The following is a 71,857-nucleotide window of genomic DNA, read 5'->3' as shown; positions in this document are numbered from 1 at the left end:
TCTATATGCTATGTTGAGGTATTTTTTTGCAGGTTACTAATAAAAGAACAGGTACTGCTCTATTTACTTGGTGAGAAAGAGTGGTTACCCTCTGTTCAAGGCCCCAACTAGTTTATGTGCAGAGAATGGAAACTAACACAGCTAGTTGGGTAGAAGATTAACTTGATTTAGTGTCTCAGGGGATAGAATTACTCTTGGGTCTTCAGGTTCCCCTGATGAGCAGAAAAACAAAAGAAAGAGATTAATAAAAGGTTTTTAATAATCATACTTATATTTCCTATGTGTTTGTTATTTGAACTCTCTTGAGAAGAGTTCATGTCATTCTGGAACTAATACTTATATCTAAGAAGAAAGGTGATGCAAGTAGACTCATAACAGATTCCTCTCAACTTAAAATGGCCCAGCATCCATAATATTCATTGTCAGGGGACGTTCAACTTTAAGGGATCCAATATGTTTTCTTCCTTTGTGTGCCGTTTCTCAAGGAGTCTCTATTCCTTATCAGTTCCTGGAAAACAGGAAGGAGCAGAGCTTCACGCAGTTCTCAGGACTGAGATCATGGGAAAGAGCAGCTGCTTGGATTCCTTTCAGTGACTCCCTTCAGTGATTCCCTTCAGTGACCTTTTACTTAAAGGTAATCTATTTGGTTATGCCCCTCTTACTCAGGATATGGAATGCTTTCTGGCCCTTTGAAGATTGTTATTTGTTTGGCTTTGTTTTTGCTCAAGTTTTTTACTGCCTAAAACTGCCTGTGTGAAGATATAAAAACATGCATTTCTGCAAATAAAGCACCCTTGTTTCACTCGAGACTTGGGTCCCCTGCATCCCTCTTCTCATCGACTCCAGTCCCCAGGTCCCGGTCCACAAAGACTGCGACAATTCATCACCAGCTGGCCCTCTCCATCTCACTGTCACTCTCTTCCACCATCTTCCTCAGGTGTTTCAAAACATCTTCCAAATTTCTTTTTTCAATATATAGAATTTTAGTTTGGCTTTTCCTAAAGAAACCTAAAGAAGTGTAATTATTTCCAAGTTTACAATTAATAATCAGATTCTATTTCTGTCATTTCATTGCTTTTACAAGCACGACTAAAACACATGATACTCTTTAAGTGTATCTTATTTTGCAAATTAGCTTTTCATGAACTTTCTTTTAGAGTGATAATCATTTTATTGATTCATCTGAACTTTTTCAAATTAAAAGTATTAATTCAAGTTATAAATATCAACATCTGACTGACTTAGATGAAAGAAATGTTTCATCTGACGTCTGTTTGTAGGTTATTCTTTGGAAAAAATATGATGATGGTTTTCAAATTTAAAATATATTTATGTACACTCTCAAATCCAGTAATTCCACACCAGAAATCTATCTCATGAAAACAAAAGCAGTAGTACATAAGTAGATATATTCCAACTCCTGTGTTAACACATGATTTATGATGGCAAGACAACTGAAAATCTAGTGAATATTCCTAAAGAGAAATGGGTGAATAAAATATGGTACTGCTACATCATGAAATATAAAGCAGTTATTTAAAATACTGAAATATACCTACAGCAGTTAACTTTGAGTGGTTTTCAGGAGATACCATGATATTTTCTTTGGGGAGGGGATGTGATGTACAGAAGTGGAGTTAGCATTGTGCCGTGTTTGTAAAGCAAGAAAGACAATTTGTATGTCATCGAAGCATAGAGAAAGAAGCATAAAGATATATTATTTGCTTTATTGGAGTATAGTTTCTTTATAATGTTGTTTGAGTTTCTGCTGTTAAGCAAAGTGAATCAGCTATAAGTATACATATATCCCCTCTTCCTTGGATTTTCTTCCCATTTAGATCACCACAGAGTGTTGAGTACAGTTCCCTATGTAAGAACTGACTAGTTATCTACTTTATACACAGTGTTGATAGTGTATATATCAACTGAGTTATATATCAACTGAGTGTATATATCAGTTGAGTTAATCCCAATCTCCCAATCCTTTACACCCTCCTTTCTCCCCTTGGTATCTGTATGTTTGTTCTCTATGTCAGGAGCAGAAGGATATAAATGACCTTGTTAAACTAATCTGGGGTTGAGGTTGTGTGAGTGATTAAAAACAGTTTAAACATACAAAAATAATAATATAATATTAATGAGATAATTACTTTTACATCATGTGCATTGTTGTGTGCATAAAGAAATCAGAAAATATAAGAATTGTATATTGATCTACTGACTTGGAGGGTAGTCCATGATACAGAATTTAAATGAAAAAAGTAAACTAAACAAAATCGCATATTTCAGTTAAAACATACTCTTTCACACACACACACACACACACACACACCCACACCCACATAACAAACAAAACAATCCAGAAAAGCCAAAGACCAAGCTTGTAAAAGGAAAAGGAATCAGGTAGAATTATTGCAAAATCACACCTAGTGAATATCTGGTGAGGGTCCACCGCTGTCTCCATGCAGCTCAGCCCCACAGAGGGCCACCATCACCACAAACATAAATCTCCTAAAGCCCTGTTGTCATGAAGTCAGCCCTGCCTTTCAAAACTGTGTTGCCAATGCTGTCATTGCCATCAGCTGATTTCATCCTCTCTTGGACTCCCAACCACTGGACCAGCAAGCAAGGAAGCACTTGTATTTTTATTAATTTAGAATGTTGCCTTTGTGTTGAGTCATTTTATTCACTAAGACTGCTGTTCATGTTTCACTGAATTTTGAAAACACGGTAAAGTTTGTATATATTTTTAAAACTTTATACATTTAGAATCAAAATACTCAAGTCTCAGCTCTACCGCTTATAAATCCTAATTTGGAACAAGCATGAACATCTCTGAGCCTCAGTTCATCATCCATGAGATGGGAACTAGGATTCCACTCCCTAATTCCCTCACTGTTCTTCCCTGAGGAACACACAGCCTGACAGACGCAACAGTGCAGAGAAAACTGCAACACGACCTCTAAGAGCAATCGTGACACCCGGCAAGTTCTCTCTATTAATGTGTGAGATGGGTCTACTGAACCTCATGCCACAAGGGGACTTCAAACATCCCAGGTGATTCCACCAGTCTCCCACTTATTGAGGAAGAGGGATTCTCTGCCTTAGAATGTATAACTTCTCCATTGAGTGAGCTTTTAATATTTAAAGGTGTCTATTTCAATGGACATGAGTTTGAGCAAGCTCTGGGTGTTGGTGATGGACAGGGAAGCCCGGCGTGCTGCAGTCCATGGGGTCACAAAGAGTTGGACATGACTAAGTGACTGAACTGAACTGAACTGATTTCATATACCAAACCCAGCATATAAAGCAGCAACTTCATCTGGTGCTAGGCTGACGATACAGGTAAATTGTGCCAGATTTGGGGAAACACTGTATCTGTCCTCAACAGGGACATCAATTCACCAGAGTCAAATTTCAGTTAATGGGTGCTTTGCTTGTTGTAGCTAGTACACAATTAAATGCATGATTGAATCAATAGCCATTTCTTATTGTTGGAGTCAATGAATATTTCCTGCTCGGTCTTGCCCCTCAGGTGCTGAAACCAAGAACCATGTACTTGAATGTGCTTGCAAAGATTAAAAGTGGGTTGTGTGTCCTCTTTGACATAAATCACAGCAAGATCCTCTTAGAGTAGTGAAAATAAAAACAAAAATAAACAAATGGGACCTTGAAACCTAAAAGCTTTTGTATAGCAAAGGAAACAATAAACAAGATTCAAAGATAACCCTTGAAATGGGGGAAAATAATTGCAAATGAAACAACTGATAACAGATTAATCTTCAAAATATAAGAGCAGCTCATATAGCTCAATACCAGAAAAAAAAAAAACCCAATCAAAAAATGAGCAGAAGACCTAAACAGACATTTCTCCAAAGAAGACATAGAGATAGCTAATAAACATATGAAAAGAGGCTCAGCATCACTAATTATTGGAGAAACGTAAATCAAAACTACAATTAGGTATCACCTCACACCAGTCAGAATGGCCATCATCAAAACATCTACAAAAAATAAATGCTGGAGAGGATGTGGAGAGAAGGGAACCCTCTTGCCCTGTTGGTGGGAATATAAATTAATACAGTCACTATGGAGAATAGTATGGAGGTTCCTTAAAAAACCAGGAATAAAGCTACCACCTGACTCAGCAATTGCACTACTGGGCTTATATACTGAGGAAACCATAACTGAAAAAGACACATGCCCCGATGTCCATAGCAGTGCTATTTACAATAGCCAGGATATGGAAGCAACCTAGGTGTCAATCAAGAGATGAATGGATAAAGAAGATGTGGTCCATATAGACAATGGAGTATTACTCAGCCATAAAAAGAACAAATTTGAGTCAGTTCTAGTGAGGTGGATGAACCTAGAGCCTGTAATACAGAGTGAAGTAAGTCAGAAAGAGAAGAACAAATATTGTTTATTAATATGTATGTCTATGGAATCTAGAAAAATGGTACTGATGAACCTATTTGCAGGGCAGCAGTGGAGATGCAGACATAGAGAACAGACTGTGGACACAGTGGTGGTAGGAGAGAGTGGGATGAATGGAGAAAGTAGTATAGACATGTGTACACTATCATGTGTTAAAGAGATAGCAGGTGAGAAGTTGTCATGTTACACAGGGAGCCCAACCAGGAGCTCTGTGATGACCTACAGAGGTGGGATGGGGAGGAGGAGGGAAGCTCAAGAGGGAGTGGATGTATATATGACTGATGTGTATTGTCATATGGCAGAAACCAACACAACATTGTAAAGCAATTTTCCTCCAATTAAAATATAAGTTTTAATAAAGGGGAAAAAGTGGGTTGTGTGTCATGCAATTGAAGTTAGGCAGTGATCTAATAAAATATAAGGCTTGAGGACACTGAAGTGTGTTTGTGTGTGTGTATGTGTGTGTAGGAAGGCAGAATAAGGAGGAGTGTATAATGGGGTTCAATACAGTCAGGGGTTCAGGAACTAAAGGGACATAGAACTCAGAATGCCTTTTACTTCTGGTTGTCTTCAGCCCTTGGCCACAGTGCATTCTGGTCATACTCATTCTAAAGCTGATCCTGACAACAACAGTAGCTCACTTAGAGCTACTGAACATTAAACACATTCAGAATATCCTCAAGGAACTTTCTGGTCGTTAACGAGGAAGAAGATTTTGTTATGTCTTGAAAATCAGAGCTTTCTAATTGACCAGGCTGGTACATAGGCACAGGAGGATCCTATGGCATAACTGTTTGATTCTCTGCTGTGCCAACTTTGATACAATCATATTTTCCCTCATAGCTCCTTTTATCTCATTCCATAATAGAGCAAAAAAACCCACAACCCTCTACAAGTGACAGTTCTACGCTGTGCATGTAAAACAACTGACCTATTTTTTCTAACACACCCCTCCCTTTTGAAAGAAGTCCAAATAGCCATATAGTACTTATATGCACTAAAAAATCAAACTGCCTCTCTGAAACTTTGCCATCCCTTACCTTTTAATCTGTATGCATGTCTGTTATTCTGATTAATCTTATGCAAAATAATCCAAAAGGATGAAACCTAATTTTAAAGAAAGGATTTTTTTTTTCTGAGATTAAACAGGGTTCATTTGTATTTTGAGCCTCATCAAATAAAAGATCAATGACAACTTCAACCCACACTTTGGGCCACTTCTAATACTAATGAAATATATGATAGGTTGAACACACTCTGTGATGTCTACCAAGGTTCCCAAACAGCACAGATGCTGTTTGCCTATTGAGATATACTTTTCTTTCAATCTGGAAAACAATTTTCTCAGAACAGTTACTAAAAGAAAAGCAAAAAGAAAAACTCCAACCAAGATCAACTATTTCATATACCAAGAACTAGTTAAGTGAAAATCAAGCATATTAATATTGGAGTCAGGAAATGAGATATGAGTGGTCATTTAGAACACAAAGTCAAGTATTTACCAGTGCTGAACATCTAAAAACAAACAAGCAAGCCAACAATCCAGATATGCTAAATTTCAAAATATCTAAATATTGAGTGGAGACTAGAAAAACAGCAAGTAATAGAAGTTATTACATTCTCTTGTTGTTCAGTTACTAAGTCGTGTCTGACTCTTTGTGACCCCCATGGACTGCAGCAGGCCATGCTTCCCTGTTCTTTACCATCTCCCAGAATTTGCTCAAATGAAGTTGCTCAGTCATGTCTGACTCTTTGCAGCCCCATGGACTGTAGCTTGCCAAGCTCCTCTGTTCATGGGATTTTCCAGGCAAGAATACTGGAGTGGGTTGCCATTTCCTTCTCCAAGGGATCCTCCTCACCCAGGGATCGAACCTGGGTCTCTCACACTGCAGGCAGACTCTTTACCATCTGGGCCACCAGGGAAGACCTGGAGTTTGCACTAACTCATGTTCATTGCGTTGGTGATGCCATCCAACCATCTCATTCCCTATTATCCCTTCTCCTGCTGCCCTTAATCTTTCCTGGCATTAGGGTTTTTTCCAATGAGTCGGCTCTTCACATCAGGTGGCCAAAGTATTGGAGCTCCAGCTTTACATCCACCCTTCCAATGAATATTCAGTGTTGTTTTCCTACTTGTTTAAATTCTCTCTTGGCATCATAATAAGGATTTTTGAGTGATCATCTTTTTGCCTGTTTTCTCAAAAGAAAAAACAAACAAACCCAACATCTAATTCTAAAAAAGATATGGTAACAATTAGCTTATTCATTAACTACTTCTTTCAAATTGCTTTTGCTCTTTCAGGTGCCATTTGTGGATTTTGTACTCAAAAAATCCATATAAGAGTAGCATAAAGAAGCCAACAAAAAAAGGAATGGTTTTGTTTTTCCTGGGTCCCACAAGTCCTTTCAGTTTAACTTTTTAATATCAAATAACTTAAGCTTTTATGACCCCCATAATATTTTGAGAATCTTCCAGAAAGAAGAGAGACATAGAAAAAGTTTGTTTTTTCCTTACCATTTACATTCTATTCTTTCTTCCTAATTTGAGTTTTGATTAACAGTAACTATGTTATCTTTTTAAGAGGTCATTCTTTCTCTTCCTGGTTCCCCACAAATTGGTCTTCATTCTAAAATTACTGTTAATGTGTGGTCATTGTGTATTATAAGTTTTAATGGAAGCTTTATGGACAGTGGAGGATAATTACAGTATTCTACATCTCAAGATACAGATTCAGAATGAAACACAATTTCTAAATCTCATTGTCCATTCTCTTGAGGGACTTCTTACTTACTGACTGTGTCTCTTTGGACCATGGACAAATGACACATTCATGAAAAATTTTCCTCCCATGCTCTGTTGTATAAATTGCAAGATCCTGAAAATATTTCATTTTTTACATAAAAAGTCAATTTTCAAAGGAAATGTTTTCTCATATGTGTTATGCACAGAGTATAATAGAAAGAGTGGTAGACTTGAAATACGAGACTTATAGTCTATTCTAGACTTTCTTTTATAATAAAGCCGTTGTGTGGTTTTAACTAAATGAATAACATTTCTTTCAGTATTCTATCCATATGTTAAATATATATTGAAAATCTGTTGTGCTTCTTTGACTGTAGAAGGTAAGCATGAAATCTCTGAGGTAAATATGAAACCAGGTTAATGAATGACGTTCACAGCTACAAAGTGGGGTATATTACATAGTTTTTATAGAATCTGCTATAATTGTGAAACTGGCATTTGAGTCATAGTCCTGACCACAGTAGGGAGAAAGAAAAGAGTTAGGACAGATTATCTGATTCATGCTTCCAGTGGCACTAGTGGCATTTAAGAAATCCCCCAATGTGCAAGGTGTTACTTTATTGATCATTCAAAATCAGACTTTAAACAGACTTTAAATTCACACTAGTGCTACTTTATTGGTTGCTAGCAGTACTGTTCATCTTCCAAGTGAAAAAATCCATAATGATAATTTTAAAATAAAAGAGAATAATTTATTTCTTAATGCTTCTCTTAAATGAGAAACATAAAGAAAACATAAAAAAATTGTGAAAATGGTGACGAAAAGACCTAAAAATTGGAACAATTTGAGAGAAGACTCAGATTTCCTTCTCCGTGGTGAGAAATAGGATGAGAAAGCTGCCACTAAAACTATTAAAAATAAACACACGGAATCTCCTGTCCTATGACAACCTGCACAGAGACATTGATTCTAACCAAAATTTTCTCCTCCCCAGGGTTTTCCTCAGAGCAAGTTTAACATCTTTGTTCCTCAAGCTGTAGATTAAGGGGTTCATCATGGGAACCACATTGGTGTAAAAGACAGAAGAGATTTTCCCCACATGCATGGACCCAGCAGATGATGGTTTAAGATACATGATTGCCCCTGAACCAAAAAACAGAGAAACAGCAATTATGTGGGAACTGCAGGTGCTGAAGGCTTTGGACCTGCCCTCTGTGGAGCATATTTGGATGATGTTGGAGAGGATGAGACCGTAAAAGACAAAGATCGTGAGACTGGGCACAATGATATTGATACCCACCACAATGAAAACCACCAGTTCATTTACGTAAGTACTTGTGCAGGAGAGCTGGAGCAGAGGGAGGATGTCACAGAAATAGTGGTTGATGGAGTTTGCATCACAGAAGGTCAGTCTCAGCATGCATCCAGTGTGAGCCATGGCATCAGAAAATGCCATCAAGTATGAACCAAGCATAAGGCTGGAACACACTTTAGGGGACATGGCAACATTATACAAAAGTGGCTTACAGATGGCCACATAGCGGTCATAGGCCATTGATGTCAACACATAGCATTCAGAAACGACAAAAAAACAGAAAAAGTAGAGCTGAGTCATGCACTCCATATAAGAGATCATATTCTTCTTTGATAAAAAATCTACCAGCATTTTTGGTGTAAACACAGAAGAATAACAGAGGTCTATAGAGGACAAGTTAAAGAGGAAAAAGTACGTGGCGGTGTGTAGGTGTGAACTCAGCACAATTAGTGTTAACAAGCCAAAATTTCCCAACACAGTGACCATATACATTACTAGAAACAGGAAGAACAAGAGAAGTTGAAGATCTGGTTGGTCTGTTAACCCCACCAGAATGAATTCAGCCACAAAAGAACCATTTCCAGGAGCCATTCTTCGCTAAGGGAATCTGTGGACATAGGAGAAAAGGGTAACATTAGAGAACAACTCAGCCCTTCTGACAATTATCTCATCCTACATGAAAGTGTATATACTGAGCATGTCTGAGACTAGCCAACCTGGACCCATAGAATCTGCCTTTACCATTATCATGATAGTCAGTGACATAGACATTCCCTTACCAGAGGCTTAAGATGTTAGTTACACAAAGAACATCGCAAACAGCCTACAGAGAGAGGGAAGTGCTGCCATATGCAAAATATGCCAGAGAAAACAAAAGAGAAGAGACACGGATGTGCCAGGACAGAATCTTCCTTCTCACATCTCATCGTTTCTTCATTCACATAAGCCCTCCCCTCACCAGTAAAATTACACTTGATCTTAGCCAAAAGGCCGAGAAGTGATCACCAGTAAAATTAGAAGGCAGATACCCTAGCTCCCTGGTGCTGACCTCTAATACATTATAGACATGGTGGAGTGGGAACCACGGTGTCTCTAAACAAAAACTAAGGAACAAAAGGCTAGAGGAGGTTAAGTTACTGCTCCATTTCACAGAATAAAATCCATAAATGTAGAAAAGTGAGAGTCCATTCAGAGAGAAGGAACTTACTGACTGAGATACTGCATTTTCTGAGCCTCTTAATCTCTGAACCCTCTTTGATCTCCTGTGAACATACTCCGCTGACAGTTTCATTTGAATCTCAGGACTGCACACAACAGAAATGAAAGTGGCAGATCTTATACCTCTGGCCTTCCATCTCAAAACAGGACAGACATTAAATCAACAGAATTCAGAAACTCACTCTCTTTGGTGCTAACCCTGTAGTTCTGGAAATGCAGTTTCAGGTTTGAGGTTCCTTAAATTCTAAAAGGATGCAGCCCAGACTGAATTTCAGATATGCCCTGGAAATCTTTCTGACCTACACACAGCACACACAAATGTTAATTTCAGATTACGACTTCAAGTCTTCTTAAGAAGCAGGGGAAAATTAACAGCATTGTTATCAGGTTTGCTACTTGATAAGACACAGAAGACTGTGATTTAATGATGCAGCATGCTTGATTATAAACAGGGTGGAAGCTTACTCAGTCTCTCCCCAGGGAATACAGTCTACATGTGTGCAAAGAAATAAGGGAGTTGGGTTTACAGTCTGGACCATGTTCTCTGTTTAGTTCTTTAGGGACCCAGTATTTGAATCCAGCTTACACATCACTCCAGGGACTGTACATTCCCCAAGGCAGAGACAAAAGTAGACTCCCATCTTCCCATCATCTTCATCACTTTAGAAAAATCTATTTACAGTTTCTTACTCTGTGTCTTTCTACATCCTAAGTGGAAAATTTCCAGAGAGTACTTATAGGTTTCTTCATATCTTTACTATAAATTTTGCAAAGACCCTAGTAACTAATTTCTGTTACTATCTTTCAAGAGTTATCTCAAAATTTTTTGAGTTACTTTCTCCATTCTAAAGTTTTTATGTTTAAACCCCTACTGGAAATTTCTAACTGAGGATCTAGCTGAGTCCTTAAATGTATTAAGTTATTTCATTAACTGAGGTCATCAATTCCTTCTCATCATATGGCTTTGAGTCTTACCACCATGCTTACTAACTTGGGCACAGTGATTCAACTCCATGCCTCAGGTTCATGATTTCTAAAATAGTGATGATAATGATAGCATCTTTTTCATTGTACTGTCTTGATGATGAAATTAAAAACTGTACAAAAATTGGTTAGCATAGTACCAGTCAAGTGGTATATAGTCAAACAATATCAGCTATCAATACATATGTTGTCAAAACTTCCAGTAGGTCCTCTGTCATAACACTCACCAGGCATTCCTTTTCCCCTCTAATTCCCGTGTCCCCCTAGACACTATAAGATCTATAAGGACAAACATGTCTTCTGTCTTATTACTTTTCTCACAGTGCTGTGATAGTGCAGAGTCCACAGCAGGCCCTGCATAAATAACTCTGTAAGTTACGTTGTTCTTTGGTGAAAGCCTTCTGAGTATTTCTCACGTTTCTCACATGCTCAGCATTAGGGTCTACAGCCACACTGACTTTAGTTTTTTATTGAACTATTGAACTACATGCTGAAATATGGTGACTCCAGCTGTTACTCTAGATTTTCCCACAAAGTCCCTCTTATTTGGCTATGGACGCAGATGTTAGAATAAGTTCTGAAAGCACAGATCTGTTCCTTCCTAGTTTAAAATGTTCCATGATCTTAAGCTACCCAATGGGCAATTGAAACACCGTAATAAAGGCACACTGGAACACTGCAATAAAAACATAACTATCAAAACTATGATTCAGATTTGGATAAAAGTAAAGAAAAAGTCAAGTGAGATACTATAAAGTCAAGTGAGAAGGTTTCCTTCTTAGTCTGAAAGTGCCAGGTTCTTTAACTTTTCACACTGCTCAAAATACTACTGCCTCCAAAACACATCATCAAAATGGTTAAAAAAAAAAAGGACAAAAACAACAGCAAATAGAATGAGAGAAATATGTTTGATAAGGACCTAGTATCCAAATGGGTTTCCCTGGTAGTTTAGTTGGTAGAGAATCTGCCTGCAGTGCAGGAGACCTGGGTTCGATCCCTGGGTCAGGAAGATCCCCTGAAGAAGGGAATGGCAACTCACTCCAGTATTATTGCTTGGAAAGTCCTATTGACAGAGGAACCTGGTGGGCTACAGTCCATGGGGTCACAAGAGTTGGACACGACTTAGTTACTAAACCACCACAGTATCCAAAATACTTTGGCAGGCAAATTCTTTACCTCTAGTGTCACCTGGGAAGCACATTTTTTTTTTTTTTTTAAAGGAGACACAGGTTCAATCTCTGGGACAGGAAGATCCCCTGGAGGAGAAAATGGCATCCCCTTTAAGTATTCCTGCCTGGAGAATCCCATGGACAGAGGAGCCTGGCGGACTGTAGTCTATGGGGTTGCAAAGAGTGGGACACAACTGAGCAGGCATGCACATGTTTTTAGCATCCAAAATGCATAGACCACTCTTTCACTCAATAATAAAGAAATACAATAGTCCAAAGAATGCATAGTTCCATGGACTGAAATACAGAGTCCATAAATAGATCCACATACATCAGAAACAATAATTTTGGCAAAAAGACAAAGACAATCTAAAGAAGAAATGACAGGCTTTTTACACAGTGAGGCAGGAATAATTAGATACACAAAAAGCAAATAAATATACAAAGAAACTCAATGTGTACCTCACAACAGTAACAAAATTGTCACAAAATGAATCATAGGTACTCATGTAAAATATAAAATTAAAAGTTTAAAATAGAAAAAAGGACAAGATGGTGACAGAGTGTCCACTGACAGACAAATGGATAAATATTGGTATGGAGTACTGCAACGTCGCTCAGTCATAAAAAAGAATGAAATATTGCCATTTATGTTATGGATATCTCTAATTGAAATAAGTCAGAGAAAGACAATAATGTATGATCTAATATGTGAACTCTAAAAAACAAAACAAAAATTAGACTCACACATACAGAGAACAAATGAGCAGTTGCCAGAGGAGATGGTGTGGGGGATGAGAGAAATAGGTGAAGGGAATTAAGAGGTGCAAACATCCAGTTATAAAGTAAATGTCATGGGAATACACAACATAAGAAAAACGGTCAATAAAACTATAATAACTTTGTATGAGGACAGATGGTTACCAGACTTATTATGGTGACACTTTCATAATGTGTTTAAATATTGAATCACTATGTTGTACACCTGAAAATAACATAATATTTACACCACGTATATTTCAACAAAACCAAACAGCAACAACAACAACAACAAAATCTTAAAGAAGCCAAGGGCAAGAAGTGTTTTACCCATAAGGAACAGAGACAAGAATTACAGAGGGACTCTCACTGGAAACTATGCAATCAAAAGGAATGGAGTGAAATATTTAAAGTGTTGAAAAAATCACCAATCTGTAATTTTAAATCCAATAATATTATCCTTCAACTGGAAAGTGAAATGATGACCTTCTCAGACAAACAAAATCTGAGAGAGTCTGTTGTCAACAGAACTGCCTTGCAGAAAATACTAAAAGAAGCTTTTTAGGCAAATGAAAAAGAAAATAGGTCAGAAGCTTGAACTGACATTTAAAAAAGAGCATCAGAGGGAAAAAGTAGTCTTAAAAAGTTTGTCTTATTCTTCTTAATTTATCTAACAGATAATTGTGTGTTTAAAATAACAGTAGCAACAATGCATTAGTAATTACAACATGGTTCTGTGAAATGAATAACATCAATGTCATAGGAGCACAGAAGGAAATAAGTAGAAACCGTCCAAGCTCCCTGCACTACAGATGATGTCGTATAGAGTTATTAGAAAGTGGATTCGATTAAATTAAAACATGTACTGTAAACTTTAGGATAACCAGTGTAAATATTTTAAAAGAAGGATAATTGATGTATTAGGATAGGAGATAAAATGGAATAACAGAAAATACTCAATTAAATCTGGAGAATAAGAAAACAAAGGGGAAGATTAAGAAATAAAGAACGCATCATGTGCACAAGTAGAAAACACTTATCAGCATGATATTAACTCAGGTTTATTAATACAGATGGTCCCCGACTTAGGACTGTTTGATTTATGAGTTTTCAACTTCACCATGGGTCTAAAGCAAATATCGGTCAAATGCCACAAGCTGCAATTCCCCACCAATCATTCGACCAAGAGGGTAAACAGCCCATACTCTTCCAATTGCAAAGCCTTTGACTTTCAGCACAGTATTCAATAAATTACATGAGGTATGCAACACTTTATTATAAATAGCTTTTTTCCTTTGCATATTTTAATCAAAACAACATTCTAGCTTTATGTTAGATGATTTTGCCCAACTGTAGGCTAATGTAAGTATGCTGAACACATTGAAGGGAGGCTAGGCTAAGCCATGACATAGCCCCAGAACCCCATCGTGAGTTGAGAAAGCTTTGCAATCACTTTAAATGTATGTTGTACAGATACACCAATAAAAAGACAGAAATTTTCATAGTGGATAATGAAAGAAACACCAAATATGCACTGTCTAGAAGAAACTCATTTTAAATGTAAAGATTTAAGTTAAGAGTAAGAAGATGGAGAAATACATACCATGCTAACACTCAAAAGAAATCTGGGGTCACTATATTAATTTCAGAAAACATACTTTAAGGACATAGGAAGCTTACCAGGGACATTTAATCTTTAATAAAGAAGAGGCATTACAGAATGATAATAATTAAGCAGGTAGAAACACTGTAAGGATCCAATTGAAATTGGGAGATGAAATAGCATCCGGCAACAGCAGTATGTACATTTTTCTCAAGCTCACATGGAACAATGAACAGTTTTCTCTTTCACACACAGCCTGGATGCTTGTGGTAGCTAAGAACAGCAGAAAGAGGAAAGCAGTTGCTGCAGCCTGCTGGCTCTGAGACTGGCCTTCCTGTGCCTTCCCCCCAGGAAATCCGCGGCAGAAAGGAGCCTGCCTCCTCCATCCTGACCTTTCCAAGACTTGTCCTATGACCCGAATTCCAGGAAAATTTGCTCTGAAAGTACTAACTCTGCACAAACATAAAACTATTCACTTCCTGACATCTTGATGAATATCATTTTTAATACAGTCTTGAAATTCAGTAAATTAAGGAAGAGACTCAAGTAAAGAGAGCCTAGTCTTTCAGTAAAAGTAAGTTTGTTAGGGACGGCTTTTTGACCATTAAATTTGATGTGACTATATTTAGCATTAAAAAAAGATGTTTATATCGTTAAGTCCCAACTCTTTTAAATATATTTCATAGTGTTCAGTAAATAGTCCATGCATTAGTTTGTTAGGGCTGTTATAAAGAAATGCTATACTAGGTGGCTTAAAAAATAGAAATTTATTTGTCACAGTTCTGGAAGCTTTAAGTTCAGGATCAAGGTGTTGGCAGGTTTGTTTTCTCCTTGGCCTGCAGATAACCACTCTGTCCCAGTGTCCCCATGTGGATTTTCCCCTGTGAAAAATATTCTTATCTCTCTGTGTGTCCAATTTTCTTCTTCTCAGCTAAAATGTCTCCTTCTCAGAAAAATCCTTCCTGAACACCCAGTCTGCAGTAACCATGGTTACTTCCTGTACCATCTCCTTAATTCAAGACTTTGTGTGGCCTTTCCCATCTATACACATATATCTGTTTATTTGCTCATAATCTGACTCCTCCTGCTGCCCTCTTGCACCCCACCTCCACCTTCCCATAGACAATTAGCCTTATGAGAGCACAAACATTGCCTTGTTCACCGTGGTATCTCTGCTGTTTAAAAACACAAACTGATACAGAATAGGTGCTCAGTTTCAATTTGTTGATTAAGTAAACTATATTATTTGTACCTGATGTCCCTGGGACACCTAAAAAGAAACTTTTGAAATCTTTATTTAAAATTTTATTTCATTTATTTTTTAAAATGGGAATATAAATGCTTTACAATGTTGTGTTAGCTTCTGCTGTACAATAACATGAATCAGCTATGTGTATACATATATCCCCTCCCTCTCGAGCCTACTTCCACCCTATACCCCAACCCTCTAGGTCATCACAGAACATCAAGCTAAGCTCCCTGTGCCATATGGCAGCTTCCTACTAGCCATCCATTTTACACACAGTAGTGTATATATGTCAACGCTACTCTCTCAATTCTCCCTACCCTCTTCTTCTCTACCCCCCATGAAAAATCTGACAATCTTACCATTACTTGATATACTACCATTCAACTTTCTCAATTTAAAACCTTATAGGCTCTGAAAATAAGCTGAACAATGACAACTTCCCCTATTTTCTATGAAAGGATGAAGAGCTGATCCTCCTTTTCCTTATAGTGATTTTTCTTATGAAGTGATTTATATAATGAGCTTAATTTATGCTATGATTTAAATCACTTGCATTTCTACTTTAATTTCTATGTTCTCCATGTCTTTATACATTGTGTGTCCATACTAAGATGTGGCATCAATAACTAACAAAATTTTCATTCAGAATACTCTTTTCTTCAAGGTCTTTCTCAATGCAATTTGGACATCTTTGTTCCTCAAACTGTAGATGAAAGGATTCACCATTGGCCCCACAATGGTGTAAAAAATTGTGGACACTTTATCTTCATCCAGAGACCGAGCAGGGAAAGGCTTAAGATACATGAATGCAGATGATCCGAAGAAAAGAGAAACCACAATTATGTGGGAGCTGCAGGTACTGAAGGATTTGGACCTGCCCTCTGCAGAATGGATACGAAGGATGTTCAAGAGGATCAAGGTGTAAGAAATGGAGATGGTGACACTGGGCACTATGACATTGACACCCACCACAATGAAAATCTCCAACTCATTGATGGAGGTGCTTGTGCAGGAGAGCTGGAGGAGAGGAGGAATGTCACACATGTAGTGATTGATGATGTTTCCATCACAGAAGGAGAGTTGCAGCATGCACCCAGTATTGGCCATGGCACCCACAAGCCCCATCACGTATACACCCACCGTCAGCATGAGGCAGACCTGATGGGACATGGAGACCTTGTAGAGCAGGGGCTTACAGATGGCCACGTAGCGGTCATAGGCCATTGACGTCAAAATATAGCATTCATCAATAACAAAGAAGGAGAAGAAACACAGCTGAGTCATGCACTCTGCATAAGAGATGATGTTCTGGCTCACAAAACTCATCAGCATTTTAGGGGTAATGACAGAGGAGTGGCAGAGATCAATGAAAGAGAGGTTGAAGAGAAAGTAGTACATGGGAGTGTGCAGGTGAGGGTTCAGAGCAATAAGAATAATCAAGCCAACGTTCCCCACCACAGTGACCACATAAATTGCTAAGAAAATGAAAAAGAGAGGCAGCTGGAGTTCTGGCTTCTGTGTTAAACCCAGCAGGATAAACTCAGTCACTGAAGAGTCATTCTCTGGGACCATTCTTCCCTAGGACACACCTGGAGAACAGGACAGAGGGTAACGTTAAAATGAGTACCCCGCTCTCTCCACCCAACCCCACTCTAACGAGAGAGACCCAGAATGCGAGAAGGAACCCCAGCCCACCCTTCTGTGTGCCTTTGTTTTCTCCTCTGTATAAAGGCTGAGGAAACTTTTAAAGAAGTGTATCAAAAACACTAATGGGCAAGTTCTACAGAGATAAAATTCCGTAACCCGTGGACTCATGACAACAGCCTCTCTGCTCCACTTCTGCTCTGACAGTTTACCAGGCCCACCCGATAATCAGTGGTCATCTCAGCAGAGAGAAAGCTGTCATTTCAGGGAATCCTTGGCTTCCACAGATGAGGTGTGGAAGACGAGTAACAGGACGGATAAAATTCAACACTCACCCTTCTGTATGGAGACTTCAGCGTTGGGACTTGCTACCTCTGCTTCCTTATTTTCAAGGAAGAGCAAGTGGCTCTGATGAATTTTAGAGATGAACATCCCAGAACAGAGATTCTTCTTCTTTGCTATTGTTTCTGTTTTGAGTGCGTTTTGGACTGAGAGAGTCAGAGCACAGACCTCGGTACCCCAGGCTCTGAGGTGCCGTGAGTTACAGGTCGTGGTTTCTGATGGTGGTTCTGCAGAGTGTCCTCTCCAGCCTAGGGGGTGGAAATAGCATCTGCTGGTGCCCAGGGAGCCACCTGCTAATATGACCCAGGGGTTATTGTGAATTGGGAAATCCTGGGGACCTGATTAAAACTTAGAAGTCTTAGGTTTTCACTGTGTTTTCCCCAGAGATCATGATTTGTAGCAAAGAGAAATTACTACTCTCTATTTAAGTTGAGTTCACTATAACACTGATGTATTGGAAGTAAACCATTTTGCACACATTTTTGTCTGTTGACAAATGGGGCACATCCTTAAATAGAAAAGCAGTTGACCTTTCCTGAATGCACAGCACCTACCCATCTATGAAATACTAGTCACTTATTTGTTCAATTAGTTTGTTTTCTCACAACACATACACACGCATTGATATGCTCAGGTGCATTGGAATCTAAGTTACATAAGGGCAGTGATTTTGTTTATTTAGTTCAGTGCTATTTTTGTAACAACTTAGAGTAACACCAGGCATATACAGTAGGTATTGAATAAATATTTGCTTAATAAACACTGAAGGAATGAAAATCCCTTTTCCCCATGTTTCTTGGGACCAATTTTAGATGTTACAATAGAATTATTACCCCACAGGCAATTAAGTCAATGTTTTTCTTTGTAGACCTGAGTGTAGGGCAGGGAAAACATCAGTAAGTTATGCTCTGGGGCCTCAGTTCTTAGGGCCTACACTTTTGTGGGTTTCTGATAGGTACTATTTCAGATGCTGAGGAATTCTTAGGGGACAATCCTATGCCTTCTAGGAGCTTATGGTTTAAGAAAAGTACACATATATAAAGAAACACTTTAGTATTTGTTACAAATAAGAAGCCTGAGTGTGGAAGAATTGATGCTTTCGAGTTGTGGTGCTGGAGAAGACTCTTGAGAGTCTCTTGGACTGCAAGAAGATCAAATGAGTCAATCCTAAAGGAATTCAACCCTGAATATTCATCGGAAGAACTGATGCTGGAGCTGAAGCTCAATACTTTGGCTACCTGATGTGAAGAACCAACTCATTGGAAAAGACCGTGATGCTGGGAAAGATTGAAGGCAAAAGGATAAGGAAACAGCAGAAGATGAGATGGTTAGATAGCGTCACTGACTCAATGGACATGAGTTTGAGCAAACTGTGGGAGATAGTGAAGTACAGGGTATCCTGGTGTGCTGCAGTCCATGGGGTTGCAAAGAGTCAGACACGACAGCAAATGAACAACAATAACACAGGTAATTATCATATTGAAAACACTCTCTGATACAGCTGGTCTAGTCCTAAACGCCCAAGAGAAACTCTAGCTCATGGGCAGAGAGAACTGTGTATAAGAATATTCATAGCAGCACCATTTGTAACAGAATAAAGAAAATAAGGCAGCCCTGGTGGCTCAGGGATAAAGAATCTGCCTGCCAATGCAGGAAACATGGGTTCAATTCCTGGGTCAGGAAGATCCCATAGAAAAGGGAATGGCAACCTACTCCAGAATTCTTGCCTGGAGAATCCCATGGCTAGATTAGACTGGTGGGTTAATGTCCATGGGGTCACAAAAGAGTCGCATACAACTTAGCGACAAAACAACATCAAAAGAAAACTGCTAGTTTTTCATCAACTGGACAATGAGTATTTCACATTATATCCCTAAAGGGGAAAACTTAACAGTAGTCTGAATGAATGAAGTAGAACAAAACTTATCAATGAATCACAAAACCATAGAGTCAAGTGAAAAAAACGAGTTGCTAAAAATGATCTGTACAGTACAATATTTAATGATCTTTGAATGCTTGGATAGCTACTCTCTACAATTTTTATAGATGCATAAAGTTGTAGGAAAGATGACATGAATGTAAAATTATCAACAATGCATCATTAAAGGTGTTTTACAGTGAAACAAATGAGGGAATTAAGATTAGAAAAACAATTAGGGGCATATCAGTTATGTCTATAATGTGAAAGTTGGGTGATGTATACATAGGTATTTATCATGTTGTTTTGTGTTTTTTCTGAAGGGTTGAAATATTTTACAATAAAATCAATGAGACTAAAGGTAATATACATTATTCCAAATCATTGTGATATATAAAGTTAATGATACAGCAAGTATCAGTTATATGATGATATTTATTATATTAGTAACAGATGCTATTAAATGGTGAGAACATATAAAAGCTGGTCAGGGTAAAACAATTTTTTTAAAGTTTCTTCTGGATCTTCTTATAGACCCCAATCCAGTTATAGTCATTTACATAATTCCAAACCAGACCATACAGCTGGACCTTCACACACCACATATGCACAAGCTGTTGCCATTAAGATGAACATATACTGAAAGATAAATTGTCAAATCATAGAGCCTAGGTTACACGATGTGCTTGGACGTGTGATCTTTTTGGAGAATCTTCTTTCACGTGGGCAGAGTGTACCCGGACAATACTATGAGGCATTGCAGTACCGCTGGTAATGAGACAACTTTGATAGAAACCCCATGTTGCTCCATAACTTGACTTTCTCTGGCAGATTTGCGGATGGTGATCAGGCTGCCAGAACCATTGATGGACTGCTTGTACTGTAAGAGAGAGAGGAATCCTGGGAAAAAGAGAAGCCAGGGGAGGGTGATGAAGGAACAATAGAAAAGTCACAGAAACACTTCCCTCCCTATGGGCCACGAAGCCCAGACCTAAAGCCTAATGGTTCCCTTTGAACTGGCCCAAGGCATTCAGGAGGAGGATGCTTTAGCAGGAGAGTGCTGGTGGCTCAGACAGTAAAAGCATCTGCCTACAATGCGGGATACCCGGGTTTGATCCCTTTGTCGGGAAGCTTCCCTGGAAAAGGAAATGGCAACCCACTCCAGTACTCTTGCCTGAAAATCTCATGGCCAGAGGAACCTGGCAGTCCATGGGGTCTTGGAAGAGCTGGACCTGACTGAGTGCCTGAGCACACACAGGCAGTGCTCAACTCAACACAGTTGAGAATTCTTTCTGACAGAGGCCGTGCTTCTGAGTTAGGAAGTTCAATTCCAAGGGAAACTTTAAAAGGCTTCTTAGAAGAGCCCCTGGTGTTTGTAGGTGGTCACTGTGCATCAGACACTGATTCTGTCTGCCTTCAGGCTGTCCTGGCCTGACGCTATGCCCCCAGGGCCACTGCCTCCACATGAGTGAACATTCCCAATCAGTTACTCTCTTTAGTCTTGAAGTTAGCACTTATCTCCACTCTGAATGGGGCAGGTATGAAAGAAAATGTGGAAAGGAAGGGTTCCCTTGGAGGCAAGCATATTGAACATCTCACTCAGCCCACATCCTTGTAGGAACCATCCTCAGAGTGAGTCTAACTCCCCCACTGGCCCTTTAAAATGCAAAGGTTGGGAGACTTCCCTGGTAGCTCAGGCTATAAAATGCAAAGGTTGGTAAAATTTCCCTCTATTTTCTTTCCCATCCTCTCACTCTCCCACCTATCAAAGATGGATTGGTTCTTAGCACCCATCAAGGGCCCTGAGGACACTCACCAGAGGTGAATAACAATAAAATGTTTAAGTACGCAGTGAAAATGATCCAGGAGACCTTGTAACTCGAATAATACACGGATTCACCTTGAGTTAGCATGTGGTGATACAGTAGGAGTGCACTGAGCAGAAGGATGCCTGATGTCTGGACAAAAGGAGAAAGAAAAGTCCCTTCTGATGGACCCTGGCTCTCGTACTTAAGTCTTAACCCGAAATATGCTTGACTTCCAAACCCCTAGCACGTACAACTGCACCTTGTCCAAAGGCCCATGCCACTTGAGTGGTGGATCCAATTTGGCAGCTGTGTATCTAAGCCAAAGAACTGGGAAGGCTGAGTTAGTCAGAGACCGCAGCCTGGACCTACAAACCAAGTATGCCTCCAATCCTGTATTAGGGAAGACAGGAAGTTACCTGTGACGGAAGACAGGAAGTTACCTGTGAGGAAAGCGAAGCAGGCAGTCATAATGAGAGTATATTTGGTTTGAGGAATCATATAGGTGAATTCAAAACCCAGGAACAAGTTATGCATGAAAGAAAGGCCGAACACCACAATCAGAATGTTCCTGACCACTTCCAGGCCATCCGTTGAAAAGAAGAAGCTGTATTGAGGCAAGGAAAGATATTTCTTCTAGGGTCATTTCTACCTGGGGCACACAAATCTCTAGGTAAACATGAATGAGGTGAAACATTTGATTAAGTAATAAAGAGCAGAGGTAGGGAAAGAAAGAGGTAGGGGTCTTAAGCTAAATGGGAGACAGAACCAAAAGAAACTGTTCTCTATCCTTGTATCTCTGTAAACTTCTTCCTCTTCTATTTTTTCAAAATGCATTTCTTGCTAAACACGCTTGTCTTCTAATGGCAATGTAACATGTTTTCTTTGCTGCCAGTCACCTTTCTTTTATATCCTCACATTCTAGATGTGCTAGATACCCTGTGGTTACTATCAGGGCTTCTCAGAGATTCATCAGTTAAGTCTGTGAGTTTCTAAACTTTTCTCTAAAATGTGCAAATGCTGAGCTTTTGGGGGTAGGCCTTGACTGTGTTAATTATGGAAGTGGGCACACTGCAAGCACAGGTGGTTGCACTAGAGGATAATGGTGAGATGAACGGACGTCGAGGAAAGATGAACCCTTGTTCTCCACCTATCTCTTTCCAGATAATAGCTCTGACTGGATGGCCACAGGGAAGTACAACATATCCATGGATTGTGGCTTATCGTAGGGTTTTGGGGTCCCAACTTCAGTTCAGCTCATTCTTCTATGATGAGTCCTACCACCAAGAATACTAAGACCCAGGAGGAGAAGAACATGTTGGTGGCCTCGACCTTTCTGACCAGTATGTGCACCATTGTGATTGGGGTTTTCCAGTGGAGACCATCACCAATATCTCACATGCTTCTTCTCAGATAGGATTAGTCACAAGAAATAGGGCAAAATCTTTTAGTGACTGCTGATGCAATGGCAGTGGCAGAAGCTGAAGTAGCCTATGGAACAGAGAAGATAAATCCTACTGTTTCCCACTCCTCCATTTGGGCTAGTCTGTTTTCACGGCTGCCAACTGCCATGGAATCATCTTGGTCTGACCCTTGACCCCGAGACCTACGACAGTGGAATCACCAGGTGGCCTAGAGGCCCTGAAAGAGGAACCAGATACAGAAGGAGATATGATGTTACACACAGAGAACACTATCAGCTATAGGAGCAACTAGAGGTCCTGAAAGAGGTTAGACATGTATGATGGAAGACATTAGGATTATATGTTCCAGGACTGATGAACATTAGATAGGGATCAATGAAATGAAGAAGGTAATTGGATCAATATGTGAGATGTCAGCTAGCTAGCATCACAAAAGAGAATGCCCTCTCATAATTTGCGATGTTTTGAAGATAGGTGAGGGATTAGTGAGACACAGGTCAGAGAAGAAATGATATATGTAGTTAGGAAAAACAGGAGTCAAGTTTTTACCTCAATTATTTCCCTTTCCAATTAATTTTTTGTCCCTCAAATTTCATAAAACAGTTCAAACTTCTTTAATATGCCAGGATTTAAGGGGACCCATGTTTATCTGTGCACAGAGTTTGCTATATCTCATATAATTTTTCCTATTTAAACAAGTTTAAGAAAATAATATTTTAAAAAGCAGTTATGTTTTTCCAGCAAAGCTAAGCAGAAGATGCAGAGATTTTTCATATACTCACTGTACATCCCACATAGGGACAGCCTTCCTTGTTCTCATCATCCCCACCAAAGAGGTACATTTGTTACATTTATAAACCTACAATGACGTATTATTATTGTCCAAAGTCCACGGTTTATGTTTGGGTTCACTCTTGGCTTATGTCTCATGTATTTCCACACTAGACAGTTCTTAATGTTAACTTTGACTTCACCATTGAAATCTATTTGGGACTGTGTTCACATGTACAAATGTTTCCCAGTTGAATGTATCTTGGAAAGTAGGAACTATAGTATTGTAGCATTCATGACTGCAAGATTCACTAGTAAATAATGAACATAGTCCTATCTAGGACAATTAAAGCTTTTCCTGGGACTTACCTGGTGGCACAGTGTATAAGAATCCACTAGTCAATGCAGGGGATATGAGTTTGATCCCTGACCTGGGAAGATCACACATGATGAGGAGCAACTAAGCCTGTGAGCCACAACTACTGAGGCTGCCCTCGAGAGCCTGTGAGCTGCAAGTACTGAGTCAGTGCAGCACAATCACTGAAGCCCGTGCACCTGGAGCCCTTGCTCTGAAGCAAGAGAAGCCATTTCAATGAGAAGCTCGTCCACTGTAATGAAGAGTAGCCCCCGCTCGCCGCAACTAGAGGAAGCCCGCATGCAGCAACAAAGACCCAGAACAGCCGTAAATAAAGTAAATGAATTATTTTTAAAAAGAAAGAAAGGAACCAGCTCCTCTCACACACCTGAGGGCAGGAATGAACGCAGGTTCTCAGCGGGACAGGAAGGTCAGTGCCCAGACCACCTGGGCCTCTCTTCTCTGCCCTTCTCTGCTTCCCTCACCCCCACCTCCCTGGAGCCCAGCTCCCCTCCCACTTCCCCTCAAAAAGCAGAATCTTTTACTAAACACTAGGAACTCTGGAGACCAAAAAGAAAAATGGAATAATTATTCATCTAAAGCAGTGTCTGTGTCACTTATCAGCTTGATTAAGTGCCTCTTTGAGCCAAACAATTTTAAGACAAGAGTATCCTCTAAGACTCTGTCCCCCGGGTTGGGGTACCATGGACAAGTCTAGGACTGTGTTGTTTCTGGGTCTCTCTCATGGATACTTATTTTCCTTTACTTCTAAATGAAAGTATGATAGCTACCTTCCTCTGCTCTACTTGGAATACCCTTCAGCTTAGGAGTGAGAGACCATAGGCTAACAGTCCTCACTACCTGAGACCTGGATGGTCTGATTCCTGCCCGTGGGATATGTATTCTAGGCAACTGAATATATAGCTCTTTATCATGATCCCTGTAGCTGAAATAGCTCTTCCTGGTATCTTCTTGAAGAGAAAGGCATAGAGGGTCAACCCGAATCCTGGGGCTCACATATATACGCAGAAGATCCCCTTCTGCCTGTTGGAAATTAGCGAAGATGATGACTGCAGTGTTTACGGGTGGGGAGTCTCTATACAGCATGTCTATGGTCTATGTCTGTACTTCTACTCAGACACTTTTCATGTCATTCGGCTTCCCTATCCCCTTCTTCATCAGTTGTCTTTCTGAGGTGTGGATTTTGACATTCAGGACAGATTCTGATCTGCAGAACTGGGCGGTGGCATTTTGCTACATTCTAGCCCAGGATTTCTTGATTATGTACCTCTCTGGAATGCTGAGATGGTTGGATAGCATCATCGACTCAATGGACACGAGTTTGGGTAAACTCCGAGAGTTAGTGATGGACAAGGAGGCCTGGCATGCTGCAGTCCATGGTGTCTCAAAGAGTCGGACACGACTGAGTGACTGAACTGAATTGGAATGCTACTGAAATTAAAAATTTCATTTTCCAACCCCAGATTTGCATAATCAGACAACTGGGGTTAGAGGGAGCCACTTTAGCTTTATCTCCCCTCAGACAGGTAAAACCTGAGGACAGTGTGAAGCTCTCACTGAGATTGAACTCTGGATCATTTCCTTTTTTTCATTTTCATAGTATCTGAGGGATCTAAAAACCCACATTTGATTTTGGTAGAAATCTCTACAAGATGTTGCTTCACATTACCATTTGTTGGATAAACACCAGCAAAGCATAACAGTCATGCAGACCAAGTGTAAGAACATGCCTTCACTCCACCGACCATGGCTCCCTTCAGGCTAAAGCAGCCGTGTCTGGTGGAGCAGCAGCAAGCCCAGCGTGCCCATGGGGGCTGCCAGGCGCTGTGGGTGGGGGTGGAGGGGGACTCTCCCCGGTGGCTTGTACTTAGGACAGTGAGAGCAGGGTTTGGAGGGAGCAGCGGTTCTTTCCAAACCTGAATGCCCCAACAGAAAGCTTCAGAAAGTCATAGCTTAAAAAGGGCTAAAAAATTAAAAAACAAGATGAAAAGACAAAAATCATCTCTCTAGTGTCCAGGCTTTTCACTAGCTCACATGACTTTAAATATTCTTCTTTTCTCTATCTTGAGACAGCACCTAAACCATGGCTTTTGGATAAAGGAAAAGAAGAAGAAGAAAGATGGCATCCAAGTTATTCTCTGTGTTTACTCTTAATGCTTGTCTCTCTGTGTAACTTCTTGATCTCTGTTTTATTCCACTTCAGAAACTTTCCCCAAGGAAGCAAGGAGAGTGACAGGTATAAAGTCAATAAAATCTTCTATATTGATATCCCCAAAGCAGCAGACGAGTTGATTTTCACGTGTTATTTCACATAATCCTAATAACCCAAGTCCTATATTATTTTCTGTCTAAGGATTAAAGAAAAATATCTCCTAGAGGTACATGTATACCTTAGTATTTTTTTGGATGACTGCACCATGCCATTGGTGGAATATATGCTTAGTCGCTCAGTCGTGTCTGACTCTTTGCAACCCCATGCACTGTAGCCCACTAGGCTCCTCTGGCCATGGAGACTCTCCAGGCAAGAATATTGGAGTGCATTGCCATGCCCTCCTCCAGAAGAATTTCCAACTGTGATGGAAATTTATTTATTTATTTCCAAAATAAATTACGTAATTATCTGTATGAGAATAAGATCAATGATTTGCTTTGCCCCACAGAGAAGGATTTGATATATTTGAAATAATTATTCTGAGTCAAATAACACATTAATGATTATGTATAGGGACTCAGCTCACCTTTAATTCAACAAACATAAGTTAGAACACAGAGCAAGTCACCTAGATTATCTCCTTCCACATTGGGAGGGATGCCTGGCATAACTGTGAAGACATTGCTCTAGCTCATTTAACTTTGACTTATCCACATTACAAAAAGAATATGAGATAGTTTGAACACTTCTCCTTGCCTTTGAATTACATTTATTGTTTTTTGCAATCTGGTATCACCCCTCAAGATAATTTTGCAGCAAATTACAAATAATTTTTAGTTCCAAACAAGCTACTTGCATGGTGAGACAGTGACACATATATATACACACACACTCACAGGATCATAATAGTCTGATTTGAGGTTTATTTTACTAAACATTATTCACAATATGCGTGATTCGTGGACTGGTAGAGGGCTCATATATGTCTTGGGTATGCTTGAAACTTTCAGTTTAAAATACTTAACTCTAAAAATTTTTTTTAATAAAAATAAAAAATAAAATATTGACTCCAGTAGACCTTATGCAATAATTTTGCTAGAACATATATAAGGAGAACAGGTGTTTATCTGTAATATTTTATTTTAAGGATAAGCAAGAATATTGTATCAAATATCTACTCTTCTAGTACCATAAACCATATCTTTGAGGACTCATTTCCTTTCATTAAGAGCTGATCTCTTAGCCAAATTCAAGTATGCAAAATAGTATTAGGAATAAGATTCACATGCTGTACATCAGATTCCAGGAATTTATCTTATAACTGAAAAATTTTTAAAACAGTCACCATATAAGGTGGTTGATGTGTTAATGTGATAATCATCTCAAAATATATCAAATCATAAATTTTTATACCTTAAGTATGTATGTGTGTGTGTGTACTCAATTGCCTGGTCGTGTCTGACTTTCTGAGATCTCATGGACCATAGCCCACCAGGCTCCTCTGTCCATGGAATTTTCCAGGCAAGAATACTGAAGTGGGTTACCATTTCCTTCTCCAGGGGATCTTCCCAACCTGTAGATTGAACCCTTGACTCTTGCATCTCCTGCATTGGTAAGTGGATACTTTTAAACTAGGGCCACCTGGGAAGCTTACACTTTAAGCATACACAATATTTATTTGTCAGTTGCATGTCAGTAAATCTGGGTGACACACCCAATCTCATTTTGTGATTTTTCTAGGAAATGAAAAACTTTTTGTATAAAGTAGTGTATCTTAACCTCTTTTTTAGGCCGTGGATCTCTAAGCTGGAGAAAAACAAAGTATTCTGATTGAATTAGGTATCTGGGGGTGATTAGTTTATCTTACATCTGAATAGCCCTTTGTGTCCTTCAGCCTAAGTGAATTCTCCCTACTTCTGAAGACAGTTTAAAATCTACCCTTCCCTAAAGACTGCTATTATCACTATAGACAGTAGTGTTCTGCCTCATCTCTGAAACTCAACCAGTTCCTACCACTTTTTATAATGACTTGCTGGTCTCCTCAGGCATGGGCTTGATATATGAGGAGTGACGGTTCTAAGCCAAAGAGAGCACTGGATGCGGTGCTTCATTCATTCAGCAGTTGGTCAGGATGAGGCACGTGTTGGCCCGTCCGCTCCTCACTGGACTGCGAGGCAGTGAAGGGACTGACGCTGCGTCATCTTTCCGTGTGCTCATCTGTAGTAGAAACCCTCAGTGCTTGTTACGCCCATGTTCTGTGACTTATGGGAATCTCAGTTCCTCAACCAGGGATTGAAACCAAAAGTCATAGCAGTAAAAGCACTGAGTGCTAATCACTGGAATGTGAGAGAGCTCCCCAAAATACTTAATAAATAAATTTAAAAGATTCCATCATTTGTCACTTAAAATTATATGACCAAATTTTTTCCATTCCTGGACATATATTCAGAAAAGACAAAAACTAATTTGAAAAGATTCATGCACCCTCATGCTCATAGCAGTACTATTAAAAATAGCCAAGACGTGGCTCAGTGGTAAAGATTTCGACTGCCAAGTAGGAGATGTGAGTTCGATTCCTGGGTCAGGAAGATCCCCTGGAGGCGGAAACGACAACCCGTTCTAGAATTCCTGCCTGGGAAATGCCATGTATAGAGGAGCCTGGCAGGCTACAGTCCATTGGGTCACAAAAGAGTCAGACATGATTTAGTGACTAAACAACAACTACAAAAAGACATGGAAGCAACTTAAATTTCCATTATCAGATGAATATATGAAGAAGATGTGGTATATATAATATATACAATGGAATATTGCTCATTCTTTAAAAAAGAATGAAAAATACCATTTGCAGCAACATGGATGGTCCTAGAGATAATTACACTAAGTGAAGTAAGTCAGATAGAAAAAGACAAATATGATATCAGTTATATGTGAAATCTAAAAAAACCACACAAATGAATTTATTTACAAAAGAGAAATAGGCATAGAAAACAAATTTATGGTTACCAAAGGTTTGAAAAGGGAGGGAGGGATAAATTAGGATTTTGGGATTAACAGCTACCCAATACTACATATAAAAATAGATAAACAACAAGGACCTACCACATAACACAGGGAACTATGTTCAATATTCAATGTCTTGTAATAATTTATAAAGGAAAAGAATCTGAAAAAGAATACATATATACAGACATATACATAACTGAATAACTTTACTGTACACTTGAAACTGATACAACATTGCAAATCAACTACATGTCAAAAATTTTTAAGGGAGAAAGAGTAGTTATATAATTTTGGGGTAGGAATAAATTTATGGAATATTTGAATTATTCTTATATTTTTTAAATTAAAACTTTATCCATATCTTAATTAAAAATATGACTGGAAATCTACTACTATAGTTTAAAATGTTTCTTAAGAGAATATTACATGCTTTCCTTTACACATTCTATTTCTTCATCATTGTGTTCTAAATATGTATCTGATATTAGGCTATATTAATTGCACAGTTCTGGAAATATGATATTACACAGGTTTCCACTTGTAAAAAGAATATTATAGGATATATTCTTACAAATATTCAGGCCACTAAACCCCAAAGATCAGAATCCCTTGAAGGACACTTGCTTTTATCTTTCTCGGCATAAAATACTTGAACTGAGAACAGAAGTCACATTCATTTAAACCTGCTTCTTCTTATTGTAAAGATGAAAAGGAATAACTGACATCTTTCCTCTTAAAGTGATGAGAATAGGGAAAGAAAAGATACTCAGCTAGTTTCAGAGGAGGAAGGTGAGTTTCACAGTCACAATGTTCGTGTTGTATAGGAATTAAAACAAACGGGTTCTAAATTGACTCCTGATTTTCCCGTAAGCTAGAGGTTCTGATGTTTGCAGGCCACTGAGCCTCAGGAGTGGAGAGAAGAGCCTGTGGACGCCTATCGTAGACTCCGATGTGTGGTGTCCACTTATGCTTAGTCAAGTCACAAACTGTCTAATGTGTGAATTAGTCTGACATCACCAGCCTCTAAAACAGGAATTTTAATACTAGAAATTCTTTTATACACAATGGACAATGCACAAAATGTCTTGTTTAATTTGTATGGCAATTCTTAGAAGTATTTATTATTTTTTTTTACAGGTTAAAACATAAGCTCAGAGAGCCTCTCTGATAGATCAGATGGTACCCGTTAGAGCTGGCACTGAAACAAAATGTATTTGACTCGTGATTTGGTGCTGTTTCTGCCACTTTTGTGTTAATGGTTCCCTTCTTTAAAAGGGGGCAATTATCTGACAATCAACTTTGATTTTTAAAAAATTATATTCTAGACCTGTGTTGTCCAATATTATAGCCGCTGACTATCCATGTGTGGTCACCGAGCATTTGCAATGTAGTATGATTTGAGGTGTAGTGTAAATATAAATACATTATTAACTTCAAAAATTTGTACAAAAAATGCAAGATGCTTCATAAGGAGTTTTGCATCATTATATGTTAAAATATGTTTTTGCATATACCAAATTAAATACAGTGTTAAATTGATTTCAGCTACTTTTTTGTGTGTTTGCTTTTAAAATATGGGCTTCTAGGACGTCATAATCACTCATGTGACTGTATTATCTTTCCTTTTCTAAATCTTTTTTTCTTTTTAGTTTTTTGGCAATGTGGTATGTGGGATCTTTGTTCCCCAACCAGGGTTCACACCTGTACCTCTTAACACTAGAAGGGTGGTGTCTTAACCACTAGACCACCAGGAAAGACCCTGCATTATCTTTCTATTGAACAATGCTGACCTAGATTTCACTTTAAAAAAATACTTTCAATTCTCATAGTTTTAACAGCAGTATGTAGTACAGGGAAATATTTAAAAGCATAGCTTTTAAATTTGCTAAATTGCTTTTGAATTCCAAAATGCACCTAAGGCCTGAGTGAGCACAAATATTCTCAGTTATTTGCACTGTTAACCCCCAACATTTGATTTTATAGTCAGAATGAAAAACCTACAAGTGACTCATGACTGCAAGACTTGATCTGTGGGTGCCTTTTCCTTGGCTCCTCATTTCCCCCACCTACTGTAGGAGAGGATACAATCTTGGAACAAAGGACTCAAATGCAAAATAAATCAATCATATAAAGCCAATAGAGTTCGGGGCTTAGTACAGTAAGAATGAAGAAATGGTAATTCAGTCTATTACAAAAACATGCAATTTTTGATGTTAATGTAGTTCCTTACAGTGTTTTCATAAAAAAAAAAAAAAAATTCCCTTCCCTTTGCCTCTCCTCTGATTGTTCCTTAACTGAGATCAGACAAAGGGAAAAGAAAGCAAACGTTCTAGGGTTGAGGACTTGAACCAGAGAGCAGTGAAAGTTCCAATATTCCGTGTAAGAATTTTCCGTCGATCCCTTAGTCTCGGAGTCGCTACCTTACATCCGGTCCTTAGGAGGGGGCGTGGCTTCCTGGAAATCCTGTCTGCAGTTGTCCTCTGCCTGCAGCGACGCAGAGTGCTGGGAACAGCTGGAGGTAAGTGACCAGGCTGCTCGCGTCGGGGCTGAATGGCACCCTTTGCTCCTGAGGATTGAGACCTGCCTCTTTCAACTCCCCTTCCCCATCTTTAAATCTTTCGGGGCTCGTTTTAACTGCAAGCCCAGGGTAGGGAACCTAGTCCTGGAGTGCGATGCCCTGAGGGTTTCTGTGGGTTGGGCAGTTCAGGGGAATCCTGCTGAATGTGGAAGGGGGATGTAGCCATTTCCGGGTAATCCCAAGACCCCTCTTTCTACTTCACTTCTCTTTTACTTCATTTTACTTTTGATCAACTTCTCTCGTTCGTTCTTCCTTCCTTCCTTTCCTGTGGACACTTGATGCTTTCTCAATTTTATGTGATTTTATGCTGGGGAAATGGAGCTTCAAGCCCTCTCCCTCCAAGTTCCCCCTCCCCCCCCCCCCCCCCCCCCCAACAACCCTCGCCCCATTCGGACTGCAGCCCCTAAAACTTTCTATATAGAAATTCAGGACTGACTCAGATCCCTCCCGTTAGTATTTGGATGCTGAAATTTTAGGACTGAATAAGGACTCGGTCAGTCTCCGTTTCTAGAGGAGTCCCGCTTTCACCCACTCCTCCGGATTCCGGGTTCTCCACTTCTCCCCTGCAGCAGCCTGCAGGGGTGTGACCCACTGCGCCCGTGCCAGCTGCTCCTTCCCGCCCCCGCCGCCGGGGCTCCTGCATTCCTGAGGGTCCGCCTAGCGCTGAGGCCTCCCCTGAGCCACTAAGCCATCCTCTGCTCTCCCTGCTGCCTGGGATTCAAGGCTTTGACCTTGGCCAGCGCTGTGGCCAGTCTGCCTACCTGTTGCTGGGTGTATTTCTGAAGTGCCTTCTTGAAGGAAGAACTAATTCTGACGCAGCTTCATTTGTTTGGGGAAGGGTGGGGGAGAGAGTCCAGGAAATCAAATGTCTGGCAAAGAGGGATTTGTTTTGGGGTCATAATTAGGAAATAAGGTTGTTTCTTTATAGGAGACGCCCCTCTGCTTCTCTCACCCCATCTGAAAACCACCCTGGGTGAGTATTACCTAATTTTGGAGCATGGGTTGCCTGACACCTGACGCAGTTTCTTCAGCTGTTGTACCCAGTGTCCTCCTGCTTTAAGCTCCCTGCTGGTGTGGTTAGAAATTCCTCCTGCCCCCAGCTCCAGCCTGTTCAGGAGCTTAGGGATCTTAGCCTGTCAGGGGTCTGCATGCAAACCTCTCCTCCCCCACAGCTGCTACTGCCCTCTGATTCTCTGTCACTGTGCCATTTTGCCACACTCAGTTTTTACTCAGCTGCTCAAAATAAAAACAGACAGGGACGGAAGAGCCTGTCTTATTGGCTCAGATCTGTGAGGTGGGGCATTGTGATAAGAAACAGGATTGCCATCAGCTGGAGGAGCAATCAGGACTTTGTTCTGGATTGGGGGTATTGTGTGATATGCTTTAAATGGTCATTGGGATGAGCATAGATGGCCTAGAATAGTTACAGACAATCTCACAAATGTTTGGGTTCAGAAAAGCCCCAGGGCATCTTCAATGGGTAGGACCAGCTCCCCCTGTTACTTCTCCACATAAAGAACTCATAATGTAAATCATAATATATGTACATACATTGATTTGTTAACATGTCACATGAAATGTTTGTCTAAGGTTATAGTAAATCACATAGAGGTGATTCTCGGGTGGCTCTCTTGTAAAGGATCCCCTATCAGTGCAGGAGATGCAGGAGACAAGGGTTTGATCCCTGGGTGGGGAAGATCCCCTGGAGAAGGAAATGGCACCCCACTCCAGTATTCTTGCTTGGAAAATTCCATGGACAGAGAAGGCTGGCGGGCGGGCTACAGTCCAAAGAGCTGGACATACCTGGGCACATACATGTGTACATACCACACACACATATATAAATATATCCTCAGCAGGTGAATCCATCAGCAGTTTCAGTTATGAGCCTCAAAAGAAAAGCTGCAAGGTAATTGCTCCAAATTGTAAGGGGGTCCATTTTGGATTTGGCAGGTTCCTACTTGCAGATGTCTGAGTAGCATGATCTAAGTAATGGCAGAGGTCTATTTAATAATAGTAAAAGCAATAAGAGGAACAATACTCATGTCTATTAACATTGATTAACCGTTTCCTGTAAGTCAGGCACTGTTCTAGGAACTTCACATGTACTAATTCATATGTGCATATATGATATACAGGTAATATGGTTTTCATTTTAGCAAGAAAATACTGAGATTCAGAGGGGTTAAGCTAATTACACTGATTCAATGTATCTAACAAGTGGTGTATTAAATATGCTTTAGAGAAAATAGGAGCCAGCCTTTGAACAAGCCTCAGGATTTTTTAGAGATTTCCTATTTAGTATATACTCACTGAATCTTACAGCTTCCCCACCTGGGTCTGGCATTTAGAAGGAGCCTTACTACCGGGTCTTCTCCAGTGGCTTAGATGGTAGATAATCAGCCTGCAATGCAGAAGACTAGGGTTCCATCCCTAGGTCAGGAAGATCCCCCGGAGAAGGGAATGGCAACCCACTCCAGAAGGGGTTGCCTGAAGGGTTCCATAGACAGAGCAGCCTGGTGGGCTACAGTCCATGGGGTCGCAAAGAGTTGGACACAACTGAGCAACTGACTCTTTTCTTACTGCAGCTGCTGCTGCTAAATTGCTTCAGTTATGTCCGACTCCTAGCAACCCCATGGACTGCAGCCTACCAGGCTCCCCCGTCCAAAGGTTTCTCCAGGCAAGAGTACTGGAGTGGGTTGCCATTGCCTTCTCCGCTTTTCTTACTATTAGCAACTTTTTCACCTACCTGGTCTTTTTCTAGGTTCCTCCCTCCACCATTATGCCAGAGAGAAGCAAATAAAATGCTGGTACTTGAGTGACTGGGCTTCTCTGATGGCCCATCTGGTAAAGAATCAACCTGCAATGCGGGAGATCTGGGTTCGATTCCTGGATTGGGAAGATCCCCTGGAGAAGGGAACAGCTACCCATTCCAGTATTCTGGCCTGGAGAATTCCATGGATTATATAGTCCGTGGTGTCGCAAAGAGTCAAAAATGACTGAGCGACTTTCACTTTCATTTTCTGAGTGAATAGTTCCCAGCATGTTACTCTGTTCATCATGTATTTTTTCCACAGTAACCCTGTGTCACCATGGTGCACTCAGGAGGCCTCCTAACCCCCCAGGAGAAGTCAGGTAAGTCTGACTCATAACTCTTACTTGCCTTTATACCTAACCTGGCCTACAGGAGGCATTCAACTCAATTATGTTGAACTCTTGTACTCTGGTCTGTCTCCAGTGCCACTGAAGAGCATCTCTGTGACCTTGTCCATCTGTGAGTTTGTGGCTGGTGTGTCTGCAACCTTAAACTACAAGAATGAGGAGGAAGTTCCTTTGGAGGCTTTCTTTATATTCCCCATGGATGAAGACTCAGCTGTCTACAGCTTCGAGGCCATGGTGGATGGAAAGAAAATTAAAGCAGAATTACAGGACAAGATGACGGTACTGCGGATAAGTACATTACCTCCTTCCTCTTTTCCCTAATGCATACTCTTCAGGATCTCTAGCAAATGCAACTTCACAAAAAAAATGATGATGTTGAATGCTGTTTCCTCTACTCCCCTCTAACTGCTATTTTCCTAAAATCATTTGGAGGGAAAGTCAATCAGAGTCACTCAAAGTACAGCTGTGGGGGTTTCCCTGGTGGCACAGTGGATAACAATCTGCTTGCCAATGTAGGGTCATGGGTTCGATCCCTGGTCTGGGAAGACTGCACACACCACAGGGCAACTAAGCCCACAAGCTGCAAGTACTGAAGCCCACATGTGAGCCTGTGGTCCACAACAAGAGTAGTCCCTGCTCACCACAGTTAGAGAAAGCCCAAGCAGGCAGCAAAGACCCACTGAAACCAAAAAAAAACGCAGAGAGTAAAACTTAAAAACAAAATACAGGTGTGAACTTGGCAATACCAGCCCCCGTTTCTCCCCGCTCGTCTTTGTTCTCTGTACCCCATGTACCCTCACTAACCGTGTCGGCTTGCTTTCTCTGTTGTCAGGCACACACCAGCTATGAGAGTGCCATCATCCGTGGCCACCAAGCCTTTCTGTTAGAGGAGGACATGTGCTCCCGGGATGTGTTCTGTTGTAACGTGGGGAACCTCCTGCCCGGGTCGCAGGCGGAGGTCACCCTGAAGTACGTGCAGGAGCTGCCCCTGGAAGCAGATGGGGCTCTGCGCTACGTGCTCCCAGCTGTCCTGAATCCTCGGTACCAACTGTCTGGTCAGTCTCCTCTCCCTCCAAATACTACTTGGGGGATTGGTGCAATTGGGGAAACCCCTTCAAAGCTGTTGGGTGCTAGAAAGTGTGGGAAGGGAGCACAGAACTAAAATAGCTTTTTGTAGGATGTTCTAAGGACAGTTGCCTTAATATGAAGACTCCTGAAGTCTCTTTGGAGGACCTGCCCTACACAATCAGCTTGGTGGCCACCGTCAGTTCCCAGCATGGCATTGACAGGATTCAATCCAACTGCTCCCTGAGTCCTATTGAGTACCTTGGAGATAATAAGACTTCTGCTCAGGTAATTCACAAGAGAGCATTATCATTGCTGGTACCCTTTTCCTTTAGATCCTGACCTTGGTCCTCACTCAATTCTTCCTCCTTATTTTTTCTTATTAACCCAGAGGGGATCACACTGCGCTCCCTCCTCATCCCCCCTTTAATCTCCCCAGCCTTCTCTCTGTTCTTGCTACTGCTCTTGGCTGTTCTCCCTCGTGGAAGAAGCCTGTAGCCCTCAGCTCTGACCTCAGCCCTGGGCAGAGGCAGTGATAGCTCTAACATGGCTTCTTTGTTCCCAACTCAGGTCTCCTTGGCCGATGGACACAAGTTTGATCGGGATGTGGAATTCCTGATTTACTACAGTGCAGTCCACACCCCTAGTGTAGTCGTGGAGATGGGAGAACCTACAACAAAGCCAGGTATTGTCTTTCTCCCTCTGAGGTTACCTCCTGAGGAGTAACTTTCTGATTTGGAATTATCTTCAAATTATCCTCAGTTTTATTTCCTTCTATCCAGTAGTGGGTAAAACATTGAAACAGCTTACGTTATGATGTGAAAGAAATGGTTAAGTTCAATGAATATCTTGTGGTTATATCCTTTAGGCAAATCTAAGCGCACCAGTAGATAATTGAACCAAGGACATGAACAAATAATTCACAAGAGGAAACACTAGTTTACAAACATGTGACAATGAGCAGTCTCTACAAAGGCAAATAAAAATAAAAGTAATAATGTGACATTTTCACTTTTCAAGTTATCAGAGATTTCCAAATCATGCTTTAAAAGGTGTGGTGAATTTGGTACTCAGAGATTGCCTGAACCAAAATAATTTGGTATCAAGCTTTTGAGGGGAAATGTGGCCATATGCATCAAAATAAATGTTTATTTTGGTAATTCTAGGCTTGGGAATTTTACATATGAAAATAAATCTAAATATAAGTAAAAATATGGATTGAAAAGTTCTCTTCTCCCTCAGTTTAATCATATCAAAGACTGGTAAGCAATCAAAATGTCTTACAGTGGTTAAATTCACTATGCTAGGTATATTTGATTAGTTACCATGTAACTACTAAAATAACATACATTAACAGATTGAAATAATATGGGGAAAAGGTTTCCAAAGATTGTTAAAGTAAAAATGAGTTGTAGAAGTAGATTACTGCTAGGAAATAATCTACGCATTGGGAAAAACCATTTTAAAACAGAGAAAGTATGCAAGAAGTAATTGTGATTAGTTTAAAAGTAAGTTTACTTTTTAGATCTAACAATTTCTATTGGTTTTGATTCATATACCTTCACATAATCTCACCTGGAATTCTTTTTTTTTTTGTGGTAAATTTCTATACATCAGCTTTACCTTTGTAACTATTTTTAAGTATAAAATCCCATTGCCTTGCATACATTCACCTTGCTGTTCAACCACCACCACCGTCTGTCTGCAGATATTTTTCATCTTGTCGTAGTTACTTAATTTCTGAGACTATGTTTAGTTTCTTAATGCTTAGCTTATTATTATTATATTATAATATATTATAATAATATATACAAATTATTATTGTAATTTCTTTAACATGTCTTTTTTGGGGGACTTCCTTGGTGGTCTAGTGATTAAGACTTTGCCTTCCAATGTAGGGGGTGTGGGTTTGACCCCTAGTCAGGGAGCTAAGATCCGACATGCCTTGTGCCCAAAAAACAAAAATATGAAACAGAATCTATGTTGTAACAAATTCAGTAAAGTCTTTAAAATGGTCCACATCAAAAAAAAAATCTTTAAAAAATATTAATAGCAATTTATCTTATTTTCTAAATTTTTCTTAATATGTGTGTACTTTTCCTTACAATTATAACTGGTATAACCCATGTCCATCTCTTGTTCTGTGGGGCCTTCTTGGGCTGCCAGGCCACACTGGCTTGCAGGGACCTCAGAGAGGTCTACAATAGCTCCTCTTCCAGGAAGCCCCGTGCTCTGTCTTTGTACCTTAGTTGCCTGGCTGTGTCCTTTCCTTTTGGGGAGTTCCCCTCGAGTGCCCCTGAAATTCTCCCGCAACAGTGACCTGGTCTTTGTGTGAGTATGTGTGTGCTCATATGCTCAGTCGTGTCTGACTCTTTTCAACCCCAGAGACTGTAGCCCACCAGGCTCCTCTGTTCATGGAATTTCCCAGGCAAGAATACTGGGAAATTCATTTGCTTCTTCAGGCAATCTTCCTGACCTAGCGATTGAACCCACCCATGACTCCTTCGTTGGCAGAGGGATTCTTTACCAATGAGCCACCTGGGAAGCTGGACCTGGTCTTTACTCAGTTATTTTAATCCGCTGGAGAAAGTTCTATGATGTTGAATCTCAAGTGGTAAGGATTGAGATGTCCAGCCCTCTTCTTGCAAGCTCTATTAGCTATAGGAGGACTTCAGAGAACTCTTTACATGTCTAGAGAATCCCTTCCAGTAGCACCCCTCACATCTTGCTTTCTGTATTATGTATTTGATCAAGATGACTTGCTATTTCCATCCATACCAAGAAGCAAATGACAACTGACTGCTTGACTCACTAAAACAGTTTGTAGTTCGACCAAATGAAGCATACCACTACATGACAGAAATGCATGGTCTGTCTTTCAAAAACTTAGACTGTACTTTCCATATTAAGAACATGATATTTTTTAAAAATAGTATGTATAACTTAATAAAAATAATCATATAAAACAATTTATAAATAATTTTATAAAACTATTCTTAATCTAAGTTGAGCCATAGACTGAGTTCCTTAAGGGTATTATATCAGACTTCCCTCACTTAACTCTTAAAATAATATTTAAAAAAAATTTTTATTGGAGTATAATTGATTTATATTGTGGTGTTTCAGGTATATGGTAAAGTGAGTCAGTTACACATATACATATATTCACTCTTTTTGGATTCTTTTCCCATATAGGCCATTGCAGAGTATTGAGTACATTTCCTGGTGCTATACGGCAGATTCTTATTAGCTGTCTGTTTTGTATATGGTAGAATGTATGTGTCAATCCGAGTCCTCCAGTTTATCCATCTCCCCAACCTTGTCCCCTGGTAGACATAAGTTTGTTTTCTACATCCATGACTCTACTTCTGTTTCTTAAAATAATCTTGAGGCAGGTATTAATACTTTGATTTCACAGGAAACAGGCTAGCAAGCAGAGGAGCTAGGGTTTGAAATGCCTCATTTAAAAAAGAGGAAGTTGAGACTCTGGAGATGAAAATAATTTGAGCCACGACAAAAGAATAATGGCAAATGACACATATATAGTGTTTCCTGTGTGCCTGGCATTGTTTTTAAGTTTAGCCATATTATATATTAACTCATGTCATTGTTGTGGCAACCTCTCTGACCTCTTAATACAGTGCCAGTCCCACTATAACGAGTTGTCTCTCAGAATGGAAAGTAATCTACCTTGCTTATTTAAAAAAAAAAAAAGCTACTCCTTTATATCCAGAGATCCTGGATTATATAAAAGTTATTTTTGAATCAGTGTTCTATCAAATATTTGCTGAGCCACACCCATTTTATTTGGAAGCCATTTTGGTTATTGAGATATCTCAGAGGTAAGAGGTTAAACTGAAGCAGATCTTGTTATCATTCTGAATCCCAGGGGTACTGATAATTTAAAACTGTAATCCTAGAATCACTTTATAAAAATAGGATATTGGGATTTAATTCTGTGTCTTTTATATTCTCTGAACAGTCAAGATAGAGCTGATATAACCCAGCCATTCTTATTTCATCTCCTGTATCTGTTTTCACTTGTTCCTCAAAATAGAATCACAGCTCTGGCCTTTGCAACTTGGTAACATAGGCTAGACACCCATGATCTCTTCCATACTATTATTTGGATGATGCTAGTATTAGAGTGCAACATACATTTAAGTACTTCTCTTTCTTTGTTCTGGAGAGTATCAGAAGTGCTTCGTACCCAAATAAAGCACAGATGGATTCCTTATCCTGTATGACACTCATTACACTCTCAGCTCTTATAAATTGTCAGCATAAAAATTATCCACACAGTCATCTTTCTTTTTTTTCTCAAAGTTGTAATTAAGAATTAAGGACAGGCTATCCTGGGGGCTCAGATAGTAAAGACTCTGCCTGCAATGCCAGGAGACCTGGGTTCGATCCCTGGTTGGGAAGATCCCCAATCAGGAAATGAGAAGGAGAGGACAACCCACTCCAGTACTCTTGCCTGGAGAATTCCACGGACAGAGGAGCCTGGCAAGTTACAGTCCTTGGGGTTGCAAAGAGTCGGACACAACTCAGCGACAAACAGCTTCTTTTCCCTGGTGGCTCAGTGATAGAATCGACCTGCCAATGCAGAGGATGCCAGTTTGATCCCTGGTCCAGGAAGATCCCACAAGCCATAAAGCAACTAAGCCCATGTGCCACAGCTATTGACCTTGTGCTTCAGAGCCTGGTAACTGCAGCTGCTGGGCCTGCACACCCTAGAGCCCTGCTCTGCAACAAGAGAAGCCACTGCAATACGTCCACGCACGACTAGAGAGTGGCCCCTGCTCACCACAACTAGAGAAAGCCCAGGTGCAGCGGCCAAGACCCATCACAGCCAAAAATGAACAAAAAAGTTATTTAGAAAAAATAGAATTAAGGACCCCATGTAAATACATTTCCCTTTGATTTGATGTGAAGATATCACATAAATTAGCTTGATTCCTCTGGCAAATGCTGGGACATTTTAACGATGTATTTCACTCCCAACTGCTAGGAGATTAACATCCAGATACAGTATTTTAATATTGCTTGTATATAGTAAATTCTACCCTATTTCTTCTCCTTTATATCTGTAATATATCTGTATCTTTTATATGTTTGTAACTCACCTCAAACTCTGTGCCAGCAGATATGGTATAAAGATTAAGCTGTTTTAGATTTGTGTTTTCCCAGCTCCTTAGGTAACTCACTACAATTGATTCTTGAGTTCCCTTTTTCTTACCACGTCTTTATTCTTTCTGAGTAGATGGTGTGTTGGGAGATCCAGCTGCAATGGTGACTTTCTACCCGAATATCCCAGAAGCTCAGCCATCAGTTGCCTGTGGAGAATTTATCTTCCTCATGGACTGCTCAGGAAGCATGCAGAGCCCCATGAATAAACAGAGGAAATCTCCGCTGCGCATAGAGGTAGCCAAGGTAAAAGTAGTTTCTTTCTTTTCCTGGTTACTTGCTCAAGTGGGAATGAATCTTGGGGATTAAATTAGGGTCCATTGGAGCTGTAGGTCTGTTCCCCATCTGAGTTACAGTTAACATGACTGCTCTGAGGTTAGCCTTGGAATAGAAGGGCCTGGGGGATTGAAGGGGTGAAGGCCCATTCCTAAGAGTTAGATTAGCAGGGTCGTGTGATTGAGAGCATCCTTTCTCACTGTCTTCTCACATGGTCTTCCTTCAGGAAACACTGATTTTGCTTCTGAAGAGTTTGCCTCTAGGCTGTTATTTCAACATCTATGAATTTGGATCTACTTTTGAGACATTCTTTCCGTAAGTTTCTGGACAGTCCATAGAGAATTTAAAAAGCTACTTTATACAATGAAATATTACTCAGTCATGAAAAGGAACAGATTTGAGTCAGTTGTAGTGACTCCTCCCTCCTCTCTCCCCTACAGAGTAAAGTAAGTCAGATAAACTAGTATCATATATTGACACATAAGGAATCTAGAAAAATGATATTGATGAACCTAGTAGGGAATAGACTTGTGGACACAGCGAGGGAAGTTGAGGGTGGGATGAATTGAGAAAGTATATGCAGCATCATGTGTAAGATAGATAGTTAGTGGGAAGTTTCTGTGCAACACAAGGAGCCCAGCCTGGCCCTCTGTGATGATCTAAATGGGTGGTATGGAGACAGGCGAGGGTGGGTTAAGAGGGAGGGGATATATATATATGTATAAAACTATGACTGATTCATGTCATATGTTGGAAACCAACACAATACTGTAACACAATTTTCCATCAATTAAAAAATAAATAAAAATTTTTAAAAGGCTACTTTAAATAAAGGACTAGATTGTTAAAGGGGTTGCTGCAGAATTGACTTTGGCATTGGAGATTTCAAGTTAAAGTTGTTTACAATTCAGGGACTTAATACTGGGCTATGTCTAGTAGCCTTCATTTCACTGGAGAGTGTTTGTTTTTCTCAGGAATAGTGTGGAGTATGCTCAGAGTACCGTGGAGGAGGCACTGCGGAGAGTTAAGCTTATGAGGGCTAACCTAGGGGGTACGGAAATCTTGACACCACTCCAACACATTTACAAGCAGCCTTCTGTCCCAGGCCACCCCCTGCAGGTAAGAATTGGAACAGAGCTCAAAAAGGGACGGAATGGAACCCTTGTTGAAGAATCCATAGCTCTGGGCTTCATCACAGGATTGTTGAAATGTAGTAATTTAGCCGTGGGCTTCCCAGGTGAAGTGGTATAGAATCATTGGTGGTATAGTCTCAGTGGTATAGAATCCACCTGCTAATGCAGGAGACTCGGGTTCAGTCTCTGGGTCAGGAAGATGCCCTGAAGATGGAATTAGCAACCCACTCCCGTATCCTTGCCTGAGAAATCCTGTAGACAGAGGAGCCTGGCGGGCTATAATCCTTGGGGTCGCAAAAGAGTTGGACATGACTTAACGACTGAACAACAGTCCTGTAATAAAGAGACTAAGACGAGGCATTTGATGGCATTCCTCTCCCTTAGCTCCATGCTATGGAGCAGGGATGAAGGAAGCTCTTTTGGGAGGTGCCACAGAAGTCCTGCATGAAATTAGCAGAGGAGATGCTGAATATTCTCAGGGTTCTGATCAGACCATGTGAGAGAGGTGAACATTAGAACCCTCATGCCTGTCTGAAGCGACATGAGTCTCTGAAATGAAATAGTTGGGGTTTTTCAAGGGCAAGTTCTGGTGTCTTTAAATATACTTCAGAGAGTTGATGGATGTTTTCTTTCTACAGGTTTTTGTCTTCACAGACGGAGAAGTTACTGATACATTTACTGTCGCTAGAGAAGTTAAGAGCCACTATCTAAGGCACAGGTATGAGTTAATGTGCCTGGACCCACATAATGTCACATGTAATCTAGTGCCACCTGATAACAGTATTCATATTCCTTTCAGACAACAGAATGATTCAAGTATTTTAGTTTTAATACTGAAAATATTTTTCTATATATCTCCACTTCGTACTAAAAGAAAAAAGTAATTTTCTAAATAGTATCAACAACATAATGAAATCATTATCTTCTGGTGTCTCTAAACCACAATGGAAACAAAAACTGAACAGTAAGAATTTTTCTTTACTATAAACATTGCGATCAAAATAATACAGAAAACTACAAAATTTTAAATATATAGCTGGGTGAATTATCAGAGTGACACACATGTGTAATTACTACACAAGTCTAGAACCAGAATGTTTCCGACTTCTTCATCTCTATCCATTTCTATCACATCCCAGTTTTAATCTCTACTCGTTTTTTCCCTCTCCAAAGAGGAAATAAAATAACACTGTGGATTATTTTTGCTTGTTTTTGAATGAAAATAAATGAGTTACGCAGTATGTTTTTGTTTCTGTGTATCTGGCTTTGTTCCCTCAGCTATATGTTGAGATTCATGCGTATTTTGCATGGAGCCATAGTTTTCATTGGTATATAGTATTCCACAGGGTGATTATACCATAATTTATTTATTGATTCTACAGATGATAGTCTTTGGTTTAGTTGCTAAAAATTATACTTCTGTGAACATTCTTGCATTCTTTTACATGCATTTTTTGGACATGAACATGTATATACATATATATGAATACATACATACATACATATCTATGCTCATATAATATAGAATTCAAACACACTGACATAGTTGTGAAATTTTGGGGGTATACCAAATAGTTTTCCAAGTTATTGTGCTAATATAATACATACCAGCATTGTATCAGGGTTCCAGTTGCCGTGTTACTTATCCAAAATTTGGCATTATTTGTCTGTTAAAACTGTAACAGATTTTGTGGGTGTGTGTAGTACTATCTCATAATAGTTTTAGTTTACATTTTCCTGATTAATGAAGTTGAGCACATTTTTGTATTTATTGACTTGGATATCCTTTTGTGATCTTCAAGTCTCTTTCCAGTTTTTTTCTATTAGATTTTCTTTTTTTTAAACTGATCTATAGTTCATTCTATGGTCTAGGTACAAACACTTTTGGATATGTTCTAGAAATATAGTTTTCTGTTCTATGGCTTTCCTTTTCACCCTCAAGATGGTTTCTTTTGATTAATAATTGTTCTTAATTTGATATAGGTTTCTCTTTTAGTCATTGGCTTTATGGTTAGTATTTTTTGTATTCTGTTAAAAAGTCTTCCATTATCCAAGGTCTTGAAGCTACTTGCCTTTGTCATTTTCTAGAAGATTTATTGTATTTTCTTTTACAGTTAGAATCACAGTTGATCTGAAATTTATTTTTGTGAATTGTATGAGTTAGGGGTCAGGGTTCTTTTCTCTCTTTCTCTCTCTCTCTCTTTTTTTTTTTTTCATGTGGATATCGTGTTGACCTTTTATCTTTTATTTAAAGTTTGTCCTTTCCTCAGTGATGTACAGAGCGATTTTGACCCAGATAAGCATCTATACATGTGTGGCTTGTTTCTGGATCCTCTGTTGCATTCTGTTGATCTGTTTATCTGGACATGTGCCGGCAATACTGTGTATAAATTAGTGTTACTTTCTGATAAATTTTCATTTCCAGTAGAGTAAGTCCTCAGCTTTGTTCTTTTTTCAAGACTTAGTCATTCTTGGACTTTTTGTATTTTATAATTAGCTTGTCAGTTTTTACCAAAAGAGGAAACATGTTTGGATATTGACTAGAATTGTATTCTCTTTATGTCAGTTTTGGGAAAACTTTACTATTTGTTGTATCAAACATTTCTATCTACATCATATGTCCTTCCTTTCATTTGGGTCTTTCTTCATTTTTTCTAAATATGTGTTTCCTGTATATTGCTTTGAAAGATTTACCAAACCTAGCAAATAGTTGCAAAAATAAAGCAATAGATATTCATATACCATTCACCCATGTCCACCAGTTTTCAATGTTTTAACATATTGATTTCACTTAATTTTTTTGGTCTGAAATAGTTGAAAGCAAGCCACAGATGCCATGACCTTTCATATGCATATCATTTTGCGTTCATCTTCTAAGAACTGAGAATATCTGACAAATAGCCAGAATAAAACTACTTGGGCTTCCTTGGTGGCTCAGGGGTAAAGAATACCCCTGCCAATGCAGGAGACATGGGTTCAGTCCCTGATCCAGGAAGATCCCACATGCCACAGAGCGACTAAGCCCGTGGGCCACAGCTATTGAGCCTATGCTCCAGAGCCTGGGCTCTAGAGCTACAACTACTGCGCGTACATGCCGCAACTCGTGAAGCCCGTGTGCCCTAGGGCCTGTGCTCCCCAAGAGAAGCCACCCCAGTGAGGAGCCCACGCACCGCAGCTGGAGGGTAACCCCCTCTCGCTGCAGCTAGAGGAACGTACACACAGCAGCAAAGAGAGCACAGCCAAAAATAAATAGTAAATAAAAAAACCAACTACTCAATTCAGGATATTTAATTTTTATATAAAACATTATTTAAATATAGGTCATTTTGCCAATTTTTTAATAATGTCATATAGAATTTTGTTTGTTTTTGATTTTTGTTCAGGAGGAAATTCAATAATAAGTATTTTATTTAGTTATTATGCCTCTTTAATCTCTTTTCCTCTAGAGTAGTTTCTTGGCTTTTCACTATCTTTAATGACACTGACATTTAAAAGAGTACTAGCTAGTTATTTTTGGAAAATTTCAATTATGTTTGTTTGACTATTTAAGTTTATGTTTAGATTAATATTAAATATTTTTGTAAAAAATATTCCAAAGTGAATTTGGGCCTGGCTGTGAATTTTGTCACTTAGTTAAAGGTGGTATCTGACATATAACTTTGACATTTTTGTAAACATCTTGTTTTCAGTCAATGTTTACCCAGTAGTTTTAGCATTCACTAATGATTATTGCTCAGATTGCTGTTAGTGGTTACAAAATGGTGATTTTTTCAATTCTGTCAACTTTTCCATATTTATTACTTGGCATCCTACTGTAAAGAAGAATTTTCTCTTCCTGACTACCTCTGTGCCCCTCCCCTCACCTTTGTTGTTGTATCAATGTGTACTTTTGGATTCTTCTATTATTTTTCATTTTTTAAAGATTCATTGCTCTCAGTATCTATTTAGATTCTCAGAATTTCTAGGTTTGGTCAGTGGAAGCCCTTTTAAGTTGCTCCTGTGTCTTTTTTCACACGTCTCTGGTTTATGAATATGTTCTTTCTTTCTTACAAAAAAAACCCAAAAAACAAAAAACAATTTAGAGATCTTGTTGAGAATTTGAAGAAGATAGTACCAGTATGCTGGCAGGCTGTGGTCTCCGGAGGGCTTGATCACAGTTAGTTTCCTGTAGTTGGATGTCGGGTTCTTAGCTCTCCATGTTTAGAGCATTAATCCTGAGGCTGATATCACTAGATATGGGGATGATGACTCACGTTAACCCAATAAAAAAGAGATGGATATATAGGCCAAAATTGCAGTGTATTATTTTCATATAATGAAAACTATTTTTGTCATGCCCTTAAAAAAATGTTTGTATTTGTAGTATCTCTGTTTATAGACAGTCTTATTTGGGAATCTGTTTGTGGTTTAGAAGCTGTTTGGTGCACATCAACAAGGGTGGGGAGAGGACCCTCCAGTTAGAAGAGCAGGGGGCACTTTTGTTCCAGTGGCTCAGATGGTAAAGAATCTGCCTGCAATGCAGGAGACCAGGGTTTGATCCCTGAATTAGGAGGATCTCCTGGAGAAGGGAATGGCAACCCACTCCAGTATTCTTGCCTGGAGAATTCCATGGACAGAAGAGCCTGGCGGGCTATGGTCCATGGGGTTGCAAAGAGTCAGACATGCCTAAACAACTGACACTTGCACTTTTCGTAAGACTAGCCTTTTGAGGGCAGGTGTGGTTTCGGTACAGTGTTAGTCAAACACTGATGGCAGTGTCTGTTTTTCCTAACTTCTCATTTCTGATTAATTCTTTGGATTGATTATTAGAATAATTGATGAGGATGCAGTCCTGTTAGTTTGGTTTTTTTCTGCTTCTAGAATCAGTGTAACATATAATGGTTTGCCAGGGGCATCTTATGGTCAGACTAGTGCTCAAATGTAATTTCTGCTTTTTTGTAGATATGTGATCTTGGACATATTTTTTTAAGTTCTTCGGGCCTTAGCTCCTTACCTGCGAAAATGAGATATTATCCTATCTCTTAGGAACCTTGTGATGATTAAATTGCATCATTGATTTAAGGCATCTGGTCCCCTGAAATATGCTCAATAAATGGTAGCTCTTACTTTTGGTCAAGGAAGAAAACTATCTTTTTATGTACTTTTGATCATTTTGTGTTAATTTTGTAAATTCACTTTTTAGTGCCTGTCTCTAACATCTTCTTTTATAATTCCAGATGTTTTTCATTTGGTATTGGTGAAGGAGTCTCCACCAGCCTAATAAAAAGCATTGCCCGGGTGTCACGGGGCACTTCAGAATTTATCACAGGCAAGGAGAGAATGCAGGCCAAGGTGAGGGACAGGCCTTGTGTCTAGAGGTGGCAATATAAGAGAGTGTGGAGCAGGGTGGGGCAACAACTCCCTGCCAGCATTCATTTACTTATATCCCCAAGGACTTGGGCTATATACGTAATGGGACTACTTTCATCCTTATGCAGAAGGAGCCCAGTATATAGTTTTGGAAGAAATGGCGTCTGGTTCTAGTAGTTGGAAGCCCAGAGCTGAGATGCTGGAATAGGTTAGGGCTTTGGGTTTAAGACCCGAAACAGAGAAACTGAATTTTGAATGTCATGATTGAGATTCTAGGTGTTTGCTTTAAGGCCTCTTTTGGTACTGTACCTCATCCTCTGTGCAAATACTACAAAGTAAAGATGAAAGCACAGCAGTAATAGGTCTGGTAAATCGGAAGAGGTGGTAGATTGATAGTCCATTTGCTTCATATACAGAAGGGAAGGCATCTTCCACCTCTGGTTATATTTCTAAATTCCTCTTTCCCAGATCTCTTATCTAATTCCTACCTCTCCTGGGTCTCCTTTCCCAGATATTTCCTTCCTTCCTTCATAATTATGTCATTCAATCTCTCAGTGTTAGTTTCCTCATTTGTAAAGCAAGAGTAATAATGCCCATGTCCTGGTGTAGATAGCATTAAGGAATAGGTGTACCATGTATTACATTGCATAACACTTGGTATGTGATATTCAGTGAGTTGCTGTTACTGTTTTGTGCTTATTCTGGTCTTTATCCTTCACCAGGCACTTAGAGCCCTGAAACGTTCTCTGCAGCCCGTGGTAGACGATGTTTCTCTGAGATGGGATTTGCCTGATGGTCTGTCTGCTAAAATGCTTTCCCCAGAACAGACTGTCCTCTTTAGGGGTCAGAGATTAATCCTCTATGCCCAGTTGACTGGGACAATGCCGGTGAGTTCTCATTCTTATCTGTTCCTCTAGTCAGAGTAGCTATTGTCCTAAACTCTGCTCTGGGCAATTCCATGAACGCTGGTAGAGTCTCATCAAGAGATTTCTCTTGCCAGGTAGAGTCAGCCTGGCCCTTCTCTATCATTTCAAGTCTCTGATTTATTGAGTTGCCTGGTTCCCTGTCAGAAATTTAATGGGTTGGGTTGAGGAGCTGCCCCAGTTCTATCCTTTCTTTTGGTAATCTCTTCCTCTGTCATTTTTACCCTTCTCTAATTTGTAGCCAGCAGAGGCAACAGGAGAAGTTTGCCTCAAGTACACACTCCAAGGAGAGAGCCTGGAGAATAAAGTGACATTTTCCCTACAACCCAAGCTCGATGCCAAGTGAGAATTCAGTGTTCCTTTGCTATTTTCTTTCTTTCTTGTTTGGTCTCTGCCATCCTTCAGGGTGATTTCCTTCTCTTATTCTGGGGTTCAGTAGTGGCCCTACCATCACTTCTCCTTTCTAACCTATTTATCTCTTTTTCTTCCCCCTAATCTGTTTTTTCCCTCCTTTTCATCCTTAACTTTTGAAGGTCCTGTATAACTGACTTTTGTGTGCTTATCCCTAAATCACAGAATTTTTTTTTCTTTTAGCCTCACCATTCACCGACTTGCAGCCAAGTCCTTTCTCCAGATCAAGGACATGGGCCTCAGGGAGACTACAGCAGGTGATAAAAAAGATGTGGTGAAAGTCAGCATGGAGTGTGGAGTCATAAGCTCCCACACAGCTTTCATTGCTGTCAACAAAGACCTCAACAGGCCAATTCAGGGGCCACTGTCTCCTCGGGATGTTCCAAGGCCACTGTTGCTGCGTGCTGCCCCAGTGGTGCAATCCTTCCCCCAACAGAAGTGTGGACAATGGAGTAAGTTTTACCCCATTCAAACTCATGCAAAAGAAGGGCCTCTGGACATCTGAACACAGCATTTAAAGAAAAAGTTTGTGAAAGGTCCTTGTTGTTGTTCATCACTGAGACATGTCTGATTCTTTGCAATCCCATGGACTAGGTATCCCAAGTATCTAGGGATAGATGGCAGAGGATTTTCCAAATGAAATTAAGAGGAAATGAAGTGGGAAGACAATAAGTGAATGTGTATTCAAAACAAAGGATATTCAGATGGGGTCATCAAAATATTAGATACTGCAGAAAAGTCAAGGTAAAAGCTGAAAAAGAGCTACTGGATAAATATCAAAGACGCCCTTGCCAATCTAATGAAAAACAGTTTTATTGGCTTGGATCAGGAAACAGTCCATATTACAGGATGACAAAGGGTATAAGTGAGGCTCCTCTGATGTCTCAGTGGTTCAGAATCCACGTGCCAGTGTATGAGACCTGGGTTTGATCCCAGGTCCAGGAAGATCACACATGCTGTGAAGCAGCTAAGCCTGTGAGCCACAACTGCTGAACCTGTGCTCTCGAACTCAGGAGCTGCAACTACTGAGCCCAGCTGCTGAGCCCTGCTCATCCTGGAATCCACAAGAGAAACCACTGCAATGAGAAGCCTGCTTGCTGCAACTAGAGAAAACCTGCACACAGCAATGAAGACCCAGCACAGTGTTGAAAGTCCACTTTAGTTTTGATTCCTTGACTTTTGTAGTGGCACCGAACTACTAAAAGGAATCAGGAGCTTTGGTATAAGAATGAAGCAGGTAGAGTGTTGGCTTAATACTGAGGTGGGAGTTTTGTCAGATGGGTGTGATGAAAAGGAAATTAGGGACATAGAGTTGATATTGATAAGAGTGATATAGTGTTGGATCTGAGATTTAGGCTAAATGGGGAAGAAGGTAAAGATGGAAGGAAGTTGTTACATAGGAAAAAAAAAATAGAGGAAACAGAATCCAGATGAGGTCAAAGACATAGAGCCTGTCATACAGAGTGGAGTAAGTCAGAAAAACAGATATCACTATGTTAATGCATATATGTGGAATCTAGAAAAATGGTACTGATGGACCTATTTGCAGGGCAGGAATAGAGATGCAGACGTAGAGAACGGACATGTGGACACGGGAAGCGAAGGGGAGTGTGGATCCAATTGAGAGAGTAGCATTGCCATATATACACTACCATGTGTGAGATGGCTCGCTGCTGCCTAGCACAGGGAACCCGGCCTGGTGCCCTGTGATGACCTAGAGGGGTGGAATAGTGGGTGAGGGAGGCTCCAGATGTAGGAGATATATACATACACACACACAGTTACAACTGAATTGAATTGTTGTACAACTGAATTGAATTGTGCAGGAACCAACACATCATTGTAAAGCGATTATCCTCCAATTAGAAAACACAATCAATAAAAAAGAAAAGAAACTGGAAGAAGTGGATCCTATATTTTAAAAGAATATTTTAAAAGTTTATTTTGTATAGGTGGAACAATTTGCTTGATAATAAGATTCTGACTTGGGAGGGAGTGGTGAAGTAGAGGGGGTGCTGAAGCCATTTAATTGAAGAAGCCAAGAAGTTTTACAGTAGGGTGTTGGACAGGTTATCTGCATAGGTGTTGACATCTCTCTAGATGATGCAGCCTGCAATGAAGTGCAAGTCTGTGATCTTTCAGACACTCCAGTGGGTGATGGGAAGTGACAGAGAAGTTGGAGGTTGACAGCAGCAAGGATATGAGGAGGGTAACCCAGGTGAGACTGGCAGCCTGGTGACCTGGCTGCAGCGACTGGGACTGAAGTGGTTTCCACCCACACCTCCCAAACCTGGGGACTTGGGATATGGCACCTCGAGCAATTTGAGGGGGTAGGGCAAGAGCAGGTTTTTTAACAGTTTTGAGTTAAGATAAAGAGTCGGAAGAAGCCGCTTGTGATGAAACTCAAGATGCCGAAGAGGTCATTGTCCTGTGTCAAGAGTTCCAGAAGCGCTCAGAGGGTGACGCTGTGTGCTGGAAGTGGGCTCATCGTAGAAGAAAAAAATACACGATAGAGACAGTGGCTAAACTGATCTGGATAGGAGGGTCTCAAATTATCCAGGGCCTTTGGCTCCACCCGAGCATAGAGGGCGCCTTGGTCTCTATCTCTACACTGGTGTTTTTCAGCTCATTCAGAGGCCTTGTCCCACTTCCGTCCTCCTTCTCGGCTCCCCGATGATCATTACTGAGGGGTGTCCCACCAGCAGAATAGTCGTGATCCTGATCCTTTTAAGCCTGTGATTAAACAGAGCCTGTTCTCTCTACGTGAGCATCTTTCCAGGGACTTTTTCTGACCAGTGTTTGTCTACCACCTGTATAGGACAAAGACGTCACAGACGAGAGAAGAAATGCACATCCTTATCAGAGGGCTGCCCTGAGAAGACAAAGCCTTGTGGTTCTGCCAAAAAGACCAGTGTGGAAACTCGCGGTCCAGGTGAGATGGGCCTCAGTCTTATCCTCTTCTCTATGGGAAATGAAGAACTGATCTTCAATTCTCTGCTATCTTGTGGCTTTCTTTGTTGTTGCTGTTTAGTCACTCAATTGTGTCTGACTCTTTGTGATCCCTTGCATGGTACCCTGCCCGGCTCTTCTGTCCATGGGATTTCCCAGGCAAGAATTCTAGAGCAGGTTGCCATTTCCTTTTCCAGGGAATCTTCCCAACCCAGGGATCGAACCTGTGTTGCCTGCATCGGCAGACGGATTCTTTACCCCTGAACCACCAGGGGAACCCTGTGACTGTCTCTACCCAGGAAGTTACCTATTTGAAAAGCAGCAGGCAGAGGTTGAGATTTGTCCAGTCCCTGTATTTGCCAGGGTCAGCTTATGACCCTGAAGCCTGCCCAGTAGAGTCTGAGTTGAGCCCTAGATAAATAAACCACGTTGCCATCTCCCCTCACACTCCTTGCCTATGGGCTGGGGCCCTCCTCCTGCACAACTCACCATGTGTGGGCCCCTGCTACACTGCCATTCTTGTACAGGCTGGGTTTACAAATGGGTCTTCCTGATACTGTCTGATGATCGTCTGTCACCAAAGAGTGTTCCTTGGTTACTGCCTTTTGTTTCAAGTAGCTGGCTTTTCATGTACATAACAAATGGAATCTAAGTACATTTCACCATGAAGGCATGTCTTTTCTATTAAAATAGATTTGCAGCACATTTCTTTCTAGTCTCTCCAGTTTTGTAGCCAGAGTTTGTGCTGTACAATTATTTCATTGTTTAAAATCTTATTTGGCACTCATTCTCATTAGATTATCACAGCTTCAGGGTCTAAGGTAGATTCAGAGCTCTGTATTCCCAGTTGCTGTGGAGTTTTAGGCAAATTAGTTCACTTATTAGCACCTTAGCTCGCTCATCTGCACAGCTCCTCACCTCCTTGGGTTGTCCAAAAAGTTCATTCGGGTTTTTCCATAAGATGTTATGGAAAACTTTTTGGACAAACCAATAGTTTGTGTTGGTTGTCTATAATGTCTTACTACCTCAGTGACTTAGAATATCCCCACTCTAAGCTTTTTCACTTATGAATCCTTTTACCAAAGTAGAAAGAAAAATTACCCAGGAGAATAAGCTACTGGTTTTTATGAATTAATTAGCAATTACTATTTGTAGAGAGCTAATTAGTGGCCTTCCAAGTACTTTACATTCTTTGTCGTGTGTTAGGCTCTATTGTCTTGAATTTACAGAGAAGGCTGAGATTCCTGTTAAAGAACAGTTACATTTTGAGTGTTAACAGTGCTGAGATTCCAACTAAGACTGTTGAAATCAGAGCCTCAGGTATTCCCCACCCCCCACCAATTGGGGTGGAACTGTTTCTCTGGTTACAGTTTTTCTTGCCTACTAATTTTCTAAGTTGCTCTAAGTACATCATCTCATAGGATTGAGATAGCCAGATGTGAGATACTTTCTATGAAAATTTTGTGGCCTTTAAGCAATTTTCATACCACCAGGATTGGACACTAGGCCATTCTTTGAGATAGACTGTTGACAGCTTCCATTATATCTGCTTTCTTTGGAAATTTTGATAATTAAAACCCAAGTTATATTTGTCTACAATTTTTTTAATATACCTAAAGTTTTAAGGCCCATTTAAACATGACTGATGCTGTGTATAAAATAGATAACTAGTGAGAACCAAATGTATAGCCCAGGGAACTCTAGTCAATGCTCTGTGGTGACCTAAATGGGAAGGAAATTCAAAATTTTATTGTTTATTTTGCTGAAGAGTAGAAATTAACATGACATTGTAAAGCAACTAGACACTAATAAAAAATAATTTAAAAAATAAAAATAAAATAAACAGGACTGGGTAAGACTTAAACAGTACCATCATGTGGGTTCTTTAGTGACCTGTATCTTTCCCTTGTTACTGAATGTTTCAGTGCAGTCCGTATGTCACCTGAGTGGCCTGCATTGTTACAGAGAGAGGGCATGTGTCCTAGGGGACAAGACTAAAATGAGGATCTTGTGGTATCTGTTTAGTGCTGGGCTCTCACTCCTGTCTCTGAATTCAGACCTGTCTCAGGATGCTCAGGGGCCATTAGCACCATAATTTCCCATCCTCTCTTTGCTTCTGCCCCACAGTTGTTCAAGATAATCATCTTGTAGAGTTGATTTCCCTTCAAAAGGCAGATGGTTCCTGGGATCTGAATGAAGGTCTGGCCTTGGTCCTGGGTATGAAGTTGGAAGACATACAGGCTGCACTTCCTGACAAGGTAAGATTCAGAGAAGAAAAGAGAGTGTGTATATTTTTGTGAGGTTGAGGTGACTGATGAGAATTCGGGTGAATCATGACTCACCTGAGGAAGAATACAAGAGGTCATGGACTGAATTAATTTCTGATAAATAGAAGTTGATGATCTTTCTGGCTGTGTTGGAGCAGAAAGAACAAGAAATTAGTCTGCTAGTAGAAGTTGATGGTTTAAAGTTGATGGATGACAGAGGGAAAGCAAAAATCCTCTTTAACTACATTTTCTGCCACTCATCTTAGTTATAATTACTTATATTTATTGAGCAATTACTCTGTGCCAGCCACTGTGCATTGCACTTCCCTTCATGACCTTATTTATTCATCAATCAATTAAATATGGTAAATCCTACTCATGCTGTGCTTAATAGATGAATAAACCAGGGTTCAAAGAAGTATGATAATGTCTTTGTGTACTCAGCTAGTCAGTGGCAGAGCTGGATTCAGTCTAGGACTATCTGTCTTCAGAATCTATGTTCTTTCTCCTAAATAGGGTGGTCCAGAAATTAACAGAATTTCACCAAAGTTAGGATAGGTGAAGTATCAATAGGGACAACTTAGTTGTTTCAAATGTGTTCAAGTATGCTGAATTGGACAAATTACATTCAAGAATTTCAAGGTAACTTACTGAATCTTCTAATTGAGAAATTGTTGAATATTGAGATATACACCAAATGAGACATATGAGACAAATGCCAAAAACTTGAAGGACACCCATCATTCTGAATTTTCAAAATGTGGAAAGTGATTAAATAAATTTTAAATATGCTATAAATGCCTCATCTAATATAGTATCCACTAGTCACCTGTGGCCTCTAAGAGCTTGAAATGTGACAAATGCAAGTGAGAAATTAAATTTTCCATTGAATTGAAATGTGCTGTAGTTGTGAAAGACAAACTGATTTCAAAGACAACATAAAAATGTAAACCATTCTTGATAATTATTTTTAAATTGATTATGTGTTAAAATAATATTTTGAATATATTAAGTTAAATGCAATATATTAAATAATGGTACTTTATTTTTACATGTGGCTGCTAGGGCATTTAAAGTTATATATGTGTCTAGCATTATATTTCTGTTGAAATAATTATTCTAAAACAAATAATTAAAGGGATAATTTACAAAAAAGTGGAAGAAGATATGAGAATCATGAAGTTCTAACTTGGTTTCCTTGAGAGCAAGACATGTCCGGCTAACATTTCCTTCCTTCTTATGGTAACTGGATCAATAAGTCAGGGGAATGAAGAGTCCTTCAATAAGGAATCTGAATTTTTAAAAAATATTTATTTGTTTGACTGTGTCGGGTCTTAGTTGCATTATGAGGGACCTTTCGTTGCAGTGCACAGACTCCAGCTGCAGTGTGCATGGGCTTAGTTGCCCTGCAGCACGTGGGATCTTAGTTCCCTGACCAGGAATCAAACCCAAATCTCTGCATTGGCAGGCAGATTCTTAACCACTGGGCCATGAGGGGAGTCCCTGAACTTAACCTGGGGGCCTCAGGGAAGTCTCTCTCTGTGGTACAGGATGCGAATTCTTCAAGCTGGGCCACAGTCCTGGCGGTGCTCTGGCTGCATGACAACGCTAAGGACATGGAATGTGAGTGGGAGCTTCTGGAAAGGAAGGCAGTGGCCTGGATTCGCATCCATGCAGGTAGGAACCCAGTCCTAAGACCCCATCTTTCCCCGTGTTTAGGAAGCTAGCCATCATCCCAGGCATTGAGCCTCCAAGCCTGATAGAGGGTTACCAAGATAGGGTTCCCATATCTCCTCCCCGACGATCCTGGTTCAGACCTTTCCTGATGCCCCAACTGGTTGGATGAGGGTGCAATCTGAAATTGGGGGAGTGGAGGAGGTGGGTGTAGAGGGAAGGGGACATGGGTGGGGAGTGTGAGCTGTGAGAAGGACATGAAGTGAAAATGTGCTGTACTGAGTGTAGGACGGGACGTGGAGCCCTGATTCCTTGGGTATTTATCGTTTCACTGCTGCTGAACATTTCTGGGGCTGGAGAAGATTAAAGGGTGCCTGGGCAGTAGGGAGAAAAAAGTCAGGGGTATTGAAGACAGCTAAGTAGGGCTCCGGGAAGATGCTGAAGAGTTTCGGGGAGCCTGGGAGGAGAGCCTGTCCTCTCATCACTGTCCCTCAGCCTTCATTTTTGTTTCCTCCTTCTACCAGGGTCCGTCAGGCATGAGCTTGTGAAAGCTGCAATTGCTCTCACGAAATCGTCTGTGGACCCTGCCATCTTTGGCCCCTGAAGAGACCCTCCAGAAGAACAAGCGCCTCTGCCATGTTACAGTCCTTGCCTTCACCGTCTCTTCTGCTCTGATGTTTCTGTAGTTTATACCTATCCTGTCAGCTTCTTATTGTACGAGCAGTGGGCGCCCACACCCTCTAGCCTCTCGGTGCCAGCTTCTCTTCAAATGTGCTTTTTCCTTCCCCAGCTCCTACCCTCAGCCGAGTGTCACGGGTCCCAGAATCTGTTCCCTTTCTTGGAGGAATTCAAAGCATTCCCAGGCTATAATGTTCCTCCTCAATTTTCCAGAATGACCACATGAAACACAGGTGATGTGGACTCCAGACTAAAGATTGTAGTGTTGATGTTTAGGGAATGCTTGAATTAGAGAATTCTCTGCACTTTTTTTCTGTTTATTTTTGTTCTTAGGTACTTATCAGGACCAGACTGGTGAACTATGCACTTTTTTATTTTTAGATAGGAAGAATAGCTGGAGGGGAGGTAGAAAGCCAACACTGGGATGAATATAAGCTTAAGATCACAAAGAGGGAGACTCAGGGGTCCACTGTGAGGTCTGGCACTTGGGTAGCTTCTTTCTTTTAAAAATGTTGTTTTTTTAAATTTGGAGAATAATTGCTTTACTGTGTTGTGTTGGTTTCTGTCATACAGCGACGTGAATCAGCCATAAGTATACATGTGGCCCCTCCCTCTTGAACCTCCCTTCTACCCTTCACCCCATCCCACCCCTCTAGCTTATCCCAGAGTACCGGGGTGAGCTGCATGCATTGTATAGCAACTTCCCACTAGCTATTGGTTTTACATATGGTAATATGTATATTTCAGTGCTCCTCTCCCAATTCATCCCACGCTTTAATTCTTGGGGACTTTCTTGATTGATCCTGCTTGGGCTTTGCTGGCCTCTGCTACATGCCTTTCCTCCCACTGCCTTGGTGACTTAGGTTGAGTTATGTCTGATAGAGACCTGTTTCTCCTTAATCCTTAAATATCTTAGTGAGAAAGCACTAATGGACTCCTTAGTCCTAGTCTGAACTCATGAGGCTTCTAAGTCCAGATCTGACCTCATATAATATAGGAAAAAACAAGTTGAAGGGCAATTTCCCCTGAGACCTCAACCTAGACCGCTCACCTCATGAGGAAGAAAGGAGCTCCTCGTGTTTCTGAAACTAATGTCCCATATACTCTATCCTGGTAGAAATGACCCTTTTTGATGTGTTGCCTCCTAAAATGATATCATATCAATATTAAAATGGCCATCTCTACCCTGCACTTTGTTGTATTTGGTCTTTATTTATAGAGTTACTCACTGAATCTGCATCAGTTTTTATTATCCCTTGTTTTTTCCAGCCAACTTTCCGGGTGCCTCTACTGTTCACACTGTGTCCTTTCCTCCTATCTTCTGTTGTAGGCTGGCTTCCTGTCTTTTTTTAATGAGAAATATATATATATATATATATATATACACACACACACACATATATATATATTTTTTTTTGGTTGCATTGGGTCTTAGTTGTGGTATGCAGGTCTTTACTGTGTCTTTGTTGTAATCTTTGTGTAAAGATTACTTTGTGTAATCTTTGTTGCAGCACATGGACTTTCTAGTTGTGGGGCATGGGCTCAGTTGCCCTGAGGCATATGGGATCCTAGTTCTCTGACCAGGGATTGAACCTGTGTCCCCTGCACCACAAGTGGATTCTTAACCACTGGACCACCAGGGAAGCTCCTGGCTTCCTATCTTATATGAAGCAGGTAAAGAACGCTGGCCAGAAAACCACTGTTGGAATCCTGACCATACATTTAAATAGTCATGTGAGGAGGGACAAATGATTTTACCTTCAGGGTCTTAGAATTCCCATCCTACAACAAAGGGATTACACTAAAATTCTATTATTACTTTCAACTTGAATATTCAAGCATTCTGAGCAAGACCACAATATCTGTTCACTTAGGTGGAGAATGGCCCAGAGCTGAGTCTTACTTGGCTCTTGCATGAACTGGCATTGGGAACATTTGCCCGACTTGCACAGTGGTGACTCACTTCCCAACACTTTCTTCCAAGTTTACTACAGATGAGTGCAACCCATGCAATACGGTTCTGACATCACCGAGAAGCTTGCTAGAGATGCAGAATTTTAGGCAACCCCAGAAACTACAGTATCAAAATCTGCATTTTCACAAGTTCACCAGGTGATTTGCACACACATTGAACTTAAGAGAAATAAGGGCTTAGTCTTTTCATAAAATAAGCTTGCATTCAAGTTTGTCATCTAGATCAGAGGTCCCCCAACTTCTGGGCACCAGGGACCAGTTTTGTGGAAGAAGTTTTCCATGGACCTGGGGTGATGGGGACGGGGATAGTTGGTTTCAGGATAATTCAAGCACATTTATTGTGTACTTTATTTCTATTATTATTATATCAGCCCCATCTCAGATCATCAAGCGTTAGATCCTAGAAGCTGGAGACCCCTGATCTAGGTAGTCTCTATCAATGTAATGACAGAAAAGACAGGTTCTTAAGGACCATGACACTTGCACAATTACTCTCTTCCACAAAACGACAGTCCTTTACATTTATCGTGCAGGACGTTGACTATTCCATTCATTGTTCATCTCTCCTTTGCTCACCCTCAGCTTCCAGACGTGAGACTTAGGAACTTCTAAAACAAAAAACAGGAAAGGAAATGGCAACCCACTCCAATATTCTTGTCTGAAAGATCCCAGGGATAGAGGAGCCTGGTGGGCTATATATAGTCCATGGGGTTACAAAGAGTCAGACAGGACTGAGCAACTGAGCAAAAACCAGAAAACAAAGGACAATCTTACTTATGTTTTCTTTAAATTGCAGAATCAACTCCCATTTTAAAGTATAAACTATAAACGCCCATGCTTTTATTTTTCTAGTTGTGCTCTTGTGTTATAGAATGTTGTCCCAACTATAAATTCCTCAGATCCAAACAACAATTCCTCAGATCTTCAGAACCAACAAAGATGTTTTATTACCTGCACTGAAGCCCACTTTCAAGCCTGGTGCTTCATGTTTTAGAAAAATGTCAAACACCATCTGTGCTTTCAGGAACTGATAATCTGGGCAAGGAGCCTGGGAAGGAAGCTGCTCTCATATTGGTTTTCCTCGCCCTCTTCCTGTAGTTGTTTCCTAGCTGCTGCAGACTTGGCCAGAAGGAAGGCAGATAACACAGCCTAAAGAGTCTCCCACTCAGACAGCCCAGTGCCTTCAGGGCAGGGTATGCTGTTCTACAGAGACTTATTAGTCAACCCATTGCTATTTTCACCAAGGGCTTCCCTGGTGGCTCAGATGGTAAAGAATCCTCCTGACAATGCAGGAGACCCAGGATGGACCCCTGGGTCAGGAAGATCCTCTGGAGAAGGAAATGGCAACCCACTCCAGTACTCCTGCCTGGAAAATCCCATGGACAGAGGAGCCTGGTGGGCTGCAGTTTATGGGGTCACAAGGAGCTGGACACGACTGAAGTGACTTAGCATGTGGCATGTTTTCCTCAAGGCTAACACAGTCATGTTGGAGATTATTTAGCATCTGCTGTTTCTCTCCCAACTCAGCCATGGCTCCCTTAAAATCAGTCCCATCTGCTTGACGTACCTGGTTGACAAGAAGAAAAACTGCATGCAATGCCCCATATATTGTTTTTCCTTTCAGTTCTATCAGTTTTTACCTCATGCATTTTGATGTTCTCTTATTAGGCACATACACATTTTAGATTTTATCATTATGTAATATGCACCCTTTATCTTATGTAATGATGTATGTTAAGTACATAATGATACATAATGATTATGTTGTAATAAGCACCTTTATCTCTGATTATTTTCCTTTTTCTGAAATCTGCTTTGTCTAAAATGAATATAGTTAGTCCAGCTTTCTTTTGATTAATGTTAGCCTGATATATAACTTTCTCTATTCCTTTACTTTTAACATAAATCTTTATAATTAAATTGGGTTTCTAGTGGTACACACACACACACACACACACACTTTTTTTTTAGCCACACTGTATGGCATGAAGGATCTTAGTATCCCAACGAGGAATTGAACCTGTGCCCTTGGCATTAGGAGCATGGAGTCTTAACCACTGGCAACCCACTCCAGTATCCTTGCCTGGAAAATCTCATGGACAGAGTCTGGTAGGCTACAGTCCATGGGGTCGCAAAGAGTCAGACAAGACTGAGCGACTTCACTTCACTTGTGTTTTTAGCTACTATGACCATCTTTGAGTTTTAGTTAGCACATTTTGTAATCAGTGATTTAATTGGCTTAATATTTACTAAGTTTGCTTTCTATTTCTTACATCTGTTTTTAAACATTTTCCTTTTTGGTTTTAATTAAGCAGTATATGTGATTTCATTTTATCTCCACTCTTAACATATCAATTATATTTCTTTATATGTATTTTTTAGTTGTTTCCCTAGAATTTGCAATATATATTTAAAACAAATCAGGTCCACCTTCAAATAGCATTATCTTACTTTACATGTAGTTCAGGTACCTTGATGAGTTAGAGAGTTTACATAATTCTTTCATCCCATTCTTTGTGGCATTGTTGTTCATTTCTTTATAATTATAATTATCCAATGCATTAGTATTGCTTTAAAAAGTTATCTTTTAGATTAAGAAAAATAAAAGATTTATTTTACCTTTATTTATTCCTTCTCTGACACTCTTTGTTTATGTATATCTGAGTTTCTGACCTATATTATTTTCCTTCTTTCTGAAGAATTCCTTTTAGTATTTCTTGCAGAATAGTTCTCCTGGAAATAGATTTCCTCAGATTTTGTTTGTCTGAGAGTATTTATTTCTCCTTCACTTCTGAAGGATAATTTCACTGGCTATTGAATTAAATATGCTGTGCTTGACTATTTCAACACTTTAAACATCTCATGCCACTTTTTCCTTGGTTATATAATTTTTGGCAAGAAATGTGTTGTAATTCTTATCCTTTTTCCTTCGTGGATAAAGTGTGTTGCTTGACTCTGACTTTTTCCAAGATTTTCTCTGTTTTTGTTTTTTGTAGTGTTTTATTTACTAAGCTAGAGATAGTTGTGGGAAAGCTTGGAATGGGAAAACAAGAGTGCCTCTTCGGTTACAGTGAGCTTGAGATGCTTAACATCCAGACCCCTACATGGAGATATTGAGTAACAAGTCTAGAATTCAAGGGGGGAAATCTGGGCTAGAAATATAAATATGTGAGTGAAGACAGGATTTAATATTGTTAGAATGAATGAGAGCAAAACAGGAATGAATATAATCATAAAAAGCTTAGCAATTGAACCCTGAATATATATAGTTACACACACACACACATATATATTTACATATATGTGACACAAAGATGCATCTTTATTATACACTTTTTTTTCTTTTGTAAGAATGCTCTACTGTATCTTTCAGGATAGCTGTTGTTACTAAAAGTTTTGTTCTTTCTGAACCATGACCTATTTGTCTGCTTGTGCCATGGAAACTGGATACTGTAGTTTGCTTGACAGACTGGGCTATATCTCAAACCTGCTAGATCAGTCATCTTTCTGCTCCATCACACACAGAGGCTGTTTCAGTACTGTAGCCTGCTGAGGGTACTTGAACCATATCCCAGCAGCTGACCGGCTCTCATCATGGGAATGGGGACCACAAAGAAATGTGAGGAATTGCTTAGGAACTGGTAGTAACTAAGGACACCAAGCCACTCAAGAGAGTTTCCTAGGATTCAAGCCCCTGATATTTCTGTCATACCCATCTCTCCCCAACAAAAATGCAGAAAGTATGTTTCATTCCTATATTTATTAACTTAATTCCTCCATTAACTGGGTTCCACCTCTTCCATAGAAACCATTAAATTGTTAGGAAGCCCAGTAAAGCAGCTGAACACTTTCTTACCAGAAGGAAAAAGAGAAAAAGAAAGGGAGGGGGAAAACTGATTAAGAAATTTATGACCCAGTAAGTAAGTAAGTAGCCATATCTTACTCTTGCGTTTTGGCTCACGGTCCACCTCTTCACTGCTGAGTTTTTGCAGATGAAAGAAGAAACTCTTACTTGGTTACTCATGCCAGACCCCAGTCCTACCAACAAACAATAAAGCACCTGTCACTGGGCCAAGAACGCCTGGACTTAGCCCTGCTATTTATAATCAGAAAGTTCTGCTGAATGATTAGTTGAGAAATCAGTTGTTGCAAGAATATGCTAGTGACTTACTTGAATTTCGGAGTAGAGGAAAAAAGGCATTAAACAAGTCAGGGCCTTTTTTTTTCTGATTAAAACAAGAGTGATGCAAATAATGCAAAATTTCCTACAAATAAATTTTAGCAAGACAGCTCCCTTGAGAAATACCTACTGAAATTTCTGAGACTCAATTCCTATGAAACAAGACATATTCTGAACAGGTTCTCTACTCTTTCTCTCTCTCATATAATCTTGCCATGGAATACACGATAAAAATGGTAAAGGCATACACTAAGGGCATACACAACACTCCTCCAAAACCCTCAAGTGAATCTATTAATAATTCTCTCACACAGGGCCAGCTGCTTTCTGTATGGGGTCGTTTTGGGAAGCAGTGATGATGTAGTGAAAGAGGGCTAAGCTTGGAGATGACTGCGTTCTGTTGTCTAACTTTAGGAAAGTCACAGTTGCTCTGAGTCCAATGGCTTTACTTGTAAAATGCAGTTAATAAGAACTACGTTACAAAGTTATTGAGAAAATTAACTTTGAAAACGTGAAATTGCATTGAAAAACTCACCTACCACAAATATAAGGTGATATTAGTTATAAAAATCAGAGTTGATGTTGTTTAGTCCCTCAGTCCTGTTTGACTCTCTGTGACCACATGGACTGCAGCATGCGAGGAGATGGTGATGTCCTTCACCATCTCCCAGAGCTTGTTTAAGCTCATATCCATTGAGTTGGTGATGCCATCCAACCATCTCATCCTCTATCATCCCCTTCTCCTCCTGCCTTCAATCTTTTCCAGCATCAGGGTCTTTTCTAATGACTCAGCTCTTCACATCAGGTGGCCAAAGTACTGGAGCTTCAACAGCATCAGTCCTTCCAGTGAATATTCAGGAAGGATTTCCTTTAGGATTGAATTATTTTTTTCTTTATAACTCAAAGGGAAGAGTCATATCATTCTGGATCCGTTAATTGACTCGATTACATTAGGTAAGTCGCTTAAACTCTTTGAAACTAAATTTTCTACTAGAAATGAGGGAAATAATATTGCCTACTTAATGGAGAGCACTCCGCAGAATTCTGGCATATAGGAAATGCACAATAAATATTAGTTATTATTAAAACTGTCGTATATTCACAAAGGAACTAAAGAGCCTCGATGAGGGTGAAAGAGGAGAGTGAAAAGCTGGCTTAAAACTCAACATTCAGAAAACTAAGATCAGGGCCTCCAGTCCCATCACTTCATGACAAATAGAAGGGGAAAAGTTTGAAGCAGTGACAGATTTTCTTTTCTCAGGGTGTGGAAGCTACAAAATCATGGCTGGTGACAGAAGCAATGAAATTAGAAGATCATTGATTCTTGGAAGGAAAGCTATGGCAGACCTAGACAGCATATTAAAAAGCAGAGACATTATTTTGCTGATAAAAGTCCATATAGTCAAAGCTATGGTCTTTCCAATAGTCATGTATGGATATGAGAGTTGGATCATCAAGATGGCTGAGTGCCACAGAATCGATGATTTTGTTTTTTGTTTTGTTTTTTTTTATAATTTTATTTTTGTCTGTGCTGGGTCCTCCTTGCTGCACTGGGGCATTCTCTAGTTGTAGCAAGAGGAGGCTCCTGTCTAGTTGTGGGTGCATGGGCTTCTCACTGAGGTGGCTTTTCTTGCTGCAGGGCACGAGCTCTCGGGCACGCAGAGTTCAGTAGCTGCGGCATGTGGGTTCCGTGGTTGCAGTTCCTGGGCTCTAGAGCACAGACCCAACAGTTGTGCATGGGCTTAGTTACTCTGCTGTATGTGGGATCTTCCCAGACCAGGGATTGAACCCACGCCCCCTGCACTGGCAGGCACATTCTTTACCACTGAGCCACCAGGGAAGCCCCAGAATAGATGATTTTGAATTGTGGTGCTGGAGAAGACTCTTGAGAGTTCCTTGGACAGTAAGGAATTCAAACCAGTCCTTCCTAAAGGAAATCAACTCTTAATATTCATTGGAAGGATGGATTCTGAAATTGAAGCTCCAATACTTTGGCTACTGATGCGAAGAGTTGACTCATTGGAAAAGACCCTGATGCTGGGAAAGACTGAGACAAAAGGAGAAGAGGGCAGCAGAGGATGAGATGGTTAGATAACATCACCAATTCAATGGACATAAACTTTCCAGTATGAATAAAATAATTCCAAAATTAGTAAGAACTTGAACTCAAGTTATTCATTCAAATTGAGAAAAGCCTTAATGGCATACCTGAAAGATTATTTGTTTTACATTTTTCTTGGATATTTCCAGACAAGGAAATAACTATATCATAAGGATTACTTACTTCATTTATGTATAATTTATAATAATTAAACTTTCTGCATTGAAAATAAATCTGTCTTTCTACCAGATATGCCCATGATTCCTGAATCATCACATGAAGAGTGCATACAAAGTTTATCTATCAGCCCTGGAAGCCTTTGAAAAATCACATTATATGTCTGGGTACAAGATTCAAATCTCTGGAATTCATCATAGCGTTGAGCTTAAAAACACTGGCTTTAAAATTACAGTCTCAAAATAAAATAAAATAAAATAAAATTACAGTCTCAGTGCAGTCAGTTTCTAGTTGCGATCAGTTATTTAATCTGCTTTTCAGTTTCTTTATATGGTTTTATGGTTTCTTTGGGATATTAAATGTAATAATAAATTTTAAGAATTAGCATAACACTTAGAATGTGTCAGAGCTTACATGATGGCTCAGACAGTAAATTTGCCTGTCAATGCAGGAGACCCGGGTTCAATCCCTAGGTCAGGAAGACCTCCTGGAGAAGGAAATGGCAGCCCACTCCAGTCTTCTTGCCTAGAGAATTCCATGCACAGAGGAGCCTGACAGGCTACAGTTCATGGGGTTGCAAAGAGTCAGACATGACTGAGCAACTAACACTTTCACTTTCTTTAGCATGTGGCAAATGTTTACTGTGAATTTTTAACTGAACATTAGCTATTTAGTCAATCATTTTCTTTTGGAGAAGGTTTGCAGCCAACCCCTTTATTTACACTGATTACCCTCCATGAATGTATATTTGTCTTTAGGAGTATTGACCTGAAGGACAAATAATGATAGTAGATATAAAGCAAATAATAACTGATGAAGTTTCTACCTGGAAAAGTGATGTTTATTAGAGAGAACTGCGTAGTTGCACGGATGTATCAATAATTTCAAAAACAGTAGACAAAGGATATCACAAGGAAAAGTTTGAAGGTGTAGAAGACAACCAAAAAAGAGATAGCATTGCAGGTGATCTAAGGTTAGAATTGGAACTTATGCTACCATGCAAATACTCATGAAGGAACACAGCTATTTCCCACTTCAGAGCATTCCTTACTGATGATCTCACTACTATTATTTCATAGCTGGATGATGAATAAGGTCAACAAACTGATTGCTCCCTCAGAGCTATCACTCATTCCCAAATAGGGCTTCAGGGGATCTGAATCCACTTCCAAGGAAGCACTCCTGGAAGCAGGAGTGTGTACAGGTCTCAAATGCACAAACCCTAAGGGACTCAATTCTTTATAAGTAGGAGAATTAAGGTGTGTTTGGCTGGAGCACTCTGTTCTCTGCTCAGTGGCCCCAAACATGAGGTCTTGTTATAACACTGGGAAATGTGACTGCATTCTCAGGTGGACTGTGAGTGTTTCAAACTCTGCCCATGCCCACATCTTATTATTAACTTCTGCCCCCCACACACTTGGGGCCACACAAAGGGACCTTCCTGGTCCTTGAGGGTTCTTTTTCCTGAAATGGATTTTAAAAATCAAACAATATTATAGAACCATAGGTTATTGTAGTATTTGGTACTCTACTTGCTGCTATTCTTTCTTTTACTTAATATTCCAGAGTCACCTTAGGACTTAATACTTCTAAGTCCACTCAGAAAATGTTAAGAGGACCAGAAGAACCAGAGAAGCATCTCCTGATAGAGTTGGCGACATTGTACCTACCAAGTTTGGAAGGATGTATCCTGAAGAGGATGTGATGTAAATCTATTTAATAATGTCATTTCATAAAACATGTATTTGCAAATAATTTTAGAATGCCAACATTGAAGAAAGGTATTTAAACACATATTTAAGAAACATAAAAATATGCTTTTCATTAAGATTTATGTTTTTCCCAGATACTTTCATAGAAATTTCATTAACTTTACTATGACACCAGGGTATCTTTGTTGTTGATGTTTTTGCTAAGGTAATTATTATTTTCATTTTGTGTATGACAGAACTATGTCTATGGAAGATATTGTATAAATTGTTTGAACTACTGTAGCTAATAAGTGGCAAAGCCAGAATTAATATTAAATGTTCTGATTCCTAACACAATTTTTTCCTGATTATTTTTCAGAGGGTAATGCATAGTGGGAGTTTGCTTCTCAAAGATATTGTGAGATTTCAAAATATAAATGTGCCTGAAAAGAGTGAATCCATGGATTAAACAACTGTAAAGTGGTTTCTAACTTGACCTGAAAATGATTTTAATAGATCTCAAAACTTCTGGTCTTGTCATCAACAACCATCAGCCTCTCAAGACATTCCTTCCAAGAGATGGATAGACTGGCTGTAAAATATCCTTTTCTTAATACATGATATTTTTAATATAGAACCTGCCATTCATAGGAAGGCGGGTTGTTGCTAGTTAAAAACACAGCCAATGTGCTCATCGGCAAAAAGCTTAATTATTTGATATTGGTGTTCAGACTTCAGTGTTCCCAATCCCTTTTCAAGGTCTGACTTCATCACAGCTATGAGGAACGCCTCGGTGGTAACTGAGTTTATTCTGCTGGGCATCCCGCACACAGAGGACCTAGAGACCATGCTCTTTGTCCTGTTTCTGTCCTTCTACATCCTCACCCTTATGGGGAACCTGCTAATCCTACTGGCGATTGTCTCCTCCGCTCGGCTGCACACTCCCATGTACTTCTTCCTGTGTAAACTGTCTGTCTGTGACATATTTTTTCCCTCTGTGAGTTCCCCCAAGATGCTCTTCTACCTCTCAGGGAACAGCCGAGCCATCTCCTACACAGGCTGCGTGTCCCAGCTCTTCTTCTACCACTTCCTGGGTTGTACGGAGTGTTTCTTGTACACGGTAATGGCCTATGATCGCTTTGTTGCCATATGTTACCCTCTGCGCTACACAATAATCATGAGTCACAGAGTGTGTGCCATCCTGGCCATGGGCACCTCGTTTTTTGGCTGTATTCAGGCCACCTTTCTAACTACACTCACCTTCCAATTGCCCTACTGTGGCCCCAATGAGGTGGACTATTTCTTCTGTGATATCCCGGTCATGCTGAAGCTGGCTTGTGCAGACACCTCGGCCCTGGAGATGGTGGGGTTCATCAGTGTGGGTCTCATGCCCCTCAGCTGCTTCCTTCTCATCCTCACCTCCTACAGCCGCATCATCTGCTCCATCTTGCAGATCCGCTCTGCAGCTGGCCGAAAGCACGCCTTCTCCACTTGCAGCGCCCACCTCACTGCCATCCTGCTTTTCTACATGCCAGTGGTCCTCATCTACCTACAGCCAACCCCAAGCCCCTGGATGGATGCAACTGTTCAGATCCTGAATAACCTGGTCACCCCCATGCTCAACCCCCTGATCTACAGCCTCAGGAATAAGGAGGTGAAGTCATCTCTGAGGAAGGTCCTATATCAGCTGGACTTCCTTCCTGAGCAGAGGTAGAGAAATCAGTAGCTACTACTTCAACTGCACTTCATAGTTTATGGAATATTACTGTACAGTAATATTCACAAACATTTTTGAGAAGACAGGTACTATTATGATTACATCCATTTTGTGATGTGGGGACTAAGACTGGAAGAGTTATCTCTTGTGAGATAACTTGTTATGGCTTGTGAAGGACACACAGGGCTTCCAGGCAGCAGTAGTAGTAAATAACCTGCCAGTCAATACAGGAGATATAAGAGATGAGAGTTCAATCCTCGGGTCAGGAAGATCCCCTGAAGGAGGGCATGGCAACCCGCTCAAGTATTCTTGCCTGGAGAATCCCATGGACAGAGGAGCCTGGTGGGTTGCAGTCCATGGGGTCATAAAGAGTTGGACAAACTGAAGCGACTTAGCACGCATGCACGTATGCAAGGACACATAAAGAGTGAATGGCAGAAAGAAGACTTGAGGGCTGGCTTTCTGACCCTGGGACGTGTGTGTTATCATGCTGCTGATAAGGGAAGGAGAGAGGTCACTTTTTGCTGGAAATGTGTAGCATGTGACGAGGAATGTGGGAAGGGCAGATGGGGAGAATCCACAGAGCTGTGACTGCACTATGAAGCTGTTTCAGAAAATCTGAACTTGGTTTTGTATTCCTCAGCACAGCCAGGAGGCAATGTGACATCCTAGATATCATCGTTTTGTACCTTTGACTTCTCTGTTTATGGAAAGCATTTGCGTTTGGTCCCCATGCCTACATTTCTTTTTGCTTTGGCTGAAATATGGGAAAGTTGAAAAATGTGCTGTTTCAACATAGTTTGTTTTCACAGCTGAACTCATTGAGCATTACTATCACACTTGGGGAATCTAATGACTATGACGTTTATTCTAACAGAGAAGTAGAGATGAAAGGACACTGGAAAGAGGGTGATGGATGAGAAGGGGGCAGAGACAGAGACCAGTCTTTATTCCTGTCTCTGTACTTCTCATAATCAGAGAGCAGCCATGGAAACTTCCAGGCCAGACCAGCACAGTTGTGTCTGTACCTCCAGGCACTGGTGTGAGCTAGCAATCACTCCTGGATCAGAGACAGACTCTTGTCGGTCTCTTCTCTTAAACTCTTAAAAACCTTTTTAATTTTTTGTTGCTCAGTAAACAAGAGTCTAAAGGGGAAGGTTCAAATACAGTTCAAATGACTCTAAATTTAATATATCCTAAATCTTTCCAGGTGGTGCGGTGGTAAACAATCTGCCTGCCAATGCAAGAGACATAAGAGATGTGGGTTCTATCCCTGGGTCAGGAAGATCACCTGGAGGAGAAAGTGGCAACCCACTCCAGTATTCTTGTCTGGAGAATTCCATGGACAGTGGAGCCCGGTGGACTATAGTCCATAGGATCACAAAGAGTTGGACATGACTAAGCACACACACATACATACACAAACCCTTCTAAACCTCTCTGAGTCTACATGATCTCTTCCCAATCCTCAGCTTCCTGGTTGTAAGAGCTCAGAGGGTCAACCTAGCACAATTTGTAATAATAAAAGATGGAATCCAATTCCTTTTCATTTTCACTCATTCAGATGTCATTTGATAGATAACTCTGCTAGGAGTGGGCAAGGCAAAGATAAAGAAGACACAGATGATCTTACTTGAATGATGTCATAGCCTGCTGGAGAAAACAGACATACAATAGTTAAATTAAAGCTATAGACAGAAAAAGATAAACTGAAGCTACCACCAGGAATGGAGAGACCAAGAAAATGTGATAAATGGAGATTTATAGAGCATTTATCATGTACTAAGCACTATACTAGTTTGTTTGCATTTTTATATTATTTTATTCTCATAATGATCCTATCTGCCTGCAATGCAGGAGACCCTGGTTCAGTTCCTGGATTGGAAAGATCCCCTGGAAAAGGGATAGGCCACCCACTCCAGTATTCTTGGGCTTCCCTAGTGGCTCAACTGGTAAAGAATCCACCTGCAATGTGGGAGACCTGGGTTCGACCCCTGGGTTGGGAAGATCCCCTGGAGAAAGAGAGGCTTCCCTGATAGCTCAGTTGGTAAAGAATCCGCCTGCAATGTGGGAGACCTGGGTTCGATCTCTGGGTTGGGAAGATCCCCTGGAGAAAGAGAGGCTTCCATGATAGCTCAGTTGGTAAAGAATCCACCTGCAATGTGGGAGACCTGGGTTCGACCCCTGGGTTGGGAAGATCCCCTGGAGAAGGGAAAGGCTACCGACTCCAGTACTGTGGCCTAGAGAATTCCATGGACTGTATAGTCCATGGGGTCCCAAAGAGTCAGACACAACTGAGCAACTTTCACTCACTCAATGACCCTATGAGCTAAATACTTGTTATTACTATATTTTTGTATTTCACAGTTTAGAAACATGAGATTGAGCATGGGAAACTTGTTCAAAATCATACATGTCTGTGTACCTTGGCTGCCATTCAGCCCTATGTTTGTCTTACTCTCTGTTATAGACTGAATTGTGTTTTCCCCCCAAATTCACATGTTGGAGTCTTAACTGTCCCCCACCAGACCCCATACCTCAGATTGTGGCTGTAATTTGGAGATAGGACCTTTAAAGCAGTAATTAAATGAAAATGAGGCTCTTAGGGTGGACCCCAATTCAACATGACTGATGTCCTTATAAGAAAGGTAATCTGCAGACACAAAGAGACACTAGGGATACAGTCGGAGGAATGTTGGCATGAGGACGAGCAAGAGGGTGACCGCCAGCAAGTCATCAAAGACAGAGCCTAAAATGGGCCCCTTGTCCTCCCAGAGGAAACCAACTCTTTTGTCTCCTTGATTTTAGACTCCTAGACTCCGGAACTGTGAGAAAATAAATGTCTGTTGTTTATGCCACCCAATTTGTTGTACAGTATTTTGTCCCCATAGTCCTAGAAAACTGAGACTTCCAAGCCCAGATCTGTTGTAATGCCTCCCATATCCAATGTATGATTTGTGCTGCTGATAACAGTATGCGTTTTCTATGTTCATCCCTATAAACATCACTGTTTGAGACTCAGAAATGGTCCTTCTTTCCCAAAGGAGGTAATGGAAAGTTCCAGATAAGAAACACATTTACAAAACTTTTCTTACCACTTTGCCAAGCTGTAAGATTTCTCTAAGGGAATCATTGTGAAGAGAATTCTCTAGTTAATTAATCTCAAAGGTACCCGCTCTTTTGAGATGCTTCTCCTGCTCATTATGACTTTGGCTTTTATTTTTGCCCTCTAATTTTTAATTCTCACTTCTGAGCTGCATATCAGGGCCAAGTGGATTAATAAGGCTGGGAATTGATACTGGAAGTACAAGAAGGCTTGTTAAAGTTTTATAGTCTGGGTTTTCTCTGCAATTAGTATTCTAGGGAAGAACTAAGTGTGAGTGTAACATACATGTGTATATGTGCACGTGCACACACACACACACACACACACACACACACACACACAT

General features: G+C 40.2%; 5 protein-coding genes across 7 annotated transcripts; 2 read left to right on the top strand and 3 right to left on the bottom strand.

Annotated features, from left to right (window-relative positions):
- Nucleotides 1-8,121: 8,121 nt before the first annotated feature.
- LOC122706343 (olfactory receptor 145-like) lies at nt 8,122-9,087 on the bottom strand. Its single transcript, XM_043921497.1, has one exon. The coding sequence runs from the start codon at nt 9,085-9,087 to the stop codon at nt 8,122-8,124; it is 966 nt and encodes a 321-aa protein (XP_043777432.1).
- Nucleotides 9,088-16,120: 7,033 nt separating this feature from the next.
- On the bottom strand, nt 16,121-17,059 carry LOC122705374 (olfactory receptor 8B3-like). The gene has a single exon (XM_043920717.1). The coding sequence runs from the start codon at nt 17,048-17,050 to the stop codon at nt 16,121-16,123; it is 930 nt and encodes a 309-aa protein (XP_043776652.1). The 5' UTR covers nt 17,051-17,059.
- Nucleotides 17,060-20,041: 2,982 nt separating this feature from the next.
- Nucleotides 20,042-22,543, bottom strand: TMEM225 (transmembrane protein 225). The gene is given in 5 exon segments (XM_043920706.1): nt 20,042-20,151; nt 20,154-20,282; nt 21,199-21,333; nt 21,631-21,780; nt 22,369-22,543. Coding segments are annotated over 5 exon segments (699 nt in total).
- Nucleotides 22,544-31,352: 8,809 nt separating this feature from the next.
- On the top strand, nt 31,353-57,759 carry VWA5A (von Willebrand factor A domain containing 5A). 3 transcript variants are annotated; one of them, XM_043874565.1, is made up of 19 exons: nt 31,353-31,434; nt 32,423-32,467; nt 34,572-34,629; nt 34,733-34,935; nt 35,489-35,711; nt 35,834-36,009; nt 36,292-36,406; nt 40,985-41,154; nt 41,411-41,499; nt 42,159-42,303; nt 42,956-43,035; nt 47,534-47,648; nt 48,389-48,553; nt 48,831-48,931; nt 49,184-49,452; nt 51,819-51,932; nt 54,077-54,207; nt 55,767-55,893; nt 56,415-57,759. In XM_043874565.1, exons 3-19 carry the CDS (start codon nt 34,587-34,589, stop codon nt 56,492-56,494), a joined length of 2,346 nt encoding a protein of 781 aa, XP_043730500.1. In that variant the 5' UTR covers nt 31,353-31,434; nt 32,423-32,467; nt 34,572-34,586; the 3' UTR covers nt 56,495-57,759. The 3 variants fall into 3 exon arrangements, with proteins under 3 accessions (XP_043730500.1, XP_043730517.1, XP_043730506.1); XM_043874571.1 differs by lacking the exon at nt 31,353-31,434 and adding an exon at nt 31,545-31,563; XM_043874582.1 differs by lacking the exon at nt 32,423-32,467 and having other exon boundaries at nt 31,365-31,434.
- A 7,989-nt stretch (nt 57,760-65,748) lies between these two features.
- LOC122705361 (olfactory receptor 149-like) lies at nt 65,749-68,405 on the top strand. Its single transcript, XM_043920694.1, has 2 exons — nt 65,749-66,706; nt 67,071-68,405. Exon 2 carries the CDS (start codon nt 67,470-67,472, stop codon nt 68,403-68,405), a length of 936 nt encoding a protein of 311 aa, XP_043776629.1. The 5' UTR covers nt 65,749-66,706; nt 67,071-67,469.
- Nucleotides 68,406-71,857: the final 3,452 nt, after the last annotated feature.

This window comes from Cervus elaphus, chromosome 2, assembly GCF_910594005.1.
Source record: "Cervus elaphus chromosome 2, mCerEla1.1, whole genome shotgun sequence".
In the NCBI taxonomy this organism is placed as follows: Eukaryota; Metazoa; Chordata; class Mammalia; order Artiodactyla; family Cervidae; genus Cervus; species Cervus elaphus.
The sequence above is the reverse complement of the archived record's forward strand: the minus strand, read 5'-3'. Positions and strand labels throughout refer to the sequence as shown.

Coding starts and splice junctions, on each gene's coding strand:
- VWA5A (XM_043874565.1), top strand. CDS start 34,587: ATGGTGCACTCAGGAGGCCTCCTAACCCCCCAGGAGAAGTCAG. Junction 36,010..36,291: donor ATAATAAGACTTCTGCTCAG/GTAATTCACAAG, acceptor TTCCCAACTCAG/GTCTCCTTGGCCGATGGACA. Junction 49,453..51,818: donor ACAGAAGTGTGGACAATGGA/GTAAGTTTTACC, acceptor CCACCTGTATAG/GACAAAGACGTCACAGACGA.
- LOC122705374 (XM_043920717.1), bottom strand. CDS start 17,050: ATGGTCCCAGAGAATGACTCTTCAGTGACTGAGTTTATCCTGCTGGGT.
- LOC122705361 (XM_043920694.1), top strand. CDS start 67,470: ATGAGGAACGCCTCGGTGGTAACTGAGTTTATTCTGCTGGGCATCCCG.
- LOC122706343 (XM_043921497.1), bottom strand. CDS start 9,087: ATGGCTCCTGGAAATGGTTCTTTTGTGGCTGAATTCATTCTGGTGGGG.